At 39.0% G+C, this 72,089-nt stretch overlaps 3 protein-coding genes across 4 annotated transcripts in view; all 3 read left to right on the forward strand.

Annotated features, from left to right (window-relative positions):
• Positions 1-2,520: 2,520 nt before the first annotated feature.
• On the forward strand, positions 2,521-33,289 carry rabep1 (rabaptin, RAB GTPase binding effector protein 1). 2 transcript variants are annotated; one of them, XM_039777241.1, is made up of 19 exons: positions 2,521-2,688; positions 8,441-8,569; positions 8,831-9,034; positions 9,954-10,114; positions 11,478-11,597; positions 11,987-12,122; positions 13,246-13,424; positions 14,887-14,997; positions 15,499-15,960; positions 17,276-17,380; positions 17,560-17,676; positions 21,078-21,176; positions 23,619-23,759; positions 25,547-25,736; positions 26,583-26,594; positions 28,820-28,875; positions 30,046-30,144; positions 31,007-31,123; positions 32,291-33,289. In XM_039777241.1, exons 1-19 carry the CDS (start codon positions 2,643-2,645, stop codon positions 32,390-32,392), a joined length of 2,586 nt encoding a protein of 861 aa, XP_039633175.1. In that variant the 5' UTR covers positions 2,521-2,642; the 3' UTR covers positions 32,393-33,289. The 2 variants fall into 2 exon arrangements, with proteins under 2 accessions (XP_039633175.1, XP_039633176.1); XM_039777242.1 differs by lacking the exon at positions 26,583-26,594.
• Positions 33,290-40,042: 6,753 nt separating this feature from the next.
• Positions 40,043-59,676, forward strand: mpzl1l (myelin protein zero-like 1 like). The gene is made up of 6 exons (XM_039777483.1): positions 40,043-40,174; positions 46,131-46,312; positions 48,381-48,591; positions 52,530-52,659; positions 56,986-57,091; positions 59,093-59,676. Exons 1-6 carry the CDS (start codon positions 40,102-40,104, stop codon positions 59,186-59,188), a joined length of 798 nt encoding a protein of 265 aa, XP_039633417.1. The 5' UTR covers positions 40,043-40,101; the 3' UTR covers positions 59,189-59,676.
• Positions 59,677-70,444: 10,768 nt separating this feature from the next.
• Positions 70,445-72,089, forward strand: part of lrrc32 (leucine rich repeat containing 32) — an 8,434-nt gene continuing 6,789 nt past the window's right edge. Inside the window, 4 exon segments of the mRNA XM_039778268.1 lie at positions 70,445-70,555; positions 70,558-70,611; positions 70,614-70,678; positions 70,887-70,919. Coding sequence (XP_039634202.1) covers positions 70,526-70,555; positions 70,558-70,611; positions 70,614-70,678; positions 70,887-70,919 — 182 coding nt within the window. The 5' untranslated portion in view covers positions 70,445-70,525.

Consider the following 72,089-nt stretch of genomic DNA (forward strand, 5'->3'; position numbering starts at 1 on the left):
AGCCAAGTCTAAGGGTGCTGTTGACTGTTAAATACAGTAGTGGAATGTAAGTAAGTACATTTACTGAAGTAGTGCGTTTTATTTTATTGTTCACTGTTATACAACTACTTTGTCACTACATCTCAGAGGTAAATATTGTACTTTTTACTCCACTACATTTGTCTGACAGCTTTAGGGACTTTTCAAATTACAGTTTTTCATCCCCTTCCTGTCCAGTGAAAACCAAATATCTTCAGTTGATTTTGAATGTTTGCGATAAACTGAAGGATGAAGAAAATTCTCCTATACTTCTTAAGCTAAATAAAGTCTTCAAAAAGCGTCTTGGATCAGCTGGACAATGCATCGTCCCAAAGCTGAAAACAGGGCCGTTTTTCTGACACCATGAAAAGTTGACTTTTTGCAAAATCAATAATTGTACTGCGGATACTTACATACTTTTACTTAAGTAAGGTTTGGAAAGCATGACTTTTATTTGTAGTGGAGTATTTACACAGTGTGGTACTAATACTTTACTTAAGCAAAGGATCAGAATACTTCTTTCCCCACAGGATAACTACATGTTGGAGCACTTTTTTGTCTGTTAGTCAAGATAAAATACCATAGGCTAATGATGTGAGGTAATACACAACAGAAACTGTAGTGAGGTGCAGAGGTCCATTATTTTATTAATATTGAGGTCATGATTCCACATTTCCCATTACCACATTTTGTTTTGACATGTAAATGGTGCCACGTCCAGTAACTTTATGATAAATGTGTGTGAGCATGTTCAACCTACCTCGTCTTGATATGCATTTGTTGATGAAAATGAAGATGATGCTGATCATCCCAGATGCAAAAATAACCGCAATTATCATCCATAACCACAAGTATTTGCGCAAATAATCCATGGGGACTCTGATTGACACAAAAGAGGATTAAAGGAAAAAATATTACATTAAAGATTCTCCACTACAAGAACACATCTGAGTTGTTGCTTTTCAGTATACAGAACTGTGGATCGGAAAGAAGACATTCACCACTTCCTCTTTTTGTGCGTTGACTAAGTCTTCAGGTTATTTTGGTGTTTGCTTTAGCCTCTTGGCAAACTCTAGGGACTTTTTTCTTGTGAAGAAGTCCAACAAAAGTGTTATAGCTTTGTTCAACTATGGTATCTATGCCTGTAGTTGATATAAACTTGAAATGGGTGGCTTTTCAACTTAATTGTTTATGTCAGCTAGGAAGACGTATTGATGTTCCCTTATCGCTATGAACAGAATGAAACAAATACTTTTTTCTGTTTATCTAAACGCCACATATCCTCTAATTGCAACAGTTTCCTGCCAACTTCCAACAGAAAGACAAGTCTGACACATGCTGATTCTGAATAAAGTCGTGCTGGATGTTGGGATATTTTTTTCTAACATGGATGCACATGAAAGTGTTAAATTATTTTCTTCAGAACCAAGTGACTTTTATAGTTGAAGTTAGGGCCAATCTTTACTTTTTGTACTAACTTATCTTGAAGTCACTAATTAAATTGATTTAATTAAGTAGTTTGATGTTTAGAATTAAAAATGTTATTTTACCATACATCAAATTATTATCCAAATACTCAGAATGTGCCTTACCTTTTCAGAGAACAGCTGTCTTCAGGGTAGCGTTAAAGTGGGTTGAAAGTCTTAGTCAATGGATGATTAAAGCGGATGGTGAGATATGACAAAAGTCATCATGTGTTGTATTTGCATGACAGTTTCTAATTTTCTTAGTTAAATAACGGAACTTGAGGCTGAGAATGCTCTTCTCCCCACCCTCTGCCCCTCTGCCATGCTCCAGTGACTACAGCATGTGTGTGTGTGTGTGTGTGTGTGTGTGTGTGTATGTGTGTGTGTGTGTGTGTGTGTGTGTGTGTGTGAAGACTTAAAGCGTGATGTTTTTGTGGGAAATTATACTCACTCAGTCTCTGTGATGTTAAAAATATGTAAACCAATATTGTATGCATACATTTTCCACTGGAATTGAGGGCTTATTTCAAAGCCAGAGGAGATCATTACACCCATATCTATTTTTATTTTCAGTTCCTCTTAAATTAGCATTGTGTTACATTGGTTTTATTACCAATTTCATAAAAAGGTGATGTGCAGATGCCTTTTCTAATCTGGTGCATTAACTCTTTCTGTGTCAAAAAATAGATAGACAAATTAAATTTGAATGTGGAACTTGATACTTTCTCTTTCTCAGAAAAATAATTCTATGTAAATTGATTTTATTTTGAAAGACTGTCTTTCTCTATCACTCTGACCCAAGCTAGCTACATTTAGTAAACAGGAAATGGGCAGTTTGCCATCAAAATACTAGCGCAGCGTCGTAATTTGTAAGAAAAAAAAACATTAATAAGACGTGGTTATATAACGTAAGCATTGATTCGGAAATTATTATTACATTTTAAGTATTTGTTATGATATATGTTCTTGTATTCGTATTGGTTACGACTCAAACAGACGTCGTCGAGCAGTGACATATGGATTTTATTTTGAAAGTTCAAGCAAAAAGCTTACCCCTCGCTAGCCTAACACTAGTTGTGATGTTAGCCTGTTTTCTTGGACACTCCTAGCGCTTATCCCACTGCCCTGGTAATTTCCTCAAGTCCCCCTCAGGAAACCATGGCCGAGCAGGCCTCGGGACCCCCTCTGTCGTCCCAACATGACGGTAAATTTGTTGTGTCTGTGGGGTTTTGTGGTGGGACTGTTGAGGGCAGGGAGCACCGAAGCCAGCGGCCCTCTCTGCATCCTTGACAACATTAGCTAGCTAGTTAGCATCATCAGGGAGACGTGTCACTGGCTGTCACTGGCATATTGAACATTTAACACTACGCAGTTGGGGCTTTTAAGAATATCGACTTGACCTAATTTGCGGGAAGTTAAAACACTTTATATCGCTGAATAGGAGCTGTGATACTGCATCCTAATGTCACCAAGATAATCTTGTATTATCTTTACCACTACAAGTTAGCTTGTAGCTTAAGCTAGTCTGACTAATTTGATCTTTAAGGTCGGCACTAGCCGCTGTTAGCATGGCCTTTTTAGTCTTTTAATATGGATCATATGGGTTACATCAGTTCAATACAATGTGCTGTGTATGACCTGCTCACTCGGGGGTTGGACCATAATACAGGAGGTTGATCCTGCAGGAGGTTTCTTCCTCTGGTTCTCAAACAGTGGTCCGAGGACTATCCTGGGCTGCTAAGTACTCATCTTGCAGGGTTTTATTTTGTAGTCGCACCTACCGGATAACAATTTCTGGTTAGTCATTGCTAAAATTTGCACCCATGAATATAGTTGATATAAGCAGGTATGGACGGTGGCAAATTATGCAATAAGCAATATATATATATATATATATATATATATAATATTTTGTGCATAGGTAGGTCAAGGAAGATCTTTTCATATGCTTCATTGGGCCTAATGGACAGTACCTCCAATTTTCCTCCTGCAGTTTTACTGCTGTGGAAACACAAGAGAACCACAAAACAATGTGACTTTCTGGTGGCTTTTTTATGACTGTTGCAAGCATTGGAAAGCAACCTCTGGCAGTCACTCATTGTTAGTGTTAGGGGTTGCAAAACATTTTCATGCCATGTACAATTCAGTTTGATTATTTTAAGAGCCCTCTCCAGGAGAGTGTCCGTGTGTGATTTAGTGCAGACTGGTATAATCACATACACCTTGATAAACCTAAAGCAGCCAGCTTCCGTCAATAGGTGAACAAACCCATACTCCCACACCTGAAATAAAACATTTATGGATGTATGGCCATTTCCATCAATATTTGGAAATGGAGCATGTCATAATGGTTTAAGCATAGTGTAATACAGGGTATGAGGATGCTTTCAGTTGTTGATATGTTGATCTTCAAAGTCTGATTGACTATATACGCTCTAAAGGTTTAAGGGATGTTTTTTAAAACAGCTGCTGGTTTTATTAAATCCTACATCCTAATGGATTTAGTTAAACCCTTTATGTAAAATTATCTGAAAGATGACCGATGACAGTTACTGTTGATGCATTGTATAATTGTCAAGTTTCTGTTGGTTGGACTGTGTGGGTGGATGAAATATTCTTTTGTTTTTATTTTTTCCCCCCTCCAGTTAGCTGACTGTATCAATACAGTATATGCTTGTGCCATTCAGTGTGAACAATGTAAAACATAAATAATAATAAATAAATAATAATAAATGTAAAGTCAGGTCCAGATCCAAGTGTCTACATTGACCCTATGTAATATTCTCTAATGATCCCTAAAGCCTCTTTACTTTTGTTTCCAGGCTACTTTTATTCGGTATGTCTTCACTGTTAATTCAGCATACTGGTTCTAGATGTTGCGTTATTGCTCGAAAGTGGAGTGAGATTGAGCTTTATCTACATATTTGCACTTTAGCTTAATTGATTGTTGGTTAATTACTGACTTTTTTAACACAGTTAGTCATGTGATCTTGGTGCATTCCCAAACTGAATGACTTAAGTTTTTCTTACCAAGACAGGCAGTGTGAAAAACATTTGTTTGGGTAGCCATTGTTGTATAACCATAGAAGCTGAGTTAAAGTGCAAAAGGGCTTAACATTCTACAGTCTGATAAAATTCACCACAGATCCATGTGAATGCGTGTTGAGCTTATGTGGTGATGGAATTTCTGCTTTAGAGTCCGTTCAGCTATCACATGATGGTGGTGGAGTTATGCTGAACCGCTCTACTGCTTGTGCTAGTAAATGTTTCCGTTTGTCTGTCTGTGTTTGAGGGTATCATCGTCTCTCTCTTCTCGGTCCGCTGGTTTTCAAACAGAGAGGAAATAAATAAGATGTAAAGCAACACAAGATGTATTGGGGGGACTTGTCACTTCAAGCCATTTTGGAAGACTTTTGTCAGTTTAGGCTTTGGGGTATTTGTCTGGGAAGACTAATAACTTACCTGATACTGCATGATAATTACAAATGATACTGTGTGACTAGCTGGTCTTCCAGATGCATGAAGATGTAGTCACAAAGGGCTCTGTAAGTAGGGGGTTAGGAAGTAGGGAAGGTTGTCCCCCCACTTAACACCCCTGGCCCAATTTGGCGTCACAGCTGGTGGGATCCCATTGCGATATGTTCTCCAGTTTTGAGTTACTTTTGGTGCTTTAGAGCAGGGGTCTTCAATGTTTTAGACCCCTTAACTGAGAGAGACGGATCAGGGACCCCCTACTACATATATTGTATACAATTAAGTTGCATATTAAACTGGGCGTACAACAACATGTAGGGCAGCCTTAAAGTACTGTATACATACTTTTTTAGTGCATAGAATACTAAGCTATTAAAGTCGCTTGACGTCACCCATACGGTGCAGATCCACTTCTCCGTGCGACGCTTCTGTCGCGTCGCGCCCCGCTCTATTCCTATGGGTGACGTCAAGCAACTTCAACGCTCCTGCAAAGCATTCCGGGAAGGCGGCGCTACATTTGAAAAAATGCTGCGCGTTAAAAAGCTGGCCATGCCCAGCTTTATGCAAATGAATCGCGTTGAATGCAACGCGACACCACGCGACAGTCGTGTCGCAAAAGTGGATCTGTACCAAGGGGGTAAGCTTCGCTTCAGAACTCGAACCTCCGATGGCGCCATTTTGTTGCTACAAAGCGATCACCTCCTGTTAGCATTCCACTGACCGCCATTTTTTTTTTACGTCACTTGACTGCGAATAACTTTACATCTGAGGCGTTTAAAGACTCTATTTGTCCATTGTTTATTTCTAAAGAAACACGACAATGTATAAGAGGCTCCATTACCTTGTACCTCACGTTATGGCTCCGTAGCAGACGTTTTTGAAAAAATACGCTAACGATTGTGTCATAACCAAGTGACTTACTGTCGCTCAGTAGAGGAATTACCGTATAGTACAGGAGAAGCTTGCAGGCAGTTTCGACTTACATTAGCTGTTTAGGTTTAATTACTAATGTTAACTAGCATGTTAGTTAGCAATAATTAGCCTGTGCCTATGTTATCTCCTTACAAATACCTACACGCTCCGTCTCTGTAAGATTGGAAATGATTGAGATTTCTCTCGGCACAGCTACCAGAAGACTTACAACTTTTAGACACGTTGCTCACGTCACATTTACGTTGTCTCTGTCAGTTGGAGGCTGCGCAGTAAAGCCAGAGATTACCGGAAAAGTGATTCTAATATCCTTCACTGGTCTCCGTCCAGAGCAACGGGGTCTATTGGTCCATTATATATATATGTCAATGATCTGTACCGTAACTCCAAGGCTCGGTTACACTAGAACGGCCAGGACGGTCATTTTGAACCGTTTTGATATTTATATGTGTATTTATACCTGACTTTTCCTAAAAGAGTCTGTATTTTCATTTAAAATAGTTTTTTATATACTGTACATTACACAAAAGGTAAAAAAAATACAATCACTTTTACCTATTTTGGCCATACACTGTCATGTTGACTGCTCGGATTTTCGCGGTTTTGTTTTTAATCTTTTGCGTGGTTGAAGATGCATCTTGTTTGCTTAGTAATAATCATAGTCTCTGTCAGAGAAACGTAACTAGCGGTCTCGGGTAACAAGTGTGGGCAATGCATCACAGATGGGCCAAAGGCAAAGCCAGAGTGGATGGACTCGGTTCTGAATCAGAAGAAAAGCACCGGGCGATCGCTCTGTGAAAGGCGCGGTACACGTAGATGGACGGTAGCTGTCTACGTGTTCATATAACTTTATACATGCTACAACTGGCTGGAATCATTGCAAACATCCTCTCAAAGGAGTGCACCAGCTGTAAAATGTCCTGGAGGAAGTTAATGCAGCAACTGGCAGAGGAGCTGAGAGCAGAGTTTATGGAGGAAAAAAAGGGCAGCGGCGCACGGTCCAAACAGCGCTGCGCACCGCAGCAGACACCAAATCGGAGGCAGTGCCTGCCAGGTTAGGTTATAAATGTTCAAATAACATACTTTTAATTGTTATTTGGCTGTGAATGATTTCCCCCAATATGTTTCATGAATGTATGAAATAATCAGGGTTTAGTCTACTAAGCCATGATATGACATCAAGGGCGTTGTATTGAATCAACAGCCACGTGCAATTTAGCTAGCAGGTGAAGGTGAAACTAAAAATGTGCAAGAACTATAGAATAATACAGGCTTAAATTAACTGACAATATAAGTTATGACTTACAGTTCTCAAGAATGCACACATGCCATCTCAAAAAGAGAAAGGCTGTCTCTTTTTTCTTTCTCCCTTTTCTCCTCGCGCTGTGAAGCGCGTGTCTGCGCTATTCTCCGTCGACGTGCTCTTTACAATCACTGCTGATAGACGGCTTTTTGTATATATATTTCTGATACCGTGGCGGGAGAAATCTAACCGTGGCGGACCGCCACTTGCCAATCAACATAGAGGAAACACTGATGTTTTAATGTTAAACCTACATGTGCACACTGAATCCTTATGATGAACTGGATCTGTGGATGGCTACCTTACCTATGTGCCAGTAAGCCCATAGGTAAAGTTGGTCTAGCACACGTGTCAAACCAAATTTTGGCCCGACTAGTTGTGCACCACAGACATGTTTTTCATACTGTAATTATGCAACGCTGCTGTGCAGAATTTGACAAATTTGCCGACTTTGAGACTCCCCGCAGAAGCAGAGAATTTTTTAATATTGACTTGTTTTGCTAAATAAAAGCATGTCAATAAACTCAACATGTCTGGCCCTTATTGTGATCGTCATTTCCAGTGTGGCCCTTAGTGAAATAGAGTTTGACACCCCTGGCCTAGCAGGTGGGGGGCTTATTTAACTTTGCTAGTACATTCTGATGCTGTGTTTTCCAGACCTGCTGGGGGTCCACAAGTAAGATCTCAGGGGTGAGATGATTAACAGCAGAGGAAAGCAGTAAAAATGTATACTGCCTGTGCATAAAAATGTTTTTTTACTCTAATCCTTCATTTTGTCTTGTGAGATACTGAACAATTGTATGTTCTCATGCCTCTAGAAATTATTAAAACAAATCAATCCTGGAATGGAATGGATACTTTTTTTGAGAATAGTGAAAAATGCCCGTCACGATCCCCCAGAACCCAAATTTGCATCTACAAATGTCTATTTTTGTCCCAAAAATCCTCTTGTACCCAAAACTATTTATATTCCGATCATAGAAGACGAAGAACAGAAGCACATCCATCATATTTGACAAGCTTGTACCAGAGCGTTTAGCTTAGAAAATTACTCAACAATTAGTTGTCTATTCTTGCTACTATTTTGTTTTTTTATTGTTATTTGATTGTTTGTTGGCATTACATTGCAACTGAAGTGGCGTAGTGAATAAAAGTTGAATTTGCACGTTCATGTCTTTTAATTTCAAGTTCTGTTTTTAACTATATGTGATCAACAGTTGATGGTTGTTTTGCTTTCTTCGTCATCCAGAGGTGCTCCAGCAGCGAGTGGCCGCTTTGGAGCAGGAGAGGGCCGAGTTCATCAAACTCAAGCAGCAGCTGGAGGCCGAGTTCAACCATAAACGAGCCAAGTTCAAAGAGCTCTACCTGTCCAAGGAAGGTAATAACCATAACCACGCATGCTCCCTGGAATTGTACCTACTGAACTACTCATAATGTTAGCCTAGTAGCCAGTAACGTGAGTAATGTGCAGCTTTTGCTTTATCTGTCCCTCACTGTGCTGTGTTTTCTGGCTCTCATGTATGCCTTTCCCCCCTTCTCTTGGTTCCCCTTCTTTCTCTGCTTGCACATTTGCCATCCCCCTCCATCACTAATGTCATCTTTGATCCACCTCGTCCCTGTCCCCCCCCGCCTTCCCCAGAGGAGCTGAAGAGGCAGAATGTGGTGCTGGAGGGCGCCCAGGTTGAGCTGAGCGCCCTCCAGGCCCAGCTGTCTCAGGCCCGGACCGAGATGGAGACCATCAAAGCGGTTGCCACCGTGTCAGAAAACACCAAGCAGGAAGCCATAGACCAGGTCCGCAGCCAGTGGCAGGAGGATGTGGCCTCGCTGCAGGCCATCATGAAAGGTAAAGCTGCATGTACAGTGCAGTTCAAACCTATTATCCTAATTACATGGTATAATTTAACAAAGAACACTTTGTTATTAAATACACTAAATATCGTAATTGTGCTGCGAAAATGGGACTTTTTTACCCTGGCTTTCAGCAAGGAGGAAGAAGAGAGAGAGATTTATGATAACTCAAACATTTTATTTCATATGGCATGAGGAGACGGATGAGTGGGAAGAAGGTGGCAGTGACACAGCTGTAAAGTATTGGTAGAACCATCAAAAACTTTATTATAAGTCATTTGCAAAAAGTGTCTGAGAGATGCCAACATTTTTGTATTCTTCCCAAAGAGATTTGCTCCAAGTTGAATTCACTAAATTCTTGTAACTGCACAAACCTGTTGTAAAGTGCTTGTTTCAACCGGATTACTTTATTAATTAAATTTAGCAGTGCAGAAGTGTTATCAGGAGACAAAAAAAAAAGATAGATTAGATGCATGTAAATGCCAAAAAATATCTTAAGCAAAGAGTGACCTAAATGGGAGGCAGTCAAAGTATAGGTAATGTTACCTAGTCAGGTGGGCTTTCATAATGATCCTAAGGAAGCTGCTTAATTGTGGTAATTTTAGCCATGCTAGTCGTCCAAAGCAAGTCTATACCTGAATAACACAAACTCCCAAAATATAACTGCTTGCATTGCCCATAGCGGATATACTGCAAGTGTCCACATGCCTGTCTAAAGGGAGTATTCAAGGAAAACTGCAAGTATCTCCAAATAATAGAATTTAAAAGTAATGAGCCTAATCCTTTCACTGTAAAACTACACACAACAAAAACAAAACAGATTTCTGAGGTTTCCATCTTGACTAAATGATTTGTTATATTTATATTATATGTTTTCTGTTTTATTGTGTGCTTCCTCTCTGTCGTGCGACCAGAAACTGTGTGCGAGTACGAGGTCCAGTTCCACCAGCGTCTGGAGCAGGAGCGAGCCCAGTGGAACCAGTATCGGGAGACAGTGGAGAGGGAACTGGGTGAGCTGAGACGCCGCCTCACTGAGGGCCAGGAGGAGGAGAACCTGGAGGACGAAATGAAAAAAGTAGGCTGTGTGTGTGTGTGTGTGTGTGTGTGTGTGTGTGTGTGTGTGTGTGTGTGTGTGTGTGTGTGAGTGTGAGTGTGACAGGATTAGAACTTGGAGAATTTATATTTTATTTCACATGTCTTTGCATATACTGTAACTACACAAGTTTCAATAGTTTATTTTTTTACAGCCACATAAATATGAATTAAAATTCTTACGGAAACACTTTAGTCTGAAAACAACAACAGAGGGGGGGTGATGGAGCAACAGCTATGAAAAAGGCAGAAGCTATGTCAGAAAATCCTAATCAGTGTCCAAGAAAGGTTTTCGCTCCAGATAAAAAAGAAACTCAGCATTCAGAGGAAGGATTAAAGTCAAAAGAAGGAGATGCAGCGAGCACACCTGTAGGCATACGTCTCACCTTGCTGCTAACTTTATTTACACAAAAAAACTTACAAAAGTATCACCATTAAACAAAAGTAGCATGACAATGTAATCGCTCAAGGTAGTGCAGAGACCATTACAAACAAAAACAAACAAACAAGGCAAGATTAAAGGTCCCATGGCATGAAAATGTCACTTTCACATGTTTTTTAACATTAATATGAGTTCCCCCAGCCTGCCTATGGTCCCCCAGTGGCTAGAAATGGTGATAGGTGTAAACCGAGCCCTGGGTATCCTGCTCTGCCTTTGAGAAAATGAAAGCTCAGATGGGCCGATCTGGAATCTTCTCCTTATGAGGTCATAACAAGCAAGGTTACCTCCCCTTTCTCTGCTTTGCCCGCCCAGACAATTTGGCCCACCCATGAGAGAGAGAGAGAGAGACATCATGGCTTGCAAGCAAGTGAAGCATGGCATTTGGTCAAGGCCACACCCCCACCCTCCACCTTGCCCCCCCTCTCTCCTCCTCAATAGCATTTAATGCTACAGACACAGAAATGGCAAGTCCTAAGGAAAGCTCATTGTGCTGAATTTCAGGAAAGAGATACAGTATTAGGGGACCACTGAGGCCTATATAAAAGCATCCAAAAAGCAGCATGTCATAGGACCAACAAAAATAAATAAATTGCTGCAGAGATTTACATGTGTACTCCAGGACACCGTGACAAAGGTGAAAGAGGCTTTGAACTTAGAGGGCAGTGAAACGCTACTTTTCTGCCTGGTGTTATCTCTTGATGCTTTTTGGGATAGTTTCCTTCTCATTGAATAAATTTTTTATTTAAGACCAGTACAGATGTCTTTTTATTTGGATTGAGAATGTTAACAGACTAAAATGCAGTTTCTGTAAGAATCATGTTGTTGCTGTAAAAGAAAATTGTAATTATTCAGCTGCTGTACACATCTTAACATTTTAATGAGGGAGTGTTAAAACCCTTTAAAGGCCCAGGAGGATGCGGAAAAGCTGCGTTCAGTGGTGATGCCCATGGAGCATGAGATCGCAGCCCTGAAAGCCAAGCTGACTACAGCTGAGGACAGGGTGAAGGAGCTGGAGGCCTCTAAGGTTAGTTGGCAGTAAATTGATGATTCAGTGGGGAAAATGGGAGGCGAAGATGATGTTAACTGGGCATAATATTGACCAGGCATGGCAGCTGCTCTTTTCTAAGTGAATTTAATTTTAAGTGGTTCAATATATTACAAGTAGAAAGCCTTTTTACCATTTCAAAATGTAGTCCATGGTATTTAGGACATTATGTCATTGCATAGAAAGACAGAATGTAAAGATACACATATATACTACTACTACTATACTTTTTTGGTTCATTCTTATCTCTCAACCACGTGTCCACGTTATTTCTTAAAATATCCTAATGAGGTCTGTGTACCGAAACATTTATATTAAATATCTCTGATCAAAATATCAGTTGCATGTTTCTCATTTTTCTTTTACAGGTCAAGGAGCTCAATCACGTTCTTGAGGCTGAGAAGTCGTGTCGTACAGACCTGGAGATGTATGTAGCCGTGTTGAACACTCAGAAGTCTGTCCTGCAGGAAGATGCAGAGAAACTACGGAAAGAGCTCCACGAAGGTACTTAGTTATGCTCTTTTTTGAATGTCCTTTTGTTAAATAGAAGATATGTGATGGCTGCACAGGTTAATGAGAGAGGAAGACTTCAGAGAGAGCTGATTTAGAGAGAAACACAGCAGCACTGTCCTGTTCAGATCTGAGATCCTTCATTAGTGATAAAAATCAGTAAGATAACTCAGTAATTTACATTATTAATGGTGTGTGTGTGTGTGTGTGTGTGTGTGTGTGTGTGTGTGTGTGTGTGTGTGTGTGTGTGTGTGTGTGTGTGTGTGTGTGTGTGTGTGTGTGTGTGTGTGGAAAGTTGGCCTCTTATGAACTATAGACACATTTACATGCAGTGTTGTTACTGTTTCTAGCACACAACCTTTCTATAACAAAGGTGAAAAGTAACCAATTACGTTTACTTAAGTACTATAGTAAATGTTGTGGTACTTGTTCTTTACTCCACTTCAATTCAAAATGAACTGTAGTACTTTTTACTCCACTATGTATCTGTTACCTTTCAGATTAAGATTTTACATAAAAACATAACTTAACGTTTATTTAATAAAATAAAATGCGTTCTTTAAGATTATATTACTGGTTCCAAGTTTTCAAGACTTGTAAAGCATAAAAAAACAGCAGTACATTTAATATTTATTTTTAATTATTGTTTGAGGCCCGAAGACGTAAAACTATCCAATATTTCACAACAAAATAGAGTCCAAAAAAAAAATTAGTGTATCAAAACTTTGTTTTTTATCTTTAGATTTATCCTATAACTCTTTGGAGGAGCCCTACCCCTAAGTTGGGAAAAACTGGACTAAATTGCACATAAAAGCAACAACAGCTACAACAGTGAAATGCTGCCTATGCGTGGATGCATCAGTATTAAGGAGTAGTTTTACTTTTGATACTTTGAGTACATTTAGCTGATAATATGTCTATACTTGTACTTAAGTAGGATTTTGAATGTATGACTTTCACTTGTAATGGAGTATTTTTATATTGTGGTATTGGTACTTTTTCTTAAGTAAGTCTGATTACTTCTTTCACCACTGTCTATAAGAATACAACAACCTCAACCTCTTTCTTCTCTCTTTCACCTCCCTCTGTCTCTCTCTGCTGCTGTTTGGCCTCTCAGTCTGTCACAAGCTGGAGTTGGAGCGGCAGCAGCACAACCAGCTGAAACACACATGGCAGAGAGCCAACGACCAGTTCCTCGAGTCCCAGCGCCTCCTCATGAGGGACATGCAGAGGATAGAGAGCGTGCTGTCCTCAGAACAGCTCCGCCAGGTAGAGGAGATGAAGAAGAAAGACCAGGTATACACACACAAACACAGATGACACTCCTGTTATGTAAAATAGTTTTTCAGTCTTCAGCCATCAGGTTGAGCCTGTGGTTTGAAAGATAATTTAGTTCTATCTTTTCAAAGTAAGGGAAAATAAATCAAGTACTGTAAAAGTCAAGAGTCATAAATGTAAAATTGAAATAAAGAATAAATTCTGTCGGCAAAAAAAAGAAACTGGAGATTTGCAAAAATGCGTTTTTGCTTCATTATGAAGTAAATGTTGATTTCACAATGTAATACTACAGAATAGTGCCACCATCAGTGTTTAGATTGGTTTCCTATGAACCTTGTTTTTATGATCTCGTGGGAAAATGAAGGCTCGCTTTACGGCACCAAGGAATAGGACGAGCTGTGCAGTGCATTACAGCTTTACTATTTCCGTTGTTACCTTTTATAATAAAAGCCCTAGAAATATACACCGCATTGAACAACTTTTTTTTCCACTTTTTAATGTAACACAATCAGAGGTGCAGATGGGATGAACATAGCGTAACACGTAAATGTGATGTTGTATACAGTGTGATGTATACAGACTAGCTGGTGCCATTGGCACCAACTTATGGGGATGATTTTAAATTAAAAATATCACTGCTTACCACTGAGCATTTCACTAAGAGTCAACTCAACAAAATAGCTTACAACTCAACTTTTTGAGTGCACCTACTTATTAATAATACCGGGTGTTTAACTCTGCCTTTATCATAGCACTGATATCAGGGTTTCTATTTCAAATTTGGATTCTTGCGATTTTTTTTTTGGAAACAAATGCAGTGTGTCCTGTATTGTTGGTAACGTTAGTCGGGGAGAACCTCCTGACCTCTTACCTAGTGAATGTGCATTGTTGTCTGTGGATCCATGCGAGACAGTTGTAATGGGTGGGATGGGTGGTGATGTGGACTGATGCAGGATCTTATTCTGTATTAACTTTATGTGGAGTTGCAGGTTATGTGAAATATGTTATTGTGCTGTATGTGTTTTTCCAATTAATGTTAAATTCTTGTTTCTTAAGTTGTATTGTCCATTTAATTGGACTGCACTCGATGCACTCCAGTCTAACACCACTGCAAACTTCAACATCATTAATAAACTTTTTTCGTATTTAAATAAATTTGATGATTTAAAAAAAAGAAACACATATAACACTGCACAGCAGTAATTACATAGACTGACAATAAAAATCATTGAGGATAAAAACACAATAAGGTTCGAAGGCTTATTTACATTGGGGTCCTCTACATATAGTTAAATAAATGAACACCTCTCTGACAGTGTTATGAACATTATTATCTTTGTAAAGGTAGAATTTTTGGCTGAGCTGTTGTATTGGATTGCATCCGATTTGACATGTTTTACCTACTAAAGTGGAGTAAATTCAGTAAAGGAAACAATTCCGTGAAAAATGTATGATTTAAACCTTTTTCTCTTCGTCCAAGGAGGAGGATGAGAAAGAGAGACTGATCCAAGTGAAGGAGCAGCACGAGGAGGATGTGGGAGACAACACCGAACCTCTTGAGGATTTATTCCTCGGGCTGAGCGTCGAGGAGGTATGAGCATCACGTAATGCGATATGTCCCTCAGAGACAACAGAGCAGAGCTATTATCGTCTGACGTCATATTAAATTCCCTTCTGAGTAATGTGAGCTTCAAACAGGCAACATGGCACCTTCACTTTTGTCCTTGTGTATTGTGTTTCTAGCAGCCATGAACTGACACTGCTGTAATTGATAACCAGCTCAATGTGGAAACCAGTGATGATTTGAAATGTTTATTTTAGTGACTTTCAATTCTACCTTAAATATTTAAAGGACCAGTGTGTATGATTTAAGGGGATCTATTAGCAAAAATGAAATATAATATTCATAATTATGTTTTGTTAGCAGTGTATAATCACCTGAAACTACGAATCGTTGTGTTTTTGTAGCTTAGAATGAGCCCTTCATATCTACATAGGGTGCGGGTCCTCTTCCACGGAGCTCGCTATGTTGCACTGCCATGTGTCTATAGTAGCCACCAGAATTTCTCAGGACACTTACTTTCTCTTTCAGCCTCATGCCAACCACAGCGGCCATGGCTCTATGCACTCCTTAGACACTGATGTGGTAGCAGGCGGCCCCATGGACCCATACAAGGAAAACTTGCGTAGAGTTCAGTCAACAGACAGCCTCGGCTCCTCACTGTCCGTCCAGCAGGGCCTCGGTGGCCACAACCACAAGGCCAAGTCGGCCAGCCACTTAGACGAGTCAGACTTTGGGCCCTTGGTGGGGGCTGACTGCGGGGTGACAGACAGTAGTTTTGGTGAAACTTCATCCATCAGCTCCATCAAGCTGACGGCGAGCCACTTCCTGCTCACTAAAGACCAAGAGAAAGCCATCAAGGCCATGACGCCCGAGCAGGAGGAGACGGCGTCACTGCTGTCCAGCATCTCCCATGCACCCGACAGCGCCTACTTATCGCCGGCAGGCTACAGACTTGTCAGCGACAGCGAGTGGAACCTGCTGCAGCAAGAGGTGCATCACTGAGGCTTTTTTTTTTTTTTTTAGAGAAGTTTAACTACACTGCTGTGGTTAAATATAGCCTAAACTATTTAATAGTTATAACAGGACATTAAATGTAAACAGCACTAGGTAGCATTGAAGGATTCCTGGGATTTTAAGACGATTACTTTCAGGTATTAGATTACTTTTCCCAGCATTTGCCGCCATAATCTTTTAACATCAGAGCTTTAATTTCTGTTATTGAACATGCCATATAGCGGTCTTAAAAGGGGTTTCTTAAGTGTTAAATAAGTTTCATAAATCCAAATATTCCATTATAGTAGGTGTTAGTCTTCACATTGTCAAATAGATAATATAATTCAATTTTATTTATAGTATCAAATCATAACAGAAGTTATCTCAAGACACTTTACAGATAGAGTAGGTCTAAACCACACTATAATATACAAAGACCCAACAATTCCAGTAATTCCCCCAAGAGCATGCATTTTAGTGCGACAGTGGCGAGGAAAAACTCCCTTTAAGGGAGAAACCTCGGACAGACCCAGGCTCTTGGTAGGCGGTGTCTGACGGTGCTGGTTGGGGGTGTGATGAACAGTGACAATAATAGTCACAATAAAGATAATGGAACAGTGACTAGGAATAGTAGTTGTAGTAGTTCATGGCATTACAGGGCGTTACAGGACGTAGCAGGGCACAGCAGAGCATAGCAGGGCGTAGCAGGACGTAGCAGGGCACAGCAGAGCATAGCAGGGCGTAGCAGGACGTAGCAGGGCCGAAGCCGACAATGGTGAGTTATTTTAAGCCACGAGAGGGGGGCTTTAAATCGGAAAGAGAGGACTGTGAGTTTGCAGTGTGTTTAGCGATTGTTGAAGTGTGTTCAGTCGGCAAGGTAGTGGTATTTTTAGCGGCTCCTATTGTAATTCTAAGCCGAGGAAGTGTGCCTGTCTGGCGTGTGGACAGGACGGCGAGGTTGTGGGGTTTTTGGCGGTTCCTGCTGTAATTCTAAGCCGAAAAGTCTGTCAGTTGGGTACAGAGCTCCGCGTGAGCACAGGCTTTTATGACTGTCAATATAGCCAGCATCTAACGTTAGCTACTCCGCTGTGCTGTGAAGTAATGTCTGACTGTGAGACAATAGTCTAGCAACATTGTTGTGGATGCTGCAGTCTCAGCCTGGCAATATATATATATATATAAAAAAAAAAAATATATATATATATATATATATATATATATATATATATATATATATATATATATATATATATATATATATATATATATAAATATAAGTGTGGATATGGTTTTCTTGTTGGTCTGTCACCAGGTGAAAAATGCGGGCAGGAAGCTTGGCCGACGTTGTGACATGTGCTCCAACTACGAGAAGCAGCTGCAGGCCATCCAAGGACAAGAGGCCGAGACACGAGATCAGGTTTGTGTCTTTGCTGTCACTTTATTACCTTTTATTACCACAAGAACGATTGTTGACATCATACTACAGATGCTTTTAAAAACATGGTGATGTGTGGACTCCAGCAAGGGATCTACATTTTGTAGGATAGTGTTTTGAAAATGTTCATTAGAAGGATTCTCCGTCACACTGTCTTCCAGGTGAAGAAACTGCAGGTGATGCTACGTCAGGCCAATGATCAGCTGGAAAGAACGATGACTGAGAAACAGAATTTGGAAGATTCGGTCAAAGTCGGCAATGAGGAAACCGCTGCAAAGGTTTGGACACAGTGAATGTATCTTTGTTTTATTTTCTTGGGATATCTGGTTTGGTGCTTAATGTTCTATGTGTATAATATGTGACTAACTGTTTGCAGGATATCCGCCTAGATCTAGTGCAGTGACTGAATGTGTTGACTTCCTGAAAAATAGGCACCATCTCTATGTAGGTGTATTACCTAAAGTGCAGCTTTGCACCAGCAAATCCACAGTGAGGATTTCTTCTTATCTGGTTTAGTATTTCAGTGAGTTACCACAGTGGGAGGAGAGGTGCCGTAGGAGGGAGTCTAACTGGTGATTGAGCAGCGCATTGTAATTTTGGTGACATGATTCACTGTCTTTTTTGCATTCCACCATGTGCCTACTTGGACCAGCTTAAATGTTTCTTCATAGGCCTCTCTAAATTCACACAGACTCCTTTTATGTATGATTTGCTTATCTAATTACTCTCTTGTACATTCTTCTACCAGTTATTACATCTAAATGCACAGTAAGAATAAAATGTATAGGGCTGCAACTAATGATTATTTTAATTATCGGTCAATCTGCTGATTATTCATTACAGCCCAAATCACAAAGATATTAAGTTTATTATCATTTATGACAAAGAAAAGCAGCAAATCCTCACGCTTGAGATGCTAAAACCAGAGAATGTTTGATATTTTTGCTTGAAAAATAAACAAAAAACACATTTATTGCTTTATTGTCTATAATTTCAGTGATTAAATCATGAGCAACTAGACCCAAATTAATAAAAAAAAAATAACCACACAAGCTTCTGTGTTTTTTTGCGTTTGAAACTGGCCATTTACATCTCAGTATTCAGCTGTTTTACCCTGCGTTTTTGTTTACCATCCGGGTCTATTTTCTTCCTTCTGGCACGCTTAGTGAAGTGTGATCTCCACAGATGTCTGTTTAATCAATCAATCAATCAATCAATTTATTTATATATAGCACGCTTAAAAACAACCATGGTTGACCAAGGTGCTTCACAGGTTAAAACAACAACAACAAATTACTGCTCATACATTTTATACAACAATAAAACGTGTAATATACAGTATACGAGGTATAGTGAAATTAAAATAAAATTAAAATTACCAGGAAATAACAAACCTAACTCGAAGGAAAAGCCAAAGAAAAGTAATGAGTTTTTAACAATGATTTAAAGCATTCCAGAGTTTGGCAGGTTCTGATATGGACTGGCAAGTTGTTCCACAAGTTAGGGGCAGCTACACTGAAGGCTCGATCACCTCTGGTTTTTAGTCTGCTTCTCGGTACATCCAAGAGGAGGAGATTAGCGGATCTTAGCACTCTAGCCGGGATATGAGCGTGCAGAAGCTCTGTTAAATATAATGGAGCAAGGCCATTTAAGCATTTAAAAGTCAGTAGTAAAATTTTAAAATCGATCCTATAATGAACAGGGAGCCAGTGGAGGTGACGCAACACAGGTGTGATATGGTCCCTCTTCCTCTTTCCTGTCAAGAGACGTGCAGCCGCATTTTGGACTAACTGCAAACGCTGAAGCGATGACTTATCTAAGCCCACGTACAACGAGTTACAGTAGTCAAGGCGAGAGGTTATAAGGGCATTTATCACCCTTTCCAGATCTTTAGGATGGAGATATGCCTTTACCTTGGCTATAGTTCTCAACTGGAAAAAACATGATCTGACAGTGGCGGATATTTGTTTATCAAGCTTAAATGCACTATCTAACACAACACCAAGACTCCTCACAGTTGAACGACTGTTCGAAGCCAAGGGGCCAAGATAATTTAAATCAAGAGGTTTAGGGTTTCCAAATACTATGAGCTCTGTCTTGTCTCCATTTAAATTTAGAAAGTTTAAATTCATCCATGTTTTAATGTCTTTCATACAATCAAACAGGGGCTGCAGATTTTTTACGTTCAGGGGCATATAAATTTGAGTGTCGTCTGCATAACAGTGAAAGGAGACCTCGTGCCTTTCAAAAATGGAGGCCAGGGGCAACATATACAAAGAAAATAAAATGGGGCCTAAGACGGAACCTTGGGGGACACCGCAGGTAAATGGAGCCTTTTCAGATAAAAAATCCCCGAGTTGGACAGAGAAGCTCCTGTCAGTTAGATAAGATTCAAACCACCTTAGTGCAGTACCTTTGATTCCCACACAACTCTCCAAACGTGCCAGGAGAATTGAGTGGTCCACAGTGTCAAAGGCCGCAGTAAGGTCTAAAAGCACTAAGACAGCAGAGGCTCCTGAATCGACAGTTAAAATCAAATCATTAAAAACTCTCAACAATGCAGTTTCAGTGCTATGACGGGATCTAAAGCCGGACTGAAACTTTTCATAAATATTATTACTAATTAAAAAAGTTTGCAGCTGCATTAAGGGCCTTTTTCACACCTACAGGTCTGAACCAAGGTTCATGTTTTTGTGATATTGTATACATTTGGCTCTCAGTGTCACTAGAGACTGTTATTATTAGTTTGTATTGTATTTATAATTTTAATTGCATACTTTATTTTTCATGTTCCATTCTAATTTGAATATTTTAAATACCTTTTTATACATTTTCTCTGGCAATCCTGTGTTAATCCCAAATAATGACAATAATAAATAACTGAGCAATGAGTCCTCAGTAAAGCCGCCTTCATGTTCGCGTTCCATTGATTTCCTTCGGATTTGCTGCTTTGCGCTGCCCTCAAAGTTCAAATTATTTCAACTTTGACCTAGTTGCCGCTGACCTTTCAAAAGTGCAACCAATGAGATAACAGCATGTTGTTACCTAGCAATGGGAAATAGCTTCCTTGCCACCCTTGATGACGTTTACCTTGCTCTCTGCGCTTTGCTCTGCGCCCTATGTAGCAGTGTGCAGAGAGCAAATCGCTTATCGTGTGTAGGCGGCTTCAGGATTCAAAACTTTGTGTATTCTCAACAGCTGGTTACCAGGGAAACAGCCTACTCATGACTCATCCTCTTTCTGACTGACAAAACTACAGTAGTGTCTGAAGCATCACATTTTTTTTCAGTAGACCTGTGGGTGTGATGATGTGGTGGAGCAAAATCACTCCACATGTGTTTGTTGCTTCAATTTCACGCTGCTGTGACCACAACTACTTGACATAGAAAAGTATTTGTTGAAGGTTAACAGGGTTATTCTGAGATATTGCTACTACGGTGTTTTCCACACATAGACTAATGTCTGGTGGTGCGCCGCACTATCAACACCGGCTTCTTTTTTATTAACAATACATTTGAATTAGAATACAACAATATACTCATTCGTCGATTACTGGCAATGATTAAAACTTTGAAGCATTCGGCTCAGCCCTACTACTTTTACCAAAGTACAAGATCTGTGTACTTCTTCCACCACTGAGTATTTCTATCCATCTTCTATCTTTTTTTCTGTGTTGTAGGTGTCCGCTCTCATCCAAAGAGTCCAGGAGTCAGAAACGCTGCTGAGCACACTACAACAGGCCTTCAGTGAAGCAAAAAGGAACACACAGGAACAGATGGTGAGCAGCGTACTCTTCCTGTGTTGCTTGTTCTTGCCAGATGTGTTTGGATCTTGAGTTCCTCCCTAATTTGAGAGTCTGCTAAAGCTGCCGAGACTTTAGCCCTTTAAATAAGCATATCAGTTGTTTGTTTTGACAACAGTGCTGTAGCGCTCTTATCGGACAGGCAGCTAAACTGAATTGCAGCCTGTTAGTGTTTTGGATTTACTTTTTTCTGCCTCTGTGACAATAACGTCACTCTTCCTCCCTACCACAAGTATTTGCTGAGAAGATGGGGATGGAAAATTACGTTACATATGTACAAATGTTGCTCATCCACTACAACAGGAAATTACAGATGTATTCACTGTACATCTATATACAAAAAATGAGAATAAATTACTGTGTTAAAGGTCCCATATTGTAAAAAAATCTTTTTTTTTATGTAAAGCAGGTAAAGGTGATATATATATATATATATATATATATACTGTGAAAGTATCAACATGCTCAACCACAGTGAAATGCACACAACCCGTATATAGAAACTATTCCTTTATACAAGCCTTCTGTACAGTTGTGATATCACAGCTATACTATATATTCAGACAGACAGTATGAGAAAAATAATGTGTTTTGAATATTCAAGCATGAAAACATATTCAAGTATAAACCTGAAAATGAGCATGATATGTGACCTTTTAACCTTTTAAAATATGGGTCTTAATCAGAGGTGGGTAGTAACGAGTTACATTTACTCCGTTACATTTACTTGAGTAAGTTTTTGAAAAAATTATACTTCTAGGAGTAGTTTTAAATCACTATACTTTTTACTTTTAATTGAGTAGATTTGTGAAGAAGAAACTGTACTCTTACTCCGCTACATTAGGCTACAATGAGCTCGTTACTTTTCTTTTTACCTCTTTGGTATTCTACGCGTCATTGTTTGTATTCCTCCCGCGTATGCCTCATTTTAATGTTTTATTTTGAAAGAGAGAGAGAGAGAGAGAGAGAGAGACTTCCGCCAAAGGCTCTACCACGTACGTGACTGTGTTTCACCAATCAAACGTAGTTGTGCAGTCTCGTCAGCTGGCAACAAAAAATAGGCGACGCTGATGCGTAAATCACCGCTTATCAATATCACTTCCCCATCAGTCAGGACCAAGATCTGACCATAATTACACTTGTCCTTTCCATAAACTGCCGTAATTAGCCTATTATTTCAGTTGCAATCCTGCCAGTGGAAGCAATCGTGAGAGCAAATAAAAAATATAAAAAACATAATTCAAACCGCTGTGCGCATTGGCTCAAGAAGCAGAGAAATAGCCGATATGTAATTCCCTCCCATTCAAATCTATATATTTCATAAATATACCCATCAGGGAATGTATACGGCGTTGTCGGTCTCTAAATGTTGTAACTTTTATGAGCGCACTCTTCCCCCGTCTCTCTCTCTCTCTCTCTCTCTCTCTCTCTCTCTCTCTCTCTCTCTCTCTCTCTCTCTCTCTCTCTCTCTCTCCGCCTGATCTTCTATAAGAACGGTGATGCCGTTATCAATCGAGTAGGCCTATTGATTGGTCAGTAGGCGGTGCTTTTACACCGGTTGATCTCTGATCTCCAACATAACCTGCTCCCGACCAGGTTAGGTGTCCAGCATGAGTTACCACGGCGATTGAACCCGGTATCAAGTGATCCACCTTGGTGATAAAGAAAGCCCTGGGTTGAACCTGAAGTTAGCTCGTTAACCCCAAATCTTGCTTCGTAGTACAGGCCTCTGGCCTCATAATGAAAGCATGTTTACCTTAGTAAAAGTGCCAAACAGCAGCTCCATGACCTTGTTCTAGTTCTGCCTGCAGAGCCTTGTAAAAAAAAAAAGTAGGTTTGGAAATTTGTGTTACTTGTGCTTATTTATTTTTATGTATTATTATTTTATGTATTTTATTTTTTAAGTACTTGAATTTACCTGGATTATTTTAATTTAAGCTAATTTGTAATTAATTAATTTTTATTTATTTTATTGATTGGATGAATTATAATTTGCCTAAAGATGATTATTTAGTATTTTTGTCCGTCTGATTGAATGCTTGTATTAAAAAATAAATCAGACGTTACTCAACAGTTACTCAGTACTTGAGTAGTTTTTTCACCGAGTACGTTTTTACTCTTACTCAAGTAATTATTTGGATGACTACTTTTTACTTTTACTTGAGTCATATTATTCTGAAGTAACAGTACTTTTACTTGAGTAAAATGTTTGGCTACTCTACCCACCTCTGGTCTTAATATTATCATGAATTCAGTCATAATGTTACATAAAGCAGAATGGCGGCCCTGCAGAGAGAATCGGATGGCTGGTGAGTCACTCATCACCACGTGGAGAAGTGCTGCTGGTTCCACATAAGACAAGGGAAAGAAGCTTATACACGATTAGATCGAGTGATTTATATTGTTGATGTGTTTCAGGTGGTGCTGGTGAAGTCGAGGGAGCAGGTGGCAGATGAACTTAGCCGACTGCAGAGAGACAACGAGAGCCTGCAGGGAAAACACAGGCTGCACGTAGAACTGCAGCAACAAGAGGACTTCCAGATGCCCAATACAGTGCAAGTACGTGAAGCCCAAACTCAACATAGGCACCAGTAGTAGGGCCTGTCTCTAAAACTGTCAAGTACCGCATAGTCTTTTTTATATATATATATATTTTTTTATTATTATTATTTGGTCCAATAGTTTGAAAAAACAGGTACTACAACAGAGCGTCTGAGATATAGGGTGAATACAGGTGTAGCAGCCATGGGCAGTATGAGAAAAGCAGTGTTTTTTTTTTTTTAACATTAAAGTTGTTCTAGTAGAAAGAAAATACAAGTATGAACCTGAAAATGAGCATGATAGGTCCTCTTTAAAACTGTCACAGTGTGAGCAGTGGTGTCCCCACACATGCCTCATAGAGAGATTTAAAGAAAGATATTACCTGCACTGTAGCTATTATGTTTGTTTGTAGCTATTATGTTTGTTTGTTTGTAGCTATTATGTTTGTTTGTTTGTTTGTAGCTATTATGTTTGTAGGACGTCACGGGGGTTGTTCTGACAACAGTCATTGTCTATTTATACACCTGTGCACATGCATGGCGGAAGCTGGAGAGGGTGTGAGTTTGGGCTCTTGCATTTTCTGTTGACTAAATATAACGACTTCTTTTGAAACCTCCATATGCCGCTGAGAGTCTGAGTCACCTGTGTGATGCGCCGTTTGAATGATCCTTTTCCACTCCATGATATGCATGAAAATGAAAAATCCTGTAGCATGAAAAAAACTGAGTGTGAAGGTGGACGTGGGTTTGCCTTTGCGTTTGCAGTGAAACTTGCGTTCGACAGAAAACGCAGGAACCCAAACTCACTTTCTGACATGGTGAGAATATCACTTTAATTTTTTATTTTTTACAACTGTGTGCTCTCAAAGACACACATCATCCTCCCACACTGTTAATCTTAGCCTCTTGCTAAATGATTCTCTTGCGGTATATCTCGCAGAGTGGGCTCGTGCTTTAGTGGAGGTGGAGTAACACTGATGATCCAGTGACATTTTCAACTTGTTGGTGGTTAAAACAAGCTGCTCACATAACATTTAAATTAATACAGGGCAGTGTAACTTTTCAACATTCATATATTAGTTTTTGTTACATTATGTGCTTACATAATTGCAAAAGGGTTCTCCACTGTTTTCTCAGTTAGCCTTTTAAAATGATATCAGACTAGTAAACAGAATGTGCCTTTGGAACATTGGATGAATGGTTGCTGATTATGGGCAATGTAGATATTACATTTAAGATCAGCCACTTCTTTCTACAACAGTCGAGAACCCTTTTGCAATTATGTAAGCACATAATGTAATCTGAAAACTGCTGCCCTGATTAAAAAAAAAACAATGCAACTGATCTCAGCTGGTATTCTGTCTATAATGGAGTGGAATGGAAATTTCTAAGTGATCCCAAACTTTTGACTATGTATGTATGTATAAATAGTGTAAATAAATGTAAACAAGTAGTGCAATAAACAACAGTTATGTTAGTTTAGAAGTTTTCATATAAATATAGACATTTTCCAGCTTCATCTACAGCAGACATTTAGATAAGAGAAGATACAACTGTATGTATCCAGAGGGAAATTGTTGTGCAGCTGCGACAGTTGTAGTACAAAGTAGGAAAGAGTGCAAATAATAAAACAAAATAGAAACAATTAAAGATTATCAAACAGGTGCAAAAACCAAATGTAAGAAACTCACAGCTCTGTCTGCAAGTTCATCCTTAATTAATTTCCTTTTATCTTAACAAATGGTGCTATATGATGACGATTCCGCCCCACATTGATGCCTGTAATGTAGTTTCATTCTTCTTCAGGAGCTTCATGGCCTAGTGCTGCTGTTACGTGAGGACCTGGTGGCGTTACGGACATCCGCCGATCACATGGAAGAGAAGCTGAAAGCTGAGATTCTGTTTCTGAAGGAGCAGAACCAGGCGGAGCAGTGTCTGAAGGAGAACCTGGAGGAAACTCTGCAGCTGGAGATTGAGGGCTGTAAGGAGGAGATAGGTAAGACTCACATGGTCAAGTGTCCAGTTAGATCACGGATTAACCTTTGATTAGCTAAATTGTACATAACTAAACATTGATTTTTAGTAAACAATCTTTTCAACTCTCAACAAGTTAACGTTGTTCACCCAAAAAAACAATATTAATTGTATGTAGTACTCACCTCACTAGCCCCTCTATGGTCCCAGAAAAGGTTTTCTAACAAATGGCGTTAAAGGGATAGTTCCGATTTTTTGAGGTGGGGTTGTATAAGGGTACTTTTCCATAGTCAGTTTATTACCTTCAGTACATAGTGGTCGGCACGTTCCCAGTTTGGAGAAGCAGGAAGGAGACACGAAAGTCACACAATAACACAAGAAAATGACTGAAAAAATTTTTGAAAGTTTCTGTGGAGCATAATCCAAGTGTCTTGTGTCCATTCGTGGGCTCATGGAAATTAAATTATTCAAACACAACTATTTTTGATAAACTATTGCTAAACAAAACTTAGCTTTTCCAGTGAAGGAATTTGTTGTGTGCATGCGGAAAAAACGAAAATGCTTTGTTAAGCAATAGTTTAGTGAAAATTGTTGTTTGGATTTCCACGAGCCCACGAATGTACTGATGATGCTTTCATTTTTCGGGCGCTCCAGTCTCCTTAACGACATAGAAAACGTTTTTTTGGACCATACAGAGCCTAAGGAGGTGAGTCCTAAATTCAATGTATATTGTTTTTGGGCGACCTATTCACTTCTACACTTCTGTGGGGATTTTTCCAGCATACTTTATTTTTATTTTTATGGACATTTTTTACAATCTCTTCTGTTTCTGCTTTTGTTTCTTCTCTATTGATACCCTGTCATTTAGACATCTTGGAAGGTATGACAAACACTTTGAACAAGCTCATTTTAACTGCCTGTGTGTGTGCGTGCGTGTTAGGGCATAGCTTTCAGACTAATAAATAACTGTAGCAATGCTACAACATTAAAAATCTCTTGGAATGGCTAATATGTGCATTAATAGATACAGTAATTCACCTCACTGAATGTTGTCCTGCCCCACAGATTGCTCATAACATGTTTCACTGTAGTTATATCAAGTATGTTTGCGTGTTCTGTTGAGAAGTAACACTGTTGTTCTTAGTAAAATTTGTACACTTACCTTACCCAATGTGTGATGAAAGATTTGGCATCCAAATCGTCTGTTTTTGGTTAATAATTCTGTCTTGTGTAACATTAACACAATGTTTAAACTAAGGCTGCCGCTTACAATTTTTGTTATTATCAATATAGCCATGATTATTTTTCCAATTTATTTAAATAAATTAAGCCTATCAATTTCTGTGGTTAAAAAAAAAAAAAGCCAATCACAAGTTCTGAGAGCACAAAGTAACATCTTCCAGAATATCTACAGGTCTTGAAAAGACAACATTGAATTTACCAAAATCTTAAATCTTTTTACTTGCCTGCTACAAACATTGTCACCACTGCCAGCTACAGCATCTACAAAGCATATCGTCTCATAATGGGAAAAATTCAGATTTTTATAAAAAGTTAGATTTCCATGTGTTTTTATTATTATAACGCAGGTCAAGGTGCTAAATACTGTGAAAGTATTAAAATGCTTAATTCACAGAGGAATGCACACAGCCCATATTCAGAAATTGTGCTTTTAAATGAGCCGTCAGGACTTTTGTACAGTTGTGATGTCACAACTATACTATATATACAGTAGGGGTGGGAATCACCACAGGCCTCACGATACGATATCATCACGATACTTATGTCACGATACAATATTATTGCGATTTTAAAGATATTGCAATATTCTGCGATATATTGCAATTTATTACCTTTTTTTCAACTTCAAATTATGTCCCCAAAAGAAAACTCATTTCAATTGTATTGCTGCAAAATGGGATTGTCAAGCAGACCAACACATATATAATAAAAGATCGATACTTAGCGTCTGTGTATCGATACAGTATTGCCACGGAAAATATTGCGATACTATGCTGTATAGATTTTTTTCCCCCACCCCTAATATACAGTAGGTAGTAACCTGAAACCTGAATGTATGAACCTGAAAATGAGCATGTTATGGGACCTTTTAATAACCTTGAATGAATGAATTATTTTTAATTGGTTAATCATACATCCATTTCATGCCACTAATCTGGGTTTAGGTTGCATTAATTAAATTTTATCATTTATCATCATAGATCATTCTACTACTGGCTTTCCATCATACTTTCATACTTTAACTGCTATGACTGTAAATCAGGTATTAAATTAAATTCTATGTGGTGTTAAAAACGTCTAAAAAAAATTGTGAATTTTACTCTGTGAACCCCATAGAAGCCTTGTCTTTGGATCTCTGTATTTAGTAATATTATCATTTAAATTAGATATAATATAAAATACGGAAAAAACGGAAAAGTTTCACGTTTTAGAAGCAGGGTCCAGTGAATATTTGCTGTTTTTATGTAACGTGTTGCTTATCAAAATTGTTAAAATTGTTTCAGCTCTAGTTTAATCCTAGAAAACTAATACAACAAAATAGAGTAAAATGTGAGCACAGAAAGTGCACATAAAAAAACTGAATCTGTTTTCTTGCTGTTTTTAATTTACAAAGAAAAGAACAAATGAACAATGATTGGATTACTTACAGGTTCATCTTTATTTGGATGTTAGAACATGATCATTCACACCTGACAGATGTACCAGCGACACAGAGATGACTTTGATATCAGTTCTCTCCTCTTTTAAAGTGACCACTGAGCTGAGCTCCCAAAAAGATCAATGTAGATGTAAATGTAAATGTCGGAGTGTTTCATGTTAGTGTGTCCAACCCTGGCTTGAAGGCTCAGCCAGTCTATTAGCTTTTAGGGTTTATCGTGTAGATCTCTTACTCTGTGTTCCACACAAGCCAAACACTCTTTCAGCAAGGCTCTTTGCCTTCACTAAAGGTGCAGCTTCGTTGCATTATTCATGTAATGCCAAATAATTGTCAAGAGACTATGTAATGATTCAAGAGAGAATATCGTTTGAGATTCAGATGAGTTCTATACAGTATGATGCTCTAATGATGTCTGCCTCCCACAGCATCTTTCTCCAGTCTGAAGACGGAGCTGGAGCGAATAAAGGTGGAGAAGGAACAGGTACTTACTCTATGTTAGGACGTATTACGTCAAAATGAGTCCCTTGCTGAGCTTTCTATAATGTACATGCCTGTGAAAAGACTGTCAAAAACTTTTTTTTTTATATTTTTATATTAACAATGGATCAAATGATTACATGTAGTGGGAAAGGGGGTTGCTTGTAGTGAGCGATCACCCAACTCTGCAGTTTTCCTTCTAAGCTCTACTAAACATTTTATCTTTTTTTAGCTTGTCGTTTTGGTTTTATGGCCCCCAAACTTTACTGTTTTGGTTGAGTCTCGGCGCTCTCATCATGGGCGCTGTTTCCAGTCGCAGGAGGCAGCTGTTTTTAGTGAAAAAGCTCTATAATATATAATAAACAAAGGTGCAGTGGCACGCACAACTGTTATTTACACATCTATAAAATGCAACTCATTGTGGGATTGTTTTCATATTGTACATGCTATGGATTGTTTAGTTTTTTTTCAAGTCATTGTGGGGAACTTTTGAGGGCACTAATATACATCATACATTTCAGACACTTAAATAAAATGGAGTGGTGGGGTGATCTTGGACACTGCTGAAAATATTGGAGCATTTAGTAGCTAAAGAGCCAGATATTTCTCTCAGGAGTTAATGGAAACCAAAAATGTAGCCAAGAGAAGATTGAATATTTCACTAAGTTGGACAGAAACAGGACTCGAGATGAATGCTAATGAATTGCCGTGCCTGCTGGATGTGTGAAGCGACAACTGTCTGCTAACACATTCAGTAGCTTTATAAGGTGATACATTAAAGCTATAGTGCGTAGTTTCTACCGCCCCCATGAGGAATTCTAAGTCCTGACAACAAAACTGTCGCCGCGTCCACATGGTGCAAGCCTTCCGTGATCGCGCACCGTGGGAAACCAAGTTTCTGCGCAGGAAAGTCACCGGCCACAATCTTTTGAACATAGTCATATTGAGAAATACAGAGAAAGTTTTGTGGAGCTGATAGTGTTAATTAGCTTTGTAGCAACTCATTTGGAAAAAAGTCTTAATCTCTGATCCTGCAGATTGGTTCATTCCTAATTACCATACTGCTCCCTCTCCATCACTTCAGTTGTAGACTCTGTGAAAAGGTATCATCTGCAGTACTTCTACGTACTATTAAAATATATATATATTACCTACATATCTGTTGTTTATGTAGTTGCAGAGCAGTCTGGCAGAGAAGACTGAGACACTGGAAAGTATCCAGGGCCTGAGGAGCCGCCTGGAGCATCAGCTCAGAGAGCTCACCACTGCAAAGGTCAGTCTCGTTTACACACATATTCCTGTACACCTCCCACACCAAACTCTACCCAAAATGTGACCAGTAATATCAGAGCATAGCAGATCTTTCATAAACCTTAGCCCTGATATTATATATCTAAAGACAGCATGTTGTGGCTGTAAGCCATCCAACATAGTGCTGCCGTGAGGGACTAAACACTGAGAGATGCATAAACACACTGTGAGGCGCTCAAGATTGTTTTGCAATGATTTATTCCTCCACACGTAAAATACAACTAGTACTGCAGTTACCAAATGTAAAGATACTTTAGTGAGTTGAAATAAGTGTGTTAGTGCGGCGGTCAACAGAAAGTGTTCGCTCCCAGGCTCACCCCCTCTCTGTCAAAGCCCAAAACACCCAGGTGAACAGGTGAAGCAAACAAATATAATGTTATCACTTCTGCTCATGAACCACCACCTACAAATGAGTGCACAATATAATAATCAATAAATAATATAGATGAGACCATAAACAACATACAGTATGTGGCTCCTACGCAGCAGTTTTAATGAATGTCAGATGTCCATATTGAAATTGAAGACGTAGTATGTTAGATGAAGTTGATGAAGCATGATTATATACAGTGTTTAAATATTTTAAAGCATTTACTACTACTGCTGTGTGATGACACTGAAGCATTAATTCAGCCACTAAAGCTACATCATTTTAAATTATTCAGGAAATGTTTCAGTTAAATATTTATCTCACTTCTTATGTAATGTTGAAGATTTTTTATTGCAATTTATTGGCTCCATTTAGCCTGTCTAATCTAATCCTGTGTGTGTGTGTGTGTGTGTGTGTGTGTGTGTGTGTGTGTGTGTGTGTGTTGTAACTGCAGAGTGCACTAGAGAATCAGGTGTTTGATGAGAAAGACAAAGCTCAGCGGCTGCAAACAGAGCTGGATGTCAGTGAGCAGGTGCAGAAGGACTTTGTCAAACTTTCTCAGACCCTTCAGGTAAGGAGGAGTCGTCTGTTTACGGGACAGTATCATGTACAAACATTTAAAAGCTGATATTTTCTATATTGTCAACAAATCCCATTAAAACTACCCACTAACGTGTTTTGTGTAATATAGCTTCTTCCTCTGTAGAGCTCCATTGTTGTCCAAAAACTATGAAAAGCACATCAATGAGCCACACTAGCCCTGTTTCCATTTACTTATTTTTATTCACATTTTGAAATATCACATTGGAAAAGCTGGATGGAAGCCGCAAAATTCGATTTTTTTTTTTTTTTTGCTTTTGTCAAAAAAGAGTTGAATCGCTAAATGGAATATGGAAATGCCTTTTCTGAATAAGTTCTGAAGTAGCGAACATATAACTCACAGGACTGATCAGCTGTTTCCTGACGGCGTCTTCCTGGATATTCCCATAGCGTGTCTTTGTCTCCACACAGCATGAAATGTGGCCATTACTAGCTGACATGAAAGAACAATTAAAACAGCACATATTAAAACAGCACATATACTGAGAGGCTTATGCCTCGACGCAGAGGTCCAGGGTTCGAGTCCGACCTGTGACGATTTCCTGCATGTCTTTGCCCCTCTCTCTCCCCTTTCTCACCTAGCTGTCCTATCAATTCAAGATGGAAAAGCCCAAAAAAAACGAGAAAAAAAAAGTTCTCAATTGAACCAAATTCCTGTAGACCTGTCTCCATTTTTTCTCTTGTAGATGGGTATGACCCTGCACCTCTGACTTTATAATATATACATATTTACTACAAAGATCACTGTCCTTTTACAGGCTCATATTTTATTTTATTTTTTTATTTTATTTTGGGCATTTTTGGCCTAGGACAGATGAAGACATGAAAGGGGAGAGAAAGAGGGGGGGGAATGACGTGCAGCAAAGGGCCGCAGGTCGGAGTCGAACCCGGGCCCGCTTTGTCGAGGAGTAAACCTCTATATATGGGCGCCGGCTCTACCAACTGAGCTATCTGGGCGCCCCTCATATTTTATTTATGATCAGTTTTTTTGGAGACTTTAACCGTACATCAAAAATACAGATTAAATGTTGTTGTACTTTTTTATACCGAAATGTTATTATAAACAGCTGAGGCAGAAGCAGATGTTGATTGTTTTTGTGTTTGAATGGACCAATCAGTGAGTTGTGTGCGTCTGCAGGTACAGCTGGAGCGAATCCGACAGGCGGACTCCTTGGATCGAATCAAAGTCATCCTCAATGACACCAACTTGACTGACATCAACCAGCTTCCAGATACATGATGCCACTGAATGAAAACTGCCTTCAGTTGCATTCCCCCTTCTTTCTCTTATCGCTGGCCCCATTAACATTATTGATCCAACCCTTCCCCCTCCTCCCCCCCCCCCACCCCATAACCACCACAGACGAAGAGTTTGGAGGGACTGACATGGCATGAGGAGCCTCTTTGTGTACCATTAAGAGTCTTGGAACACATGGATAGAATAATGAAGAAGAACACTACTAAAAAAAAAAAAAAAAAAAAAAAAAAAAATGTAAATAGCTAAATGTGTGACTATGAACAGAGGGAGTCCATCTTCCTGTGGGTCTATCTGTGTCTTGTTTCTACTGTAGATATATGACCGTCTGTATTAGCTCAACCAAAAAAAGGTTTGTCATCTTCTAAAAGCACTTTTCATCTGCAACTTCTCTTTCCAGGTAAATATAGAAAACAGGATGCATAACTTTTCTCCTTGTTCTCAAAGCGGTTGATAATCGCTTCCTTGTTCCACTTACTTGTTATCACCCCACCCACACCTTTTTGGCTATTTTTCTGTGACATTTTCCACCTCGTCCTTGTCATTTAACCCTGTGACAAAGACATGATGAAGGAGATTCATGAAAAATACTTGCACGTAACTTAACCGAGATGAAAAAAGCAACCCCATTTCAGCAATACCCTCCATTTCTGAAAACCTCCTCGACTGTATCTTGCTTCCTTCTTGTTCTTAACGTCTCACAGAAGTCTTTTTCTTCTTGTTATTTAAAGCTGCTGAAATACAGTGAAGAAACATTTAATGTCTTGTATCAAAGTTTTATTTTTCACACTTGTTTCTTGCTGTTAAAGACACCGTTCACAGTGAAGACATGGTTTGGTGAAGTGAAAATGGAAATGGAAAATATGAATTTTAATACATTAATACAATTTGGCTCCTTTTTATTAATTTATTTTTTTGAGTTTCTTGATGTAATTCTAAAGGAGGTAGTCAGCTGGTGGGGGGCGCGCCTTATTTAAGGACCCTTTCAGATGGTGGGAGATGAACTAACCTCTAACAAGCCGCCCTGCTACTTCCTGACCAATTCAGTGGATAACATACCAACTAAAGGACAGCTTTACTTTATAGTCTGCCTACGAGGTTCATTTATCACTACGAGAAATTCTGTTATCTTTGAAGCTACTAATGGATTTATTTAAAGTAATAATCTTGAACATTTTCATTTAAATGTCAGGCAAGTCACTACCTAACTCATTGGAACATCCTGAAGACTAAAGCTGCAAGTATGCTTCGTCGGAGCTGCTTGTCAGATAGTGGGATAGCTTCAGAAACCTCCTCCCCCTCACACCTTTCAGTTTGCGACCATTTCTGCAACTTTCTGACAATCCGACATTCAACCTAGTACTGTCACTTCTAATGTCAACAACCGCATAAAACACCATGAATGCTTTCCAGGGGAAAAAAATAACAATAATAATATGTCTTTTCTACTATAACCAGAAGTTTATTTTAACGCCTAAGCATGCGAAAAGCAAACCAGGTTGTACGACGTCACCCGACCTCATCTAAAAGGCAAAAGTGTTAACACTTTACATGAATAGCTACACTTAAAGGTCTCATGGCATAAACATTTCACTTTATGAGGTTATTTAACATTAATATGAGTCCCCCCCCAGCCTGCCTATGGTCCCCCAGTGACTAGAAATGGTGATAGGTGTAAACCGAGCCCTGGGTATCCTGCTCTGTCTTTGAGAAAATGAAAGCTCAGATGGGCCGATCTGGAATCTTCTCCTTATGAGGTCATAAGGAGCAAGGTTACCTCCCCTTTCTCTGCTTTGCCCGCCCAGAGAATTTGGCCCACCCATGAGAGAGAGACATCATGGCTTTCAAACGAACTGGCAGTTGGTCAAGGCCACCCTCCACCTTGCCCCCCCTCTCTCTCCTTAATAGCTACAGACACAGAAATGGCACATACTAAGGAAAGCTCATTGTGGGACTGGCTCTAGTGGCTGTAATTCTGCACCAAGGCTGAGTTTCGGGAGACTTCAGATACAGTATTAGGGGACCACTGAGGCCTATATAAAAGCATCCAAAGAGCACCATGTCATGGGACCTTTAAAAGAACTGCTTGAATCGTTGTATCTGAACCACAATGTATCTTACAAATGGGGGATATAGTGAGGATTTTCAGATGGTTCTTTGACTTCATTCATGGTGTTTCACTTGGTCATTCACATGAAAAGGTAGATGTGTGAAGAAGGGAGCTCGATAGAAACCATAGCTTCCTTTACACCTTCACACACCTGGCCAATGGCTGCGTTACGAGGCCGTGATTGTCCGTTTTCGGAAAGTTGCTAAAATTGTCTGATGCAGATTGAAAAGTAGGTATGAGACGCTCTTGGACGATCGCTTCGTTTTGAAGCATACTGAAGCCTTCACCCATACTGAAAATGAACAATTGTGCTTTTTAATAATTCAAATGTAATGCAGTTGTTTATTAAGAGAAGGATTTTGACCACAGCCAGGCTGGGGCAGGCTGGATTACACAGGTGGCATTCTTTAGGCAGAAGGGATGCTCATTCCCTCCAAAACCTTTATTTTCTGATGGAATAAATAAATGCAAGATGAATAATAAGATAAATAATAATAGTTAAATGGGGTGGCATGTTTTTTAATCGGTCTAAGTAAGTGGCTTCATGTGCTGTGTCAGGTTTTATTACATATTTGATCAATTTAAGACTTAAAAATGTTAAACAACATTCACTAAACTACTTTCTAAAACAAATGTCTGATTTTGACAAACTCAATTAATATATTTTAATGAGGAATTGGCAGTCATGCTCTCCTTTTGGTAAAGGTGATGACTCAATGTTCTGGACTCCCTTTAAATGGTAAATACTGCAAGTATGGATTTTATGGAAAATATGAGGTGATGTGTTAAAATAAATATTCCAGAAATGGAGGGAAGTATTTGCGATTAAAAGAAAATATACATAATCATGCACACAGCAGCTTTGTATGGTGTAAGGACATGTTGATCGCTGTTATTTTTTGTTTTGTCTTGCATGTATTGCATTTCCTTTTGTCGCATATGTCTATAATGTAGATATCTTGAGTTGATATTTATGATGGATTCATGCAATGTGTTATGAGATAATGTGGATGAGTGGGCAAGCCAGCCTGAAGTTGCACTGACAGAAAACTGTATGTCTTTTTGGATTGTATGATTGTGGGCTGAAAACTGAGAACTGGTGAAGTTAAAAGTAGAAATTTTACAGTGTGTGATCTGGATATTATTTTTCTCTGAAAGGCCTTATTGCATTGCGGCTTGGTGTGTTTTTAATTTTATTTGTGACGTTTAATGTCCCTCTAGTTTAATGTATGTCTATTACATTTACAAATTTTACTCATGGCCCATATGGCATTAACAGGAAGATTCTCACATTATCATTCAAGACATTCACTAATTTGTGATTTGTGTTTTGCTTATTCAAAAAATGTAAATTGAATCCCAAAAATGATTGGAGTGGATGTTAAAAATGAGATGAGTGTTTCAATTTGTGTTCAGGGTGGAAGTCTGAAGGTCTGAAAGCTCATACTGCTAGTTAGTTTTTAGTGTAAATAAAAAGTCACGACAAATAAAGCACACTCACAGCCTAAATATGAATGATTTGTTTTTAAGGCTATGAAAATCAGCTTTTTGTAGTTTTCCTAACCCATGTTCACTCAACAGTTTTACTACAGTAAACTTGTAACATGTAAACTGAAATTTCACAACCTCAAAATATATTTTAAGCAGTCTTGTTTCCAATAAATCACAATATTAAACATTCAACCAACAAAGAGCAACATGTGGATTGGTCCTTTTTTAAAGATTCATTTTTTGCACTTTACTGGTAATTAACAATTTTTGTTACCACTTAATACTGGCTCAAGAGTGCACAGTTTGAGCTTTCAGGTGCAGCTTTTATCATTCCATTTAAAGCATTGTTATCATGTACGTGTTTTACTTTGTAAGATCTGTTTGAGGGTTAGACCGACATGACAAATGAAATGGCATCCGGTTTGAAATAAAACACTCCAGATTTCTTCATTCTCCATTCGTCCCTTTATGTTTAAACACCACACCATCAAAGCATGTGGCAATTTTTTTAAACAAACTACTGCTGTTGCACGTGCAGGCACTCTGTATCACCTCCAAAAATATAAAATATTTGTTACGATGATTAAAATAAACTCATAACTTGGTCACACATGCTCTCTTTTGGTTGGTTTACGGGATGTGGGAATGCTAAGGGATCACTGAAATGGTTACAATGAATCGTGGGGGGGGGGGGCACGATTCAGTCATTGTAACCATTTTAGGGGCTTTTTGTTTAAAATGTCATGGAAATCAATCCCAACAGTTGTCAAGACACTGTTGGCGGCTCTAGAGGGAAAGTCAGGGGATCACCAAAATCATTAGGACACATCCTTTGGCAACCACAAATCTCTCCATAAAAAATGTGCCAATCAAGCTTCAAGATTATTTTTATTGTCATTCCAAAAAACACTTCAGGAAGTGCAGTGTAGAACGAAATTACGTTGCATTGGACCACCATAAAAACAGACATAAGAACCCATCAGCAGCTAAAAGAATGCATTTATAAATAATATAAAAATGCAATATAAATAAGATAACTGGCATTTTAAAAATATGAGAGAAGTAGAAATACAGGTGTAATCTCATATCCCGCCCATACCCATAAATATACTTATATAATATGCACACATACTGTATGCTCCACATTGTCTCAGTTCAGTGTGGTGCTGTTGAACAGTCTGATTGCAGTCGGAAAAAACTGTCGCGGAACCGAACAGACCTACTAGCCTCCTTAGGCTGCGATACCGCCTGCCTGAGGGCAGGAGAGAGAACAAACTGTGGCAGGGGGTGTGTAGAGTCCTTGATGATTTTGTTAGCCCTTGAAAGGCCGCGTTGGTTGGCCAAATTCTTGTCAGGACCATTGTCACCCCAATGGTCCTCTCAGCTGACCTCACCACCCTCTTCAGGGCCCTTTTCTCTGAGGCGCTGCTGCTCTCATGCCAGAAGGGAGATGTTGCTTGTTAGCACTCTCTCAATAGTTCCTCTGTAGAAGGTGGTGAGGACTGTTGGGTTGAAACGGGCCTTTTTCAGTCTCCTTAAGACTTAAATCCATCCTAGATGTCGGGGTTAGAGAATAAGTTAAACTTTGATCTGCTAGTGGTGCTACAGGAAAAGTCAGGGGATCACTAAAGTCAGTAGGATTTATCCTCTAGGCACCACGAATATTTGTAAAACATTGTATAGCAATCTATCCAATAATTGTTGAGATATTTCAGTATTGCCATCCCTAGAGCCGTAGCTAAAAGTGTTTTGTGTGCATAGTGATTGACAGGTTGCCTTTGCATCAAGGTTAAACCGGTCAGCCTCCATTGCTTCAACTCGGCCTGGCTGCTTTGGCACCAAACAAGACAACATGGAACCGACCCTGAACGTCCCACCAATCATAGAATAGAACGCCTTTAATGTCATTGTACAGAATACAACGAATATACACTAATCCTGATCAGTGCAATAAAAGACACAGGAAAAACATCATAAATAAAAAAAACAACCTATTGTAAGCAAACAAACATCCAAAGCCAACAACACAGATTCAAACATACTAGGTCAAATAAATAAATCCAATGTTATTCGGTGCAACACAGATGTCTTCTTACTTGATGGTTTTATTTCTTAAGGTGCATAACAGTGACTACTATTTTTTGTTATTTTATACTATTGTGTCCTGCCTTGTTTGCACGGAATATTGTGGTCTGCAGAAGCACAGAGAACTATCATTTTTACCTGAATACTAGAATAAATGTACTTTGTAGTTATTGCACAAGATCCAGTAGATTGCCCCTTGGTTCCTGCCACCTCCAAACTTTTGCCACTCCTCCATAGTTGGATGCATCAACATCGCCAACAAAGAGGAGTACAGAGGACGGATAGAGAGCTTCATCACATGGTGCTACAACAATCATCTGTAGCTCAACATCACCAAGACCAAAGGGCTGGTCCAAAGAGCTGGTGGCGGATTACCGCAGGAATAGGAGGCCCCTTGTCCCAGTGACCATCCAGGGGGTAAAGTGGAGATGGTGAACTCTTACAGGTACCTTCAGGGTTAAAATCAATCAAAAACTGGACTGGTCCCGCAACACCCGCGCCCTCTTCAGGAAGGGACAAAGCAGACTGTTCTTCCTGAGGGGAATCAGATCCTTCAGTGTGTGTAACAGGCTCCTGAAGATCTTTTCTGAAGTCTTTTGTAACCAGTGCACAGTTCTTTGCTGTGGTGTGCTGGGGTGGTGGCATCAAGCCTGGGGGGCCAGCAGACTCAACAAACTGGTGAGGAAGGCCAGCTCTGTGGTCGGGCTGAAACTGGACAGCCTGGAGTCAGTGTGCGAAGAGAAGGATGATGGGCAACATTAAAGCCATCCTAGACAACCCCTCTCATCCCCTCCATGACGAGCTGGAGGCAGATGGGCAGTTTATTTAGCCACAGGATTATCTCGCCCAGGGTCAAAACTGAGCGCTTCCTGCTATCCTTTGTACCTGCTGCTATCAAACTGTATACACACACACACACACACACACACACACACACACACACACACACACACACAGCCATTTCTCCACAATGTCTGGTCAACTTGAAACAATCACATGGTTATTATGTACCTTGCCTTACTGTTGATATATTATTGTTATAGACTGTATTTGACTATTCCATATACCATAGTATATTGATTATATCCATTATACCATACTAAGGTAATATGTTTCGTTGACCCTTGCTATACGTTCTATTATATTATGACTGGTGCTATTAATCACACCATCACTGGCACTGGCATTTTAGCAGCACAACTTTCTTTATCATGTCATCTGTCTCCAAATGCTCTGCATAGTGTATAGTTTCTAATATTTAGTATATTCTCTTTTAGTTTAGTTTATCTACCCCTTATTACTTTTTCTGTTACTTTCCATACTTATCTGTCTGTTGTACTGCTGCAACAACCGAAAATTCCCCACTGGGCATTTATGAATGAAGGTGTAATAACACTGGGAACTGTACTTAATGGAATGTAGGGCGAATCAGACTTCCGGGTTGCAGGTTTTATGCACAGCAAGCATTTTTAGTAGGCTATATTTATCTATTTATTTACTTATTTACTTTTGTAAATGTAACCTTTGTAAAGTCACTTTTTATGAAATGTATTGTCTGTTTTGTCCGTCTTGCCGTCTTGGCTATGTACTGTTTGTAATGTCCGGCCTCTCTTGTGTTCTTGGTGAAACCCAAGAAAAATGTACACATCTGTGCACAATGAAGTTTTTCATATTCGTATTTGATCTTATATTGAAAGACATCATCATAAGTCATCATAAGGCTAAAATAAATACATGAATAGCTGATATATGTTTTTATTTACAGTCTTGTTTGTTTCTTTACACTGTATTGATTTGCAGCACTATTTGTAGAAAATATCTGAAGATATCATAGTGTAAAATGCAGGTGGCAGCTGCAAGCCGTCATAGCACTTGTAGACCTGTGGGGGGCAGCAGTCGCACTCAGAACTTTGTACCCGCCGCTGCAACTCTCCACGAAGAAGAAACGCCTTATACGATAGAGGGTGGAAAAAAAATCAGAGGAACCTCTCCTGTTTACAACAACATAATGGAGCCAAAATGGTCAAAAATCACCTGCAAGCGTGTTTTATTGACTGGATTTACGCTATGTATTGTATTAGGTGAGTGTTGTAGCCCAACTTGGGTTCAATTTCCATTTGGAAATGTTTGATTTTGAGCTCATTATTTAAGGTGGGACATCAGGTTAGCAAGCTAGCGTTGTTATAACGTAGTTAGCGTTGTCGCATCTCATGTACGGGAGTGTATAATTCACAATCCTGCTAATTAATGTGTCGTTACCTTTGTTCACGCCTCGTAGCTAGAGTCGAGATTTAAAACTACCAAAAACATTTATCTTGGGAGTGTAAGCTAGACCCATCCCTGTACCCACACATCGACATAACGTTACAGATAATGTATTAAGGAAGTGTTAAATTCACTAAAAACCGAATATGATTTGGTACAGAGTGGTGGCTACCGCCCATGGTGTCTACAAAGGTGAAGGTGGGATCACAGCGTTAATAATAATAGGGAGGCTTACCAGTTTGTACGCGGTAATGTTGAGCTGAAATAAGGGTCGCTGGGTGTGTTTAATATATGCCGATTTAAAGGGTGACTTCAAGTAACACAGATAAGGTTTAAAAATGTGTGCTATCATGGAGGTGTTTTGGGCGATAAAAAAAGCCACATTGAAGTGCCAGATTCGTCGTTAGGCGTGGGTCTCTACGGTAACTAGCTACGTGTCGCCCGGGGAATAGTCCAGACTCAAAACACACTTTTATTCTTTTGAATTCTCCTCGTGGATATATACGGATCCTCGTGATGTGTCTGATCTCTGTTTTGGTGTGCCTATGAGCTGCATGTGTGCCATGTTTTGTGTGTGGGGATTTTAGCTACCTGCTCTGGTTTGTACAGCACTTTGGTGGATTTTTTAAAATGTGTTTTATAAATAAATTTGACCTTAACGTTGGTTTTATAGGCTAACCAGCACACTATTTACAGCAAGCCATATATGTATCCTTAGCATTGACTAACAGTTATAATTGACACACAATTCTTTTTGTTTATTTTATAAAATTGGTATTGAAAAAAGTATTGAACCGGTATCAAAGTATTGAAAACTTTTGAACGATACGAGCCCTAATCAGCCAGGGGATAGTGTTCTAATAAACTAACCAGCACACTATTTACAGTAATTTACTGCATAATATATCTTTACCATTAGCATTAATTAACAGTTATTATTAACACACAGTGCTAACGCATTAGCTCTGTAGGTTACCTGACTCTTTGCTTGACTAGCTCAGCGTCCAAAAACCTAAGAAAACATTTAATATCCTTTTTGGCTAACCTCTTCCTGACCCAGATAGTAAAGCTATAATCATATATTAAAGCTGCAAGCAGCATTGGACGGGCCCTCGCACCTCCTTGCGCGTCAGGGTTACTGGTGGACGGCGCTCCATGCGCCTGTGTATTTGCGCGACCGTCAGACATCGCAAACCGTCACCAATGAAAAAGGAAATCTCTGCTGAGTTCAATGATCTCACACACGATAGTTTACGTCAAACGGGTCATAAGTTATGAATGGGGTCGTGGCTTAATCATAGGGGGCGGGCAAAACCATGACCAATGACAAAGGACCTCTCTACTGAGTTCAATGATACCTCACACAATAGTCTACCTTAAACGGTGCAAAAGCCGTACATGGGTTCGGTTAAAATATAGGTTCAATATCACATGTGGACCACACATAAGTTTTATGTAAATCGAATGATGTTTGTCATATAAGGCTGATTTCCTGTTGCCAGCAGGGGGCGCTATAACCAAAAGGTTTTGGCCTGTAGTTGTCCTCAGGCCTGGACCCTTGTCAAACGTGAGAAAGTTCGGGCAGATATGACAATCTATACAACAACTTCTTCGTTTATTGATAAATGCTCAAAATGGCGGTCATGCCACGCCCACACCATTGGACGAAAACTCAAGCTTTTCATCGTTAAGGTCTTGAGATGGCACAAAACGAATTTGAAGTCGATCGGATGAAATCTCTAGGAGAAGATCGTTGAAGTATAGCACCTTGACTTTTAGGCCTACTTCCTGCCACTAGGGGGCGCTATAACTTTGAGTCAGTATCGACCTGTAAGGTTGGACTCTTATGAATCCTGAAAAGTTTCGAGTCAATGTACGCTCAAGTTACACCCACTTCCTGTTTCAATGGTCCCCTACAGGAAGTTGGTCCTCTATAACTTTCGCATTTTTTGCACTATTACAATTCTTTTCATCTTTAACGTCTTAAGATGGCACAGACCAAATTTGAAGTCGGTCGGATGAAATCTCTAGGAGGAGTTCATTAAAGTACGACATGTGGAAATGGCCAAAATCACACTAATTTCGAACTTTCAATTCAAAATGGTGGACTTCCTGTTGCGTTAAGGGTATTGCTCCAATGAGCTTTTTTGTACGTCTTGACATGCTACATATGTGTACCACGTTTCGTTAGTCTACGTTAAACGTACTGCAGGGGCTCAATTTTTTCAACTTTGTAGGGGGCGCTAGCGAGCCATTTTTGTGCGCCTATTCCCGAAACCCTTAAAACACGTACATTTTCACCAGGCTTGATGCGACCGCCAATTTTGGTGAGTTTTTGAGTATGTTAAGCCCCTCAAAAAGGTGATTCATTTGCAGAGAAAATAATTCCTTCAGTTTCAATAGGGCCTTTGCCGCTGTCGGCGCATGGGCCCTAATAAAGTAATATATATATGTATGTATGTATGTATGTATGTATGTATGTATGTATGTATGTATGTATGTATGTATGTATGTATGTATGTGCAGTTATACAAGTTGCAACACAACTGCATGTGAGAAGGATTTGCATGATTTGCAACAGATGAAAAAGCCCACCAGTTAATTTCCTATCTAATACTTGACAGCTAGATAGCGACATCCTGAAGTTTGCAGAAGTGCACTGGTTGCGTTGAATCACAGACTAATAACATCTGACTGGAGGAAATGGATGACAAATGCCTCCTTCCGTTTCATATTGTGAAATTATCTTAAAGCTATTGCTGACAGAACAGTTTCTTCTGTTTTTAATGCACCGTATGATGTTTAAAATTGTACACCTCTCTGTTGAAAGGACATTAAGGTGACTGTGCTGTCAAACATTTCTCCTAATAGAGCTGTCCTGTTCAAGTTATTAATCAGTTAGTCTATATACTTGACGTTCCACTTCCGGGATTGCTCCGTTGCTGCCAGACAATCTATGTGGAGTAGCCAGACCCTCCCCCAGCGCGCTTTGGAGGAGGGTCTGGCAAAGCGAAACTATTAATCAGTAAGCTATACAGTCAGTATTTAACTTTCATAAACCCAGTTCTGTAAGATGAAGTTGTTTTTTCTTCTTCTGTCAATTGTAATTATTACTGTTGTAGATATTTCTAACAAACTTGTCAAGAATATAATGATGATTTGTTCTTCAAGATTGCACAATGCTCCCATGTTTTTCTTCCCTTTTTTGTTTTTAAGAATTCTGGTGCACAAATTAGTTAGGCCTTTCCATACACTTGAATTTATACATACAAAACTAACAGAAACTGATCAGTTATCATATTAAAACAGTTTAAGGGATGTTAAAGATAACAGATTGTTGTGTTTATCATCCAAATCATTAAATATATTCACCTATTCACCTTAGTCTGAAATCAAACTAGCTATAGTTTGATTTCCAATCGGCTCATTTAGATTGTTCATGATCTGACCTCCACTGTATATTTTGCACTGCACTACACAGTGATTTGTTGGCCTGTATAGCACACAGCCGATCAGCAGAGAATAAACTAGAAGTACTAAAACCACATGACCTATAAGAAAGTTTAGAAGGTACAGGGACTGAGTGAATGCAATAAATGAAACCTCATTAATTTGTGGGAAATAATTCAGTAAATGGCGGCCACCTCAGCACTAAAACACAGCGCTGAGCCACAACAACCTGTAACCTCAGTTTTTACTGCTACAATAACAATGCTATTTATTTGATGGAATTGATTAAGTCATTTGAGTGTAATCTCTTTTTCAAGGGAGAACTTGGCCAAGATAGCACACCATTACAAGGTTACTAAAATCATAAAATAGAGCATGTCAAAAAACAGACGAGGTACAACATATAGGCCTACCTAATGCAAAATCCAGTTTAGATGATATGTATACACTACAAGTCAAAAGTTTGGGGTCACTGAGAAATTTCCATTCCACTCCATTATAGACAGAATACTATCTGAGATCAGTTGCATTGTTTTTTTAACCAGGGCAGCCGTTTTCAGATTACATTATGTGCTTACATAATTGCAAAAGGGTTCTCCACTGTTTTCTCAGTTAGCCTTTTAAAATGATATCAGATTAGTAAACAGAATGTGCCTTTGGAACATTGGATGAATGGTTTTGTATGTTGATATTGCATTAAAGGTCAGCCACTTCTTTCTACAACAGTCGAGAACCCTTTTGCAACTAAGTGACCCCCAAACTTTTGCCTGGTAGTATGTATGTATGTGTGTGTGTGTGTGTGTGTGTGTGTGTGTGTGTGTGTGTGTGTGTGTGTGTGTGTGTGTGTGTGTGTGTGTGTGTGTCTCTCTCTCTCTCTATATATCTCTCTCTCTCTCTATCTCGCTCTCTCTATCTCTCTCTATCTCTCTCTCTTTTGGCCATATCACCCAGCCCTAAGTTGGATATAAAATGTAGAGAACTGTGATACAGAGGCGAGAGATGGAAGTATAGAGGAGACAGCATTATCCTTGATACTTTCTGGACACCACAAGACGTGTCAGAAAACTGTTCATTCATCTCTTGTCGATTGACAATTTTGATAATAAATTAATAATTATAGGTAATTTTCTGAGCAAAGATGCCGAAAATTCAGCTTCCTGTCTAGTTCAAATGTGAGTTTTGCTTATTTTTATAGTTTTTTAGGACAAATGTGTATAAATAATATATATATCTTCATAAAATATGTAACATCTTAGAGTAACAATATCTTTGTGTGTTAAACAAGCTATTTTATAAATGGCTACATGGGCTCTGGCAAACTGTGATGTGTGTTTTAATTGACCAAATGATCAACAAAATAATGAATGATATAAATAATGAATCTAATGGTGCCAGTTGCAGGGGAACGGAAACAACGCAGGAATGTGAATGTTGTCGGCAAAAGATAAGCCAAGCTCAACTTTTTCTGCAATGCAACGTTATTTGGCCATTCGCGTGCGTGCGTACATGCAAGCACAAATTACTGGTAGAGAACGTGAACGTCATCTTTTAGCTTGTGATCGTTGTGATTTCCAGAGTTGTAAAGTCCTGTCTGTGAGCATTACAATACCCCTTTTTGACATCTGAGAAGCCTTTTAAGTCACTTTCACTAAGGGCCAAACTGGAAACTAAGAATTACATCAAGGGCCAGACATGTAAAGTTTATTGACATGCTTTATTTAATAGAAAAAGTCAAACATCTTTTACTGTATTATTGCATGTCCCATATAGTCTTTTCACTTACAGCTTGGTCGACATAAAGCCCCAAAAAAGTAACTTAGCCATCGAAGAAAAAAGCAACAAAAAGGTTGAAAAAAGCAGAGAGAAAAAACTTCAGAAAACTTTCAAAAAACAACTTAAAAAGTGGCAAAAGCATTGAAAAAAAAAACAATGGCAAAAGTGACAAAAACCTTCAGAAAAAGCGGCAAAATTTTGAAAATTTATCATGAACCTTAATTGATATGCGGGGCCGGATCAAAACCAGCAAGGGGCCGGATTTGGCCCGCGGGCCTTGAGTTTGACACATGTGCTTTAAAGTCTTTAATCCGTTTTCAACTGGACTTCCTGGACTGTGTTTCATTGTTTCTCTGGTACCTGAAACAACACAACACATCCCCCTCTAATATGTTGAGGCTGCGCTTGTAGTCATGTTGTACTGCATTCTGTGACACAGTAATATGCTCCGTTTTTACCATCCCACTACACCATGATGCATTCAACAGTTTGTCTAATTCCAGGAAACTTTTTTTTAACTATTATTTTTATTTCCTTAACTATTAACAGTCACAAAACCTTCATCTGCAATCGACATACACGCCGACTCTGAAGTGATGATGCAGAACGGCACTACAGGAACCCTTCGATGCACCTTTAGGTCCAATGAAGTGGTCAGCAGCGGCACCTCGGTAACTTGGAGCTTTCAGTCGAGTCACCCCGACAATCCGTTCTCCAACTCTCCATACGTGGTGAGTCCTTGTTGGTCATATCCGCTGTGGGGAAGATTCCCCGCAGCTCCAGGATGTTTTCCTGCCTTTGTTTTATCTGCACCGACACATGAAGAGCTGCGCCTCGGTGTAAATGCTCACTGGGATGGCATGGTTTCAGTATACAGCAGGTTACAATTTCATCGTAGATACAATCTCAGTGCTGGGCATTTATTTATACTGTATCTTTTATTTGTGTGCGGTTTTAACTCCTGCTCCTGCTTCCACCTTGTGTCACTGTAGCTCTGTAATCTCTGTTTGTTTTCTGTTTGCTTTCATCCATTTATCTTGTGACTCAATCTTGTTTGAGCACCATAATTTCATCTCATGGTGTGATTTTTTTTTTTTAGTACTCTTGTTTAGTTTTTATTCTTGTAACACAAAGCTCTTTGGTAAACGCTGCGGCAGTATTAGTGATGATTCATAAAGCTGTTGATTACCACAGATGTCATGTTCAAACCATCAAGATTTATTGTCAAGTGCTAAAACTGTCTTTGTCCGCTCCTATGTTTTAGGGCTGCCCCCTTTTAGTTGATTAGTCTAATCGTTTTAGGCTCAGTCGAATAAGATATCTTTAGTAGATTAGTCTTTTTTTTTTATGCTTTTTTCATGCTGAATGACTTATTTTCAAGAAAATTATCTCTGGTAACACAAGATTTAAAGTGGTGTGTGGTCCTTTTGGCTCAGTGGGTAGAGAAGGTGCACATATACTTGGAGGTTTATGCCTCGACGCAGAGGTCCAGGGTTCGATTCCGACCTGTGACGATTTCCTGCATGTCTCCCCTTCTCTCTCTCTCTCTCTCTCTCTCTCCTTTCTCACCTAGCTGTCCTGTCAAAATAAAGGCGGAAAGCCCAAAAAAAAAAAAAAATAGATTTGAAGTGGTGCTTTTGCTTGATTCTTTGTAGAGAAACTCAGTTTTACTGATCTGTCAATTAAATCATCTAATCAATTATAGTCGACAACATTTTATGAGCGTTAGTCAACTAAGAATGTCTGTCTTTAATCGAGGACAGTCCTAATATGATGGTGATTCTGTTAGTGTTTTACTAATCGGAGACATCCGATTCTAAACTAAATTCTAAAATCTAAACCGTTTATCCTAGAAAGCAAAGTCTGCTGTATTGAATCAAAGGAGACTGTGGGGCGGGTGAGGATTACAGATCATGTCCACTCCGTCCACAATACCTACTCCTTTTTGTTTACAGATCAGTCAGGGTGGGCGGGAGCCTCCTACCTGTTTGCTGTCATCTCCTGCAAACATAATGACATAGCTGTAAGGTTTTTAAATTGCAGAGAAGTCATGCCAGAACAGATACATGCAGTCAATACTGGGAGTATGTCCACACTAAGTCAGTTAAATGCATCGGTTTCTCTCTGTCCAGACAGAAACAACATTTTTCTTCTTCCCCCCCAAATAGAGTGTATAAGTCTTAAAACGCCACCTTGGGGGCGCCCAGATAGCTCAGTTGGTAGAGCGGGCGCCCATATATAGAGGTCTACTCCTCGACGCAGCGGGCCCGGGTTTGACTCCGACCTGTGGCCCTTTGCTGCATGTCATACCCCCCCCCCCTCTCTCTCTCCTTTCATGTCTTCAGCTGTCCTGTCAAATAAAGGCCTAAAATGCCCAAAAGATAATCTTAGAAAAAAAAAACCTGCCACCTTGGTATTTCGGTTTGTACAGGGACTCTACAACCGTCTCTGTGATCGTTCATTTGGAATATCAATGTAGCTGCAGCATTAACCTGGTTTATTAACGATTTTAAAATAATTATTTTATTTATTTATTTTGTAATAAATTCCTATGACATAATACATTAAAGTAATTTTTCATTGTGAACTATTGTTCTAATCCAAAAACCATGTTGCAAAGGCATCAAGGAAAGTTTAAAATAGAAAGACATTATTGTTTAGCCATGTTTACTAGCCCTACCATTCTTTTCTCTTATTAATACTACCGCATGCAATACTGTATCTTCTAGACAAATGGTGAACCGTGTCGACAGAATAATGTGTGTGAAGTTTAATCTCAATTTCCTTCTCTTTTGGTAGATTTTCTACTTTTCCAGTGGGAAAGGATTCCCAGGACCAGAGGAGTTCAGAGACAGAGTGCAGTTTATTGGAGACATAAACAAGAGGGACGTCTCGATACAGCTGAGTCCGGCTCAGTTTAGCGACAACGGGACCTTCTTCTGCGACGTGAAGAACCCGCCGGACATAACGGGAACACCAGCTCGAACAGAGCTCAGGGTCGTTCTGAAAGGTGAACGCCCTCACTTCTTTTCAAATTGAAATCAAAATGATTATTATTGTAAAGGACTTCTTTCAAAGACAAAACTCTGTTTCAGCTTTAAGGCAGGAATATCTAAAAATCATGATTAAACAAGATGTACCTGCGTCTTGTTATGGTTTGAGCAGGAGTGCGGCCTTCACCCATTCACTGACTCTCAGCACGCACTGCATACACACACGCTAATTGGGCGGTGTGTGAAAATGCTGTCTGAGCCTGCAGTGTGCCTCATTGTGCCGAATCTGTCTTGTTTCCAGGAAAAGAGGGAGACTTTTCCCTGTCAATTTGGCTTTTTACTCACAAGAAGGGTGCCATTTTGGACACAGCGGGTGGGTTCCACCACCTAGAATTAATTAAAACCTCGTGCAAATAATGGTTTATCTTAAAATGCTGCTGCACCAAGCTTTAAATCTAGTTTTAAAACCAATAGGATTGACTTTTGAATCTTATTTAAATCTCACTTTAGTCATCTTTAGACCTAAATCATAAGGCGTGTAAAAAAACAAACACATGTTAAATGTGAAAGTCTGCAGTATAGAAAAGAAACATGAAACACTGGATCTTCTGTGTGTGGCCATAAACAATGCACACACAGCATGAGTGACTTTCCAACAAGATGGGAAAAGGTCTTGTTTACTTTGTTACCGTAATGTTGGAGCTGTGCTTCTAAAACCGGTTACCTGCACGCAACTCATCATCTAATTGGCATTTCTTGGCTGTTTTCTTCTTGTGCCGTTTGTGCCTGCAATAAGTAAAACTGGTTCACTGCAACAACGGGGAAAACAATGCTGTGAAAAGTGCTTGTTGTTTACATAAGATAAGATAAGGTAGAACTTATCGTCCCAAAGGAAATTGTTGTGCAGGAAGAATCAATCTAAAATATCAGTAAGGTGCCAATCCAAAATGTACACAATGCCAAAAAAAGACCCATGAAGCTTTAGTGACAAATAGCAACAAGCCAACCCATTGCATTTCCTGCAGCTGGTTTCCAATAAAAGCATCCGTCTGATTGTCTGATTGTGGTTCTAGAAAGCTTTTTAATGTGAAATAAGAGCCGCAGGAAGGGATGGTATGCTTTACAGTTCCAGGAGAGAGCATTCTGCTGGTGGAAATTGAATACATTTTTAAATGAAAGGCTTTTTGATCGACTTATCACGATCAACGTGTTGGTGACCGCTGATCTAAAGTGTTAAAACTAGCTTAATTTCATTTTAAAGATTAGTTTTTCTGTTCAAGGTGCCACCAGACAGAGTATTTTGACCGCCTCGTTGTGGTATTGTAGTCAGAGTTGTGTGCTGTCTTTCCTCCTACTGCCAGGAGTTAATTTGGATGTCATGCAAACACGTTTTGAAATGAAATTTGCATTGTTCTCATTTTGGGTACACAGGTAATACTTCTACTACATGATCTTTAGCTCAGCCTAAATGTTGCATTCATTTAGAACTGCAAACAACCACCTGTGTCATAGCTGTCTGGTTATTAAAAGTTTCCAGCCAGCCAGATTGAAGGATTTCTAGTGGCCATAATATGACTATAGAGCCTCTTTCCGACCAAGTAGTTAAGAGGAATGTAGTTCTAGGAACAGTCCACTTCTAAACAGTTCTACTAACTACTCTCCCCCAAAACCGGTTTCCCATTTGCATTTACACTGGCCAAGTGGCCATAGGAACTGACTTTTTGTTATTATAACACAGCCATCTAACCACCACTATGCGGAAAGGGGAAAAGGGGAAAAGACCCTGCCCTGAAGTAGGAGCTGGGCAGGGTTACAGGAACTGTGGCCAGAGGAACTTAATAATCCCCAAATTGGTCCAGTCGGAATAGGAGAAAAAAAGTGTTCTAGGAACATTATGTTCTAGGAACTGCAAACATTTTGTATGTGATTCTGTATGTGTCCACGACAAATTTCCTTTGGGACAATAAAGTCTATGTTATCAATCTTGAATTAATGATCGTTGCTGCAGCTCTCTCCGTAGACGTTTGCAGCCAAATGAGCAGGTGCATTCTTGTTACTTGTTTTTCAGTTACATGAAGCCCACATGTGCATGTGGTGGCTCGTTATCTTATGGCTCAGCGGTGGTTGCCCCACCCTCCAGGTGGGACATTGTTCTGTATCTAGCATTTGTATCTAGGAAGCAATGCAGAGCCTAAATAGAAGACGTTTGTGTGTTTATCAAAACATGTTTGACTACGATTTTTTAGCTCTTACAAAGAGTTGCCGTATTATTTTTCCTAAACACAAAGATGCTTTTGTTCCTGCTGGATTCCCAGGTATCAGCGACACTCCCAGTTTTGAACCTGACCTTTTATGTACACTAACACAACTTTATTTATACATCATGTAGGGACAAGCCGAGAAAAACAGTTGCTGAGGTTGGGCTTTCACACAGTATCTCATCAATATCTATAAACCACAAAAATGTGTTTTTAAAAGATATTTTAAAAACTTTTATTAATTTTTTCAGTAATTTTCATCGGCAGACATACACTTTCAATGAAAAAGTCTAAACATTTGGATAAAATCACTTTCAATGTAAATAGACTATATTTTAGGCTATGTTTAGAAGGAAATGATCTGAAGAGAAAACGCAAAACTGTAGAACCCTCCTTCTACTTCTCTCCCTAGTAGCGCGAAACTAAAACATGTTGAAGTGAACAACAAAAGCTGACAATTTTGTCTGGACAGACGAGGAGGTGGCACAACAGGGCGTGGACTGGGAGTCCTGCCAGTCAAAATATATAGACCTATGGATCGAATTTCTTCAGCAGTATCCTGTACCTGGAGGGACGTCCTATCCACACGAGAAAGACGCCATCTGTAAAAGTCAGATATCATCAAAGCTGAAAGCCATCCGGACCAAGTATAGGCAGGCTGTGGATACCCAACGGCGGAGTGGCCACGGGCGAGTAGAGATGGCCCGATACCATTTTTTGCTTACCGATTCTGATACCTGAACTTGCATATTGGCCGATACAGAGTACCGATCCGATACCAGTGTGTCATATATTTTATTATGTTTTAACAACCGTATACTACTATCCCTGTATGGATGTGATATGATTTCTATCGTTGTTGTCGGTCTGGCTCAGGTTAAACTCTTTGTGAAACATGAGCAAACACAAACAATGAACGCCACACAACTTTCTTTTATTATCCAGTTTGACAGTCAGTTATAACGGAAAAAGAACATGAATAAACTACTTTAACGGAGATTTTCTTTAGGGCTTTATTACATGGTATCGGATCGGTGCATAAAATCCAGTACTTCCCGATACCAGCGTTTTAGGCAGTATCAGAGCCGGTATCGGACCATCTCTACGGGCGAGTAATCACTCTATATTTTGATTTATGTAACGAAATATGGGGTGGTCGCCAGCCACCACAACAATAGAGGCTGCAGACGTTTGCGTTTTTACCCTTTTAGACGGGAACACGACGGTGGAGTCTTTTTAAGATTTCCACTCTGGAGGGTGGTTTCACTTTTTTGCGTTTTTAAGCCCCAAAACGCCATCGCCGTCTAAACGAAAGGCCCATCTGATAAAATATTTTATCGTTTTTACCCGCGAGCGTTCTCGTGTAAACCGGGCCATAGTTGTATTTACTACATTGTTTTGTGTGCATTCATTAATGAAAATACCGGTATATATTTTTTGAAAATCTTGTACATTTTTATAAGCTCCTGTGTCATTTCCCTTGCATTTTGGGTTTCTGGAAGCTTTATTTTTTCTTAAATTGACAAAATGCCAGACTTACAGTATAGCTGAGTTTAAAAAAATAAACCATTTATCCATGGTAAGGACTGTTTTTTAAAAGGTGCTAAACAGAGACATTTACCCAAACATACTAAGGACATAGGTTTTTATTTTTATATTTTAACCAACCATGTGTTGTCACTCTTGTGTTTGTCCAGAATCTCTTCCTCCGAGCAACACTACCATTATAGTGGGAGCAGTTTGTGGTGCTTTGGTTCTGCTCGTCCTCGTCGCTGTAGCTGCCTGCGTTGTCATGAGGGTGCTTCACAACCGCCATGACTATGAAGGGTAAGTGTGCAGTCTTACATAAACTGTATTACAGGTAGAAGGACTGCCGCTGATTGATCACATTAACACCGCTGCAGCAACACGACACAAAACCTAGTTTCCAAAATAACAAAAGGGATTTAGAAAGTAAGTTGACGTCTGCGAGAACATTCGTAACGCCATTTATTAGCAGTGTATAAACATTTCATAAATACCTTGTCACACACGTTAATGGTTATCTGTGTATTTGTTAACAACTATAACTCCTCCTGTGGGCACCCATAAATGGAGGCTGCTGTGTACGCAGATAATGTATGATAATGTAGTAAAAGTTAATATAAATTATTTTAAAATATCTTCAAAGAGGAATTAAGATAAGATAAGCATTTATAGACTCGTTGCAGCACAACAAGAGGAATAAGTACAGGTAAATAGAGAAGGTAAAACCTAAATAACAAGAGGTGTGTATATATATATAACTAAAATAAGAATAAAAGTAGAAATGGCAACTATACAAGAGCAATTAAAGAGAAAACATAAGTAATGATACATGTTTTTCTGTATTAATTAATATAGAAATATAATATAGTATATAATGTAATAAAACAGTATAACATATTAACATTATATAGTATGGGATGTAATGTAAAATATAGTACAACATAATGTATAGTATACACCGAAAAGCCCTTTATATCTGCATACAACTACATTATAGTGTGTGATGAACGTTTATTAAATATTTGAATACTGCTTATAAATGTTAAATAGGGATTATTTATGTACATTCTAAGGCCAGTTTTTTTATTGTCGGTTCCAATATTTGTTATAATGAATTAGTTAATTTAATTATGTCATTTATTTGTTCCACTGTTAACTTGGCATTCTGTATAGAGAAGATGTTTTACCTTGCCACTTGGAAAAAATGCCAATTGGTATTAAAAATTATAACAATACACAGGTACAGTATTTACAGCTAGCAGAGTGGTCAAACTGATTATAATACAATATGTGTGACATTAATCCTCACGCGTCTAATCAGTGGAATTAAATGTTATTTTACCTTTTCAACAAGTAGATGGAACCAAGCTAATCATGAATAAGTGTTCCCAGTGTTTTATTGTTGTTGAAATGTCAGGTAAGTTTCTCAGATGGACTTTATGCCGCATGTGTGTTTTGAGCTGGTTTCTTGAATCCTTTTTATATCCAGTAATATTTGACTCCTTCAGAGATTTAATCCTCACACCTCGCTAACTCTTTCTGCATGGGAGCAGGGTTCACTCTCTCCTCTTTGTGGAGAATACAAATGTTTGTTTTGGGCTTTTGTCTTTTGGGTGATCGGATGTTGTTACTAATTATAACATGTTTGTTTAAAGGCATGGTCAAAAGCTAGACGTAGTTTCCTTTGTGTGCTTGAGGTAGTTTGGCCATGTCTACCTCGCATGCTGCAGCCACACTCGCTCTGTTCATCTCAATGAGATAACCACGTATTGACCCCTTATTATGGGAAATTAGCATTGTTAGCAAATTAGCAATTATTTTAAAGGCTGCTAGCTGCTATTTGGCTGTTGGATGGTTTGAGCCCACGTAGCAGCGATCTTTGGGGTTTCTGTTGTCACTGGTGCCAGTCACTCTGCTCCTTTACTGTTTGTTAACTAACTTCACAGCAACACTTTCTATTAACATCATTGATCAGCTTGTGGTCACCTTATCTGCATGTTGTCGAGTCATTGTTCATTCTCTTTTGCCGCTAACACTTCAAACTAACCACCGTCTTCTTCATGTGTGTCCCTCTTATCGCCAGCTTTTTTGTAAATGGAACGTGCGGTCAACAAAAATGTTTCGAGGTTGAGTTCAGTCATTGTGAATAAAGCTTATGTAGCTGACGTTAAACTGCCTCTCTTTCTGTACAAATTGTTATACATTGTCTTTACTAGAGGTGCACCGATAACCTGTTTGATTCTTATTAATTTTATTGATCTAAGTACAAATCAATAAATGGCAGCGCTGCAACCAGGAGGAGGAAGTATTCAGATCATTTACTTAATTAATACCAACTACAAGTTAAGTCCTGCATTCAAAACCTTTCCTAAGTCAATGTATGCAAGTATTATCAGCAGAATGTACTTAAAGTAAAAGTATTCACAGTGCAGTAAAATGGTCCCTGTCATTGTTTTACTATTATGTTTCTGGATTAATATTACTGCTTAGAATTTATATTAAATACAGTACTTGAGTAAATGTAGTACCACTGGCTGCCGATACGATTATTCAATTAATCAGCTGATTATTCTCTCCATTCATCGATTTGTGGCTTGGTCTGTAAAAGACATTAAAATGGAGAAAAATACTATTAAAATTCCCAGGAGCCCAAAGTGATGTCTGAAGATATTCAGTTTACTATAATGCAAGATTTTGGGATACAACCCTGATCCAAGTTCATTTATATTGTTCGATCTTGATAGTTTTATTTACTTGGATACATATTTAAGGCTGCAGTGGGTAGAATGCAAAAAAAATCCGGCAGAATTTCATGTGGAGTGAGACCTCTTCCTGCAGCTCTCCCCTCTTTGTCGCACGAGCAATGCATGCTCAGAGCAGCCAATAGAAACGTTTGATCTCTTTAAAATGACCTGTGATTTACCAAAGTCTCACGTGACGGCTAGATTTTCTGAAGCCTGAATACAGAGCAAAGAGGAGGTGCAGAAGTCTAGTTTTCTTTCAGTCCACTTGGGTTAAAATATGCTTAAAGATTATTATGGAATTTTTGCCCAACGAAGCCAAAAGCGAAGTGCCTACCACAGTAAGGTAAAGTTACTTTATTGTCACATACACATAGCGAAATTCATTCTCTGCATTTAACCCATCCCTCAAGGGAGCAGTGGGCAGCCAATCACAGCGCCCGGGCACTGACTGGAGAACCTAGTACATGTTTTAGATGGTGTGGGAAACCGGAGCACCTGCAGGAAACCCACGCAAACATGGGGAGAACATGCAAACTACACACAGAAAGGCCCGGAACGACCTGGATTCGAACCCAGAACCTTCTTGTTGTGAGGCCACAGTGCTAACCACTGGGCCACCATGTTGCCAAATATTTTGTTTATTAACTTCAATTATTGAAATCATGTAGATGGAAGTGTAACTGAAACTAACGTGAGGCAGATCGCTAGAGCGAGGAAGCATCATTCTGTTGGAGTTGTTGGGAACTACAAAAACACTGTAGAGTGGTGTTACAGAATGATGCTTCTTTATTGTCCTCAACAATCTTTGGCGGAGTACAGAGAGCACACAATCCCGACGACATCCAAACTTAATTTTGGCCTGCCATCAACTTATTTTTTTTATTTATTTTAAAGCTACATTGTGTAAGAATTTCTCTCATCTAGCGGTGAAATTGTACATGACAACCAACTGAATATTACTTTCTAGCCCCTCCCATTCCGATTGCGTTTTAACTCCTACGGTGGCCGTGTTATTCCAAGAAGTACGACTTTGTCCGTGAGTGTCCCTTACCAGTGTAATAATAGTTTTACGTTTTCGTTATTTTGGTACCATTTCATTGCTTACATCAGCTATCGGGTTCCCAAACGAATGCAAGCTAATGTTAGTAAAGTATCAGCGTGATCCTCCATCTTCAACAGGCTTTCAAATCTGCCGGCAGATCGAGTAATCTCCCCCCTGGTATTCGTCACAGTGCCACGGAGTTTAAAAGAGGGAAAGGCGGAGGTATGTCCCTCTTTGGCTAATGTATTTTAAAGATGGAGGCGCAACATGGCTGCCGCCATTCGAGCGACTCGCTCGTACGTATTCTGAAATGATTCTGAATAGCAGATTCTACGCTCACAAGAATACTTTGATTAGTTGGTGGAAGTGGAAGGGTTTTTTCTAAGAATCAACTCAAAACATTACACAATGGAGCTTTAAATAATACTAGTCCAGTTTAGTAGTCAGACAAGAAGGTGAGTCTTTGAAAATAAAAGAATCCAAATTATAATAAACCGTAGTTTTCAGGCCTATTTATCCTGTGAAACCAATGTGTAAAGCTTTTTTTATATTGTGCAAAGTGTTTCATAAAGGTATTTATTAAATTAGAGTACTTAAAAGCTGCGTCAGCACCAGTCTGATATCACTTCAAATCGGTGCACCTCTAGTCTCCTCACTGCTTTCAGTATCTCTGCCAAACCACTGGGAGCCGCCATCCACTTTGTTTGCAGCTAGTGTTTCTTGTGCTGCTCATCTCTCAATGTTTTATTTTTGTCTTGTCCCATTGGTTTTGTTTGTCTCCATTTGACTGTGCACCAATGATTGCTCGACACCACGGCAAAATCGTAAACCCTAAAATAGATGTACGTCCTTGGAAAGCGTGAGCTCTCAGGCACCAAAACCACGAAAGAAGGTGGAGTCCAGCCTGGAGGGCTCCAGGTGTACCAGTCCCTCGGGTCCACTACAGGTAGGAGCTGGGGAACCGACAAATCCACTGGCTGCCACCATTTCACTGGGAATATGTTGCATTCATGTTGTTTATCCAAACTGATCTGGACTGAGTCTCTATCCCCGTCCACTGATTCAGTGCAAAGTTCAGTATGTGCTTCAGATCCGTCACAAAAACCTAAACATGAATCCAACACTAACTATAATAAAGTTTATTTACATCTTATTTGTCCAAACAACTGCAAAAGTAGAATTTAAGATCGTGCAACAAGAATATTAGAGTGTCAGAAATACGTTCTTAAAACAAATCGTAGAATAAAAATGCACAACTTAAAGGAAAGGTTCGACATTTTGGGAAATAAACTTATTTGCTTTCTTGCAGACGAAGTTAAATGAGCATATTGATGCCACTCATGTCTGTACGCTAAATATCAAGCTATTTCTAGCAGCTGATTAGCTTAGCGCAAATACTGTAAACAGGGGGAAACAGCTAGCATTGCTCTATCCAATGGAAAAACAATCTGCCTACCAGCACCTCCAAATCTCACCTATTACCTTTTGATTATATCTCATTCGTTTAATCCGTAGAACGTCCAAAGTGCATTGTGGGTTATGTGCCGGACTATTTCTATCTGTAACCTTCTGGAGTCTCCGCTGGTTGCCTGGCAACTGCTCAGAGCCAGGGCATTTCCACCAGCTTTGTGGACAAAAACAAGTTGTATTCTCTCGGTTTCTGTTTGTCTCTATTCACTTTACATTGTAAAATTAAACTGCACGGCAGCCTTTACAACATTTTCTTTGAAAACTGGTTCGTGGTCAACTGAGAAAACCCATAAAAACTAAACATTTTATGTCCAAGGATGATTGAATAAAAGAAAATGCTGCTATCACAGTTTTTTCAGTAAAAGTGCTGTGAATATATTAACCATAGAACATCCTTCTTAAAAAAAAATTAGCTCGGATAACTAATGAAAAATGTCTGCATCAAAAAAATCAGACATCAAATTTCAGTTTTTTCCACTTTCACTGAGTTAAATCTTTTAACCAACCTCATCACTATTAAATATTTATTCATTTTCAGAATGTTCACCCTTTTAAATGGCAGTTTCTTTAAATGGCAGCTTTTTTCTTTTAAAAAACTGTTTTTCTGTATACTAAATGCATGTATTTGCCCCACAGGGCAAACCTGAGAAAATGGCCCAATCTGGTGGAAAATAGTAAAAATTACAATTTTGAAGCCAGGGCTCTAGATTGAACTAATATAAAAGAATGCCTGATTTTATTCTGTAATGGCAGTGGGATAAAATATGAATATATTTAATGTTTATTATAGACTTATTATAGGAGCTTAGGTTGAACTTCAACATTTAAAAAACAAAAAGAACCTCACACCCTTGCCCATGTATGCCATATGCATTAACATAGACATTTCTTGTAGGTATAGTATTAGTCAAAAATAAACATGCAAAAAACAGCCCAGTCAGTGTGCACAACTATTGTCATGATGTTATGGATTTAAATGCGCAAATATTGTATAATAAGCCAATATAGTATGCATCCCTTCACTAATGGCTTACTACTTGTAATAATAACTTGGGCTGCATAAAAACGACTGAATTAAATTATTTAAATAGTTTCCCATCCATGTTCTGTAGATTGACTAATTGATTAATCAGCTGTGTACATGTGAAGGCGTTTTTGCCTTTCCAACCTTGTGGCTAATCACTAATGAAGCCAGTCAGTGTCAAACTCTAAAAGAAACTCCTCTTCCATTACGTAGAATTGAAATAATCTGCCATTCACAAGTTCTACTGGAAAAATACCAAAACACTTATTATGGGCTCTTGATAGGCAACTAATGAAACATTTAACCACCTCCTGAGTTTAAAAATGATGCAGTAGGAAAAAAACAAAAGGGAGTCTGCATATATCAAGGTCCCTCTCTGTGCTTTGATCGATCTGGATATATTGGTGTCTTTCACTGACTTGTTTTTCTGCCCCTTTCCTTATTATTTCCCAGGGCCCGGTGATATACGCCCAGTTGGATCACTCGGGCAGCAAAAACTCATTCCACAAGATGGAGCCAGTGGTCTACGCTGACATTCGTAAAAACTGAAGAGGACCTGGGGGACCAAAAACATAAATGAAAACACAGTAAAGTATCAGACCTCTCTATCAGCTGCTCTTGGGAAGGGTGGGAATGTTAATACAGGGACAAAAGTTGGTGCAGTTTTTTCTCTCGCTCTCTTTTTTTTTTTTTTTTTTTTTTTTTTCTTCTCTTGTCCTCTGAAAGCATGATGCTGTTTTATGATAAAGTAATGTCTCCATGTGCTTTTATTGTAAAGACCAAAAAAAAGCAAAGAAACACTAATGGACATACATCACGCCTTTTAAACTGTTCTCAGTAAAAAAAAAGAATGCCTTCATAGATATCATTCCACATTTTAAGATATTTTTATTGTTATCATTGCGCCTACAAAAGGTTGTGCAGGCTGTTGCACCAGCTGAACATAATTTTGATTGTGAGTGTATAACAACTGCTACATTGAGAACTTTGTTTCACACTTAACCATCCCTACCTAAACTACTAATCAAAACATTGTTGCAGAAATGAACGTTACTAACTGTTGAAGGAAAGTGAGTGATTAAAAAAAGATACAGTTTATCCTGTTGCATGTGAACTAGCTAACATATTACAACACGTGTTTGTCCGACTAACAGCACCTCGTTATTTATCAAACACTTCTCTGGTGTGAACATAAACTATATTAATAACAACATCAATAAAGGTCTAAGAGATTCTGCCAAAGTCAAAACCTCAACTGTTACAAGTTTCTGTTAGGAACAACAAACTGTAAGTTGTGGAAAGCGGCAAATTCCCAGCTCTCCTGAATGTTCCACTAGTTCATGTCATAATCACTATATATATATATATATATATATATATATATATATATATATATATATATATATATATATATATATATATATATATATATAAATATATAAATATATAAATATAAATATAAATAAAGGGATCTTTCAGAAAAAATGAGCTATCCAATTTAAATATCAAAGAAAAATGTTCATCATTAGTCTGTCTTAACAGTTAATCAGGGATGACAAAAGCTGGGCAGACACTGTACGATTCATTGCTCTTGTATGTTGCGTTAACTCACCTTTCACATTTTAATTGGCCTTTCTGGAAGGCCAAAAAACATATGACTTCTATGCCACACACTGTGTGGTTCAATCATTCATGACTTGGGTGCTCACACATTTTTTTTTCAAACAAGGTGGCTGTGTCCTCAACGATGTTGATTAAAAGAAAAACTTTGTGCAATTCTACTTAAGTAAAAGAAAATGGACCAGCAAACGGCTGGGAAGATAGGGAAGCTGTTTCTATTGCAACACAGTCTTAAATCAAGACTACAGTCATCCACAACATGTAAAATACCACTCCGAATCATGTTAAAACCAGCTCTCTACACAAAATAATGGATCTTTTGACCACAGCCACGAGGGACCTCGAACCGCTGAGCTGCTCAAACTTTAAGACAGCCGTCCAAAATTTCGAACGAGCCAGAAATCGTCCAACAGCCAGATGGTTTAAGTAATTTTTTTATTCATTCATTCATAGCTTCTTTCTGGTGGAAATCCGTCCTTAGTCGTTATTCGGAGGACACCAAGGTCTGACATCAAAGTCCATTTCCAGGTGTTGGGGAGTAGTACTGCATATGTGAAAAAAATGTGTATTAAGCCTTTAGTGTCTCCATAAGGAAGCTGTGTGAAGTCTGATAAATTACCTCAAGTGATGTCACTTGAGTCAGCATCGGTTGGGGCTGAAGACTCCAAGTTTGAAAATAAAATAAAATCGGTAGATGTGGAGTTAGAAAGAAGGGCGCTTACCAGACTTCTGTAGCCTGCTGCTCATCTCTGCTGCAGGCTAAAAGGCTCCGGGCTATGTTAGCCACTAATAGCATAACACACCTGGATCTCAGACCGAACAAGTTGCATTGTGGGTATTGTAGGCGCCAGGTTTTGACAAGGAAGAAGAATGCGTGGAATGCAAAGTACTACTCTTAATCTGTACGCTGTCTGTCCAGCCTAACGCCGGTCTTAACTCTCTGTTGTAACTAACTTGAATAGTGAAGCCTGTTTCTATAAGATGACTCTTAAATGACATTCCAGCTAAGCTACGTTTGTATTTACACAAAGATGGTGCAACAGGCTGCTGAAGCCACAGTTCATTTCCACCGTTTGGCAGTTCCATAGTGATCTTGTTTTGTCGGGGTCGGATAATGTAGAGTTAGATTTTGCATTGCCTTCAGTAACATTGCATGCCGTTCTAATGACATCTACAGACTAAATTTGGTACTCCTCAGATAGAAGAAGCCGTCTGACGTATTACTGTGAATGCTTCGGTTTTTTTGTAGAGTCCTGGCATGCTGTTGTGGTACCTTTTTTTAAAAGACACTGCCTCCCGTTTGATTTTCACCTCAGTAGAACTCTTAGAGCTCTTTGAGCAGTTTTAGTTTCCTTGGTTTGCTCCGGGTGTCTGCATTTCTTTTCTTTTCTTTCTTTTAATGTGCATATGAACAAAACGGGCAATGCAACCCAAGTAGAGTTTTGTGTTCTGCATCCACACTTCAAGAGGTTTTTTTCTGCCCGTTTGTCGGTGTGATTTGAAAGAATAAAAGAAAAGTGGTAATTACCTGGGCTTTTTTTCCAGCTTTGTTTTGAGTAATTTAGAAATATGCATGTTAAAACACAATGTTCAATTGAGGGGAAATCTCCTTCTATGAAAACTGGGAGCTCTCATTTGTTGGACAAAACGAATGCTACATACACTGTTTGCATGCAATTTACTAACATAACAATCATTATTATAAAAATATCCATCCTTTTTTCCATCTATGTATTGTGTTAAGCTCTTTATTTTTTTCAAACTAATGGGCCAAATATCTAATATCAACAGTAATATTAGGGAAGTTGTTTTCAGATGCTTTTAAGCTTTAAAATGCATTCCAAATCTGTATGATTGTCATTTAGTTTGAAGCATTTAAAAGCCAAAATGATGTTAAAATTGTGTTAACGGTGTGGTTACCTATGAGAATGATATTTGTGTTGCAACTAGTCTAAATGCCTTCAGCTTCAGCTTGTGATTCCGCAAATGTCCATGTTGACCAGTATTTGTATATATTTCTTGCTCATGTAAGATATAGTGCTGTTTACTGTAACTCAATCCCGTGTGGTGTGGCTGTGGATGTCTTTCTAGAGAAGGAAAGTAGTTTGCTGTAGAGGTCTAGAAAGTTGGCGGCATGCTTAATGTTCTCTCTTTTTTTGTCTTAATTATTTGTCAGCAAAACACTCCCAGCGTATACAGTGCCTGCAGGGACTGTTGAGCCTGTCCATTCAAAATGGCTTTATTAAAACTTTCTTCAGTCAACAGCGTGCACAAAAAAACCCACGCAAAATGGATGGGACGTGTCTTGAGCTTGAAGGTTGTATTGGTTTTAGTGCCTCATTTATATTCAATTCAAAAGATCCATAACCTTTTAAGTTGATATGGTGTTTTTTTTTGTTTTTGTTTTTTTGTTTCTAAACAATGACTTGCAACTCCCTATCTTCATAAAGCTTAGCTTCATACATTTTTTATATAAATAAATATTGATTATTGCCACCTTAAACACATCCAAGTTAGAGAATATTATGTTTGCAGAGTTAATTTTAACATTGATTCATCCTCACAGGACAATTCTGGCGCAAAACGAACCTAGGGGTTAATAACCGATGTGTACCCACTCGGTCGTTCTCTGCGACATGATTTCATGCTAATCAAATGTTTTTGTAGCTTGAAAGAAGCTAGCGCAGACCGCTGATTACAGGGCACTGGGACAGTAAAAACAAATCGCTATTTATACCACTAAAAAGGCTCAACATATCACCACACTTCAACGGTAGCATAATGAGGGTCCCTAAATGTAAACCGAAGCATCGAGAACTTTGTAAGTGTACAGACGGTTTATTAAAAAGATTATAAAGACAGTCGCGTTCTCGTATACAGACGGCCGCCGTCTTGGGAGCTACGGTCTTCCTAAACTATCTTTTTAATAAACTGTCTGTACACTTACAAAGTTCTCAATGCTTCGGTTCACATTTAGGGACCCTCGTTATGCTACCGTGGAAGTGTGGTGCTATTTTGAGCCTTTTTAGTGGTATAAATAGCGATTTGTTTTTACTTTCCCTGTGCCCCAAATACTAGCGTTGTGAGCTAATCAGCGGTCCGCGCTAGCTTGTTTCAAGCTACAAACCCATTTGATTAGCATTAAAACACGTCCCAGAGAACAACCGAGTGGGTACACATCTGTTATTAACCCCTAGGTACGTTTTGCGCTGGAATTGTCCTTTTAAGAGACAATGAATGTTTGTACCAAATATCATGACAATTAATCCAGAATGTGGGGAACCTTTCAGTTTATTAGAACTCTGGCCAATACCAACCTGGACTGTGTGATTCTACACAGAAATAAAATAAGAGTTTTTTTTTTTTTTTTTCTGCCAGTTAAGCTTTAACTTATTTCAAACTGCCTCTGTTTTGGGGGGTTAAATACTTATATACCTTCTGGCTGAAGAAAATCTTAATTCGCTCCATTTTGACTGGACTCTGGCTGTGACACCACTCAATGCAGGCACTGTCGTCTTCCATTGTTTTATCTTTTTAATGTTTTCTGTTCTGTTTTCTGTTTGTTTGTTTCTTTTACCAGTTAGCATGTATTTCAATGTATTCACCAAATCCAAAACAACCTGTATGATACCGACAAACCATCACTGCTGGTCGCTTTGCTCCTAATTGTGACTTGTTGCAGGGTTTAGTGCTGTTGTAGAAATTGTGATTGTAAACTATAAATTATGAAAGGTTTCTGATCCGACCAAGCTCACAAAGTGGTTTGGTGTGTTGGCGTCTTAAGGATGAGGAATGCAAGTTTGCAGTGTACACTCCACTCTTGACGAGTCTTAAAAGTGCGTGCTTAGTGTTCTTCGATGGTAAATAGTTGTGTGTTACTTGAGAATTGTTTGGTATGTTATGTTGTAAAATCTGCACTATGTCTTGCAAATCAAAGACAACAAATTCCCTGTGATTTTTGTTTTTTATTTTTTCGTTCATCTCGGAATGACCTTGGCCTCTGTTTAACGTCTTTAAAACTGGAATGTTGTACATTTAGTGCCTTTTTTACATTTCATCAGCTAACTTGAACATCTGCTCAAACTAGAACAAAAAGATAAGATTCATTTATTTTCCTTTTACTGTATGTATTTTTTTATACACATAATATCGCCTCTGTATCCACTGTTCAAATTTTATATAAAACCTATTCCTGGCCAATTAAATGTGTGTTTTGTTCTGATTATCATAGTCTCACCAAACTGAGAACTTTCTATTTAATTCTGTTTTCCTCTGAATAAGATGAAGAAACAAATATCAAACTATGACATCATAATTTAAAGTAAAGGAAGATGTGTTTATTCAATATGTTGTATTCAATTCAATGTATATAGTCTGTTGAGTATGTATGTTTTCAAAGGTAAATCTTTGGTTTAGGGAGAACTAATTGTTGTTTATCCACATACTACGTGGGAAATATAATGTACTATAGTTAGATATAGTTACACTATACTGTATTTGATCCCTTATTTGCATGCCCTTACACCAGAGGGGGGACTTTAAAAAAAAAAAAATTTAAAAAAGGATCTCAAACCGGGAACATTGTGATTATATTGTATAAGCACCCTATAGACCACGAAAGATCAGCTTAGAGTCACGCAGAATGTTTTTATTGTACAGCACATGTGTGTTTATATGAGAAAAACTGTGCTCAGCAAACTGTCACTTCCTATGTGCTGTCTTTTAAGTTTTACAGGAGTGGTTTCCGGCCTTTTTCTTTTTGTCCGTCGTACCCCCACAGCCCTGTCAAATGAACTCCACTTACTCTGACTCCACCTGTTATGTTACAAATGTGTTCATTTGAATTCATTTTAAGGTGCCGTAGGTAGGATTGTGAAGATCCAGGACTTAGCCAAAAAATGAACAGTCGTGGCCGGGTTGGTTCAGTGGGTAGAGCAGGCGCACATATACTGAGAGGTTTGTGTCTTGACGCAGAGGTCCTGGCCGGGTTCGAATCCGACCTGTGACGATTTCCTGCATGTCTTCCCCCTCTCTCTCCCCTTTCTCACCTAGCTGTCCTGTCAAAAATTAAAGGTGGAAACCCCCCAAAAAACAAAAATTTAACATCGACAACGTCTCGGTCCTCCCTTTCTGCTAAAGCTGAAAATGGTCTCCTGAGCCCCTGCCCCCACAAGGGAGAATGAATGTGTGTGCATGAGCAGTGTTTGACATGCAGTAGGTGGTGCCAGAGGAACCGGAATTTTTTTTTAAATGACCTCCTTCATGTAGTTCTACTGGAACATAGGGTCAGTTTCAGCAAATATGACAGAAAGTTAGTTTTAGAAGTCTTACCTACTGCATCTTTAAGCTAAATTTAAAGCGCCCATATTTATGCTCATTTTCAGGTTCATAACTGTATTTTAAGGTTGTACCAGAATAGGTTTACATGGTTTAATTTTCAAAAAACACCATATTGTTGTTGTACTGCACAGCTCTCTCTCACTGCTGTAGATCCTCTTTTCACCTGGTTTCTGTTTTAGCTACAGAGTGAGACCTCTTTTCATCTTCTTCTTCTGTACTATCTTTGATTGCACTCGCACATGCGCAGTAGCTCAGATGTAGAGCATGTCAGCTAGCTAACTCTAGAGACAGTAAAAGAAAGCCTGTTTCTCCAACTTTGGTCAGTTACAAGGCAGGATTAGCTGGGAGACTTCTAAATGAGGGCGCACATGTAAGTAGTTCTTTTGTAGATTATGGTGAACTTGTGTGTGTTGTAGCAGTGCTTTGCTATTGAGAACGACGTAGCATGCTAGCGTCGTTAAGCGTCGCCTTAGCATTAGCAGGCACACGCTTCTGAACTAGCGTTGTGGTGTTAGCCAGCTACTTCGGACTGTGATGTCACAGTCCGAGCCGATTTTGAACAGCTCACTAGGAGACTGAAGGCAGGACACATTCAGAAACCGTATCTCACTCAAAACAGCATGGATGGATTTTTTTCAAAGTTTGTATGTGTGTGGAAGCACCAGAGACACAAAAGAACACCCCAAATCCCAGAAAAAAGTGTTTTTTTCATAATATGGGCACTTTAATGCTGATTATTTAAAGTATATTATAAAAATGGGCGGCAGGTTATCCCAGACACTTTACAGCTAGAGGAGTATAATTTACAAAGACCGAACACAATTTTCCAACTTTGATGTACGTTCCCCGAGAGTAATTGCACTTTTTTTTTTTATACATCCATGGTGCAGCAGCCGTGAGCAAAAACTTGTCGGGCAGAAACCACATGCAGGTTAATTGTTGACTCTGAATTGCCCGAATGTGTAAATGGTTGTCTGTGTGTTAGACCTGTGATTGACAGGTGACTTTTGTACTTTTAAGTAAAACATTTTGATGACTTTTACTTAACTTTACGTAACAGAGTATTTCTACACTATAGTACTGCTACTTTTACAAATCCCCCTCCAGGCACGTTTTAAAGTATGTAAAATACTAATATCAGTAATACTGATTAATATTAACACTGATTAATATGATGAATATTTTGTTTTAAATGGTTTTCACACATTTAAAGTACTCATATTATGCTCATTTTCAGGTTCATAATTGTATTAAGAGGTTATATCAGAACAGGTTTACATGGTTTCATTTTCAAAAATCACCATGGTTTTGTTGTACTGCACATTGCTGCAGCTCCTCTTTTCACCCTGTGTGTTGAGCTCTCTGTTTTAGCTACAGAGTGAGACATCTCACTTCTGTACCATCTTTGTTGGGAGTCACCCATGCGCACTACCTAGGTAAGGACTACTAGCCAGTCAGAAGCAGAGTATGAGGGCGTGCTACGCTAGCAGCTAGGCGAGCATTATAACGAGTGTTACAAAGTGACGCAGGTTTGTCACGGAAGTAAAGGCTGGACTACAACAGAGCTGTTTGTGAAGTCCCTTTGGGGTGGACTTTGGGCTTTTTCACTTTGTAAACCTATAACATGCACAAAAAGATATATAACACAATAAAGGAAAAGGGGAAAGCCAAAAAGCATAATATGAACACTTTAAAGAAAAAAGAACTGTAAAAAAAGCACAATTCTGCATCTGGCCTCGCCCCGCCCACCATCGATGCTCGTGCTGAAGAGCAGTGCTCGGCCACAGCCCCAGATGAGGAGTCTGTTTTGCACCTAGACTAGCAGACGTATTAGAATGGTAAGTGTTTTTATTTATTTATTGTTTATATATATATATATATATATATTTTTATTATAAATGATTTGCTACTAGCATGTGAATTTTGCCCCTTATCTTAACCATATATTAGTTGATTTATATGTCGTATTAATAATATGAATTTGCGAAGTAACTACAGTTGTCAGATATACATGTAGTGGAGTAGCAGAATAAAATAACATAAAATGGAAGTACCCAAGTACAAGTACCTCAAAATTGCACTTAAGTACAGTACTTGAGTAAATGTACTCTGTTACATTCCACCCTTGCATTTGAGTGCAAAATTACCACAGCAGGTACAACTGCATTGTCTGACTGTGAGCAGCAGGAGGCAGAGTTGATCTTACTAAGCACTCAAAGGGGTAAAAAGTGCACATCAGTCATACTGTGTGTATCAACACACTTCGCCAGCCTCTCTCATTGCATTTCTGATTAAAGATCCCATGGCATGAAAATTTGACTTTATGAGTTTTTTTAACATTAATATGCGTTCCCCCAGCCTGCCTATGGTCCCCCAGTGGCTAGAAATGGTGATAGGTGTAAACCGAGCCCTGGGTATCCTGCTCTGCCTTTGAGAAAATGAAAGCTCAGATGGACCGATCTGGAATCTTCTCCTTATGAGGTCATAAGGAGCAAGGTTACCTCCCCTTTCTCTGCTTTGCCTGCCCAGAGAATTTGGCCCACCCATGAGAGAGAGACATCTTGGCCACACCCCCACTCTCCACCTTGCTCCCCCCCCCCTCTCTCCTCCTCAATAGCTAAAGACACAGAAATGGCACATCCTAAGGAAAGCTCATTGAGGGACTGGCTCTAGTGGCTGTAATTCTGCACCAAGGCTGAGTTTCGGGAAAGAGACTTCAGATACAGTATTAGGGGACCACTAAGGTCAATATAAAAGAGACTTCAGATACAGTATTAGGGGACCACTAAGGTCTATATAAAAGAGACTTCAGATACAGTATTAGGGGACCACTAAGGTCTATATAAAAGAGACTTCAGATACAGTATTAGGGGACCACTAAGGTCTATATAAAAGAGACTTCAGATACAGTATTAGGGGACCACTAAGGTCTATATAAAAGAGACTTCAGATACAGTATTAGGGGACCACTAAGGTCTATATAAAAAGAGACTTCAGATACAGTAATTAGGGGACCACTAAGGCCTATATAAAAGAGACTTCAGATACAGTATTAGGGGACCACTAAGGCCTATATAAAAGAGACTTCAGATACAGTATTAGGGGACCACTAAGGTCTATATAAAAGAGACTTCAGATACAGTATTAGGGGACCACTAAGGTCTATCTAAAAGAGACTTCAGATACAGTATTAGGGGACCACTAAGGCCTATATAAAAGAGACTTCAGATACAGTATTAGGGGACCACTAAGGTCTATATAAAAGAGACTTCAGATACAGTATTAGGGGACCACTGAGGCCTATATAAAAGCATCCAAAGAGCCCCATGTCACGGGACCTTTAATATCCTGGAATAACATCTCACTGATCTCACTGCTTCAATCCAGGAAACAAATATCTGGATAGAAAAAAAACCTACACACACACACACACACACACACACACACATGTCAGTGATGGTGACACTGAGCTGCATGCAAAGGGAAACAAAGTCTGGGAATCCCGGTAAATAAAAAGGAGAGAATCCCCCAAGGCAGGTCTGCATCATGGGGTGTGCTTTATTTGTAATCTGAAGCGGTGAAGAGGTGTGTGTGTGTGTGTGTGTGTGTGTGTGTGTGTGTGTGTGTGTGTGTGTGTGTGTGTGTGTGTGTGTGTGTGTGTGTGTGTGTGTGTGTGTGTGTGTGTGTTCAGATGACACCACTGATAAAACATAATGAAGGATGAAAGGATAGTGAATGTGAAACCACACCTGCTACGAATGTACAAGACACTGCCGACGAAGAGACCAGGTAAGACTTCTTCTTCAACACTTATCCACAATCAGTTGTATTCTTTGTCTCCTGTTTTTATCAGCAGTGGTCGAATATGACTAAGTACATTTACCCTTTACGGCGAGGCACTACAGGCTAAAACATCAGGGGTTTTTTTTTCTTCAATTTTGAGCTATTTGTCAGACAACATGTCTTCTTTCAGCCTAGTGGAAAGAAAACATCAAAATTACACATTTAGGTATTTATTTTACAACACATTGTCTATTTGCATCTGTAGATTTCTCCTAAATTCACCTAAGTTAGCATTAGATAATGCCTCATTTGCATATCTAAACATACTGGCTAATTCAATGTTCAGATTTCCGTTCTGAAAATCAATCCAAATTAGCACATATTTAATATGATAATGCCTTATTTGCATATTTTAACAAAATATAGAAAACTTTGTAATACAAAAATAATTTTCTTTGCTTTAAATACTCACAACCTGTTTCAAAATGACACAGTACAGTGTACCACCGAAGAAATCAGAGAGTTGCAGTGCCTTGCTCAAGAGCACTTGGACAGTTATTGCTAAAGGAGGAGAAGGTGTTACTCATTCACTTTCCCAGCTGGTTCGAGACATTCAGAGACAGTTGTACAGTCACTTACAGGGAATTGTCTGTATGTGCAAACTGGTCTTATAATTACAGTGTTGTTTGTTTACAGAATGGCGAACCAGACTTACTCCCACAGACTTAAAGAGGATGTGTGATTTTTCAACTGTCCAATGGGTGGACAGATTCTTATGAATCCATCATTAACTGCTGCTGACATTTTGTTCTCCCAGGATGGAGATACATTCTCTCTGTTCAAACATTTATCCATAAAAGGTTACTCTAAAAAAAACATAATAAACATTTGGAGAACTTGTAGCTTTTAAAATACCCCAAATTCCAAAAGGAGATTGGTGTGTGAGAAAGAAACCTTAGGATTAATAGAGGGTATTTTTGGAGATGTGGGGGTTGTGTGTGTCTCCTTGAAGTGAATAAAACTGGACTTCCCAACCCCCCTTATAAGGCATTTCCCTGAGAACAGTGGGAGGGGGGAAGAGGGCCCAGCGATGCAGGATATTCTCACAGGATGTGATGGCTGGACAGCAGCCTGAGCTGTGCGATGTGGAGGGAAGAGTCAGCTGAGAGGAGCTTTTTTGGCTTGCGGTGTTTGCTTGGTTACTATCGATCATCTGTGAGTGGGTGTGCGCGCTGAGGATGTGAAATCAACATGGTCAGGAGGCACTGTGAAGACTAGTAATCAGCTGAAAGTGAGGTAAATGTTCAGCTCTCATAAAAAAAAGTCTTCAGGCATGTTGTTGCATGGTTTGGTTGTTGGAAGCCTTGGACTTGACTGTGGGAGCAGATGTGTGCATGGTTACAAATTGCAGTGGTGGAAGATCCTTTACTTAAGTAAATGTAGCAATACAGTAATGTAAGAATACTCAAGTCAAGTCCTGCATTTAAACTGTTTAAATCTCTAGTTTGCAGGGAAATTCTACTCGAAGAAACATGATGTAAGTACATATTTCAAATCAAATCTCTGTATTTTTTACATTGTGTTACCACTACTTTTACTTAAGGATCTAAATATGAGAAAAAGAATTTGAGAAATATATAATTGAACAACAAGGAAAATCAGCAGTTAAGAGTAAAGTGAAAAGCTCCACTTCTTAATGTGAAATCCCATTATGTAAACAAGATTTTGATTACATATTAAAGATATTTTACTTTGTAAATAGTCTGTAGATCGTGGGTCATACGATGATTAACGGGAGAGGAAAGCCTTTTTTTTCCCTCAGAAATGTACTGGAGAGGAAGAATACAGTGACATACCATGGAAATACTCAAGTATACTTAAATTTATACTTAAGTACAGTACCTTGTTTGAGGTAGAGAGAAACACTTCTGGCTGCTGATCGATGACCACAATGTTTTATCAGATTGTAAATGTTTAAAAGTGTTTTGCAAGTCACGCAGCTCTCTGTTCTGTAGTAAGCGGCATTTTCTAGCGCTTTTTGAGGTGCTTATTGAACAAAAATGTGTTTCTATTGTTGATTGCCAACAAATCCAAATGCTTTGCAGTGGCACTAAATGAATGACGTGTCTGTATTTTGTGCAGCTACAAACACAAACATCACATGAGAGCAATGTGATGAATATCTTTATTGAATTTGCTCTCGTAGAGATTCTCCGAGCAAATCTGTGGTTGTGTGAAGGTCTTACATGGGAGTTTAGGGAACATTTCACATGAGCTAAACTTAACTTTTGTCATTTTAACAGTAGGTACTAAGGTTTTTAGAGCAACAGCTGCTAGCATTTTCTAATTGAAAACCCCGACTGGGTGTCTTTATTCACTGTCTTCAAACCTTTATGGTTACCTTTATACCTCTTTTGTTTCACCTGATTTTCCACGTCCTTATCAACCCCATGGGTACTTACCATTACTGCGATACTAATTACTCCCACATTGTCTGGCCTGCAAGTTTACTGTACATGTTTTTTGTTTTGTTCAGGGGAACCTATCAGGAAATATTGTATCAAGTTTCCACACACTAATGAGGCACAGAGCCTAAAAGATGAGTCATCGGAGCCCAACAAAAACAATATCTGATTTTTCTGTTTCAAAACAATAAACCTACAGTAGAGAATTGATTGCATTTAGTCAGTACTCACGGAAACTCTTT

Source organism: Perca fluviatilis, chromosome 16 (genome assembly GCF_010015445.1).
Source record: "Perca fluviatilis chromosome 16, GENO_Pfluv_1.0, whole genome shotgun sequence".
Classification (NCBI taxonomy): Eukaryota; Metazoa; Chordata; class Actinopteri; order Perciformes; family Percidae; genus Perca; species Perca fluviatilis.

Coding starts and splice junctions, on each gene's coding strand:
- rabep1 (XM_039777241.1), top strand. CDS start 2,643: ATGGCCGAGCAGGCCTCGGGACCCCCTCTGTCGTCCCAACATGACG. Junction 10,115..11,477: donor TGGAGGACGAAATGAAAAAA/GTAGGCTGTGTG, acceptor AACCCTTTAAAG/GCCCAGGAGGATGCGGAAAA. Junction 14,998..15,498: donor TCGGGCTGAGCGTCGAGGAG/GTATGAGCATCA, acceptor TTTCTCTTTCAG/CCTCATGCCAACCACAGCGG.
- mpzl1l (XM_039777483.1), top strand. CDS start 40,102: ATGGAGCCAAAATGGTCAAAAATCACCTGCAAGCGTGTTTTATTGACT. Junction 40,175..46,130: donor TACGCTATGTATTGTATTAG/GTGAGTGTTGTA, acceptor AACTATTAACAG/TCACAAAACCTTCATCTGCA. Junction 46,313..48,380: donor TCTCCAACTCTCCATACGTG/GTGAGTCCTTGT, acceptor CTCTTTTGGTAG/ATTTTCTACTTTTCCAGTGG.